This window comes from Narcine bancroftii, chromosome 8, assembly GCF_036971445.1.
Source record: "Narcine bancroftii isolate sNarBan1 chromosome 8, sNarBan1.hap1, whole genome shotgun sequence".
In the NCBI taxonomy this organism is placed as follows: Eukaryota; Metazoa; Chordata; class Chondrichthyes; order Torpediniformes; family Narcinidae; genus Narcine; species Narcine bancroftii.
In genome coordinates this window covers 33,223,193-33,295,281 of record NC_091476.1, presented here as the reverse complement: position 1 = coordinate 33,295,281, position 72,089 = coordinate 33,223,193, and the positions used below count along the sequence as shown (strand labels likewise).

Genomic DNA, 72,089 nt, shown 5'->3' with positions numbered 1-72,089 from the left:
CATTTAAGACACTGGTACACAAATTATCAGCTCATGGCATGGAAGGAGTTGTATGAGAATGGATTGAAAATATGTTACCATAGATAAAATGAAAATTGAAAGTTGTTTTTAAGAGATCTGTTCTCACTCCTCTGGAAGGCCACAGTTTGAAAATAAAATTAGCATAAAAGTAATTCGAGTTAATGGGTAAAAAATTAGCATATGAAGTTTCATCTGGTGAGATGAATCAAAAAGTAGGTTATTATCTCCATGGAAAGTAATTACAAGTGAGTGAAGTTTAGAGGGTTTGGGTGTTCTTGTCTACAAATCTCAAATGTTATCAGGCAGGAGATAGTTAGGTAGGTAAATTATATATTTGCCTCTAATACAGAGGAGGTGCAGTTCAGAAATATGCAAGTTATTTTTTTTTCCTTTTCATTATTACAGAACTTCATGATCAAATCAGAGAAGTAGAAAATATATTACTCAAGGGAATTTTATGTGTATTATTTCTATAATGTTTATATTCAATATTGATTTTGGACAAAATACGAGTTATGATTTAATTATGTAATTGTTATAAATAGGGAGTTATTTCATAGAAACTAATGATGGAGTAGATTTTGAATTGTTTTTAATAGTGAGAGACTTGAATGAAGGGATACAATTTCAAAATAAAAGGGCAAGTCAATGAAAACTAAGAATTTCTTTTCAAGAAGAGTAGTGAATTTTGAGAATTCTCTATCTGTGCCAATAATCCTTGAGATTATTAAAAAGGCTTGAAGTGAAATTTGGTAAGACTCAAGGTATATTACAGCACAGAATGGGTTGGACTCCCTGGTCGATCAGCAATGGTTATAATGAATGGCAGGAAGGCTTTGGAGATCTGAAGACCCTTGAGAGACTGTGGTTGTTGGAATCTGCAACAAACAACCTGCCAGAGAAACAGTGGGTTGAGCAGCATAAGTGGAAGAAAAATGGACAATGTTTCAAATGTGAACTCTTTAATCTAGATTCAGGCTTGAAGAGCCTGGTGCCATACGTCTGCTCAAAATGTCTTTGTTTGCATTTCTCTTTTGTATACATTGTTTTTCTTTAATACAATTTACAATTACCAATTGAAATTTTGCCTGACTCACAGGAAAAAGAATCTCAGAGTTGTATGTGATGTCATGTAAGTACATTTACAATCAATCTTAACTTTAACTTTTACTGCTTTCATAGCAATCTAATTTCCCAGTGGGATCAAAATCAAACCTTACCTGTTTGAGTGTTCCCTACCCCTAAAGCTGATAAATATCAAGTAAAAACACAAAATTCTGGAGAAGCTTAGCTGGTAAACAGCATCCATTATGATGCCTATTCACCCCATAACATGATGATGGCTCCTTTCAGTCAGTTTGTGGGGTTTCATAGGATACCTCACTCCTTTGAAAGGAACAGCATGTGCGAGAATGGATTTAGGTAAGTAGAAGGTTGCACAGGTGTAGACCAACCCTCTTGACAATTCCTCCCGGATCCAGTGGCATGGTGAGGTGCGAGGTGGCTGGGGTAAGTTCTGTTGCAGAGAGTGGCCAGGCCAAGACTCAGTACATTGGATGCCCTTTCTGTGCTTCATGGCATGTTTGTCTGCCCTTTAACAGGCCTTGTTTTTCATCCTGCAGGGTGTTTAGCCTGGCAGGGGGGCCGGTTTAATTGCCGATCACCCTTTATGGAGCAAAGATAAAAATACATAATTGACATTTCAGGCTTGAGCCCTTCATCAAGGTATGAGAAAATGCCTACCCTGATAAGTATCAAACTCTATTCCAGTTTGATGGTTTGGAATCCAAAATGTTATTCTCCAGAATTGGCCTTTTCTCACATGTTAGAAATCTGAAAAAAATTAGCATGAAGGTTTTTATCTCCAGATTGAGGAGGTGATCAAGAGGAGCTAATATTAAATAACAATCTCAGGTAAGCTATGTAACAGTTAACATAGAAACATAGAAAATAGGTGTAGGAGTAGGCCATTTGGCCCTTCAAGCCTACACCACCATTCATTTTGATCATGGCTGATCATCCACTCAGTACCCTGTTCCAGCTCTCTCTCCATACCCCCTGATTCCCCTAGTCACAAGTACTAAATCTAACTCTCTCTTAAATATATCTATGGAACCAGCCTCAATGACTTCCTGTGGCAGAGAATTCCATAAATTCACCACCCTCTGAATGAAAAAATTCTTCCTCATCTCAGTCCTAAAGGACTTCCCCTTTATCCTTAAACTGTGACCCCTGGTTCTAGACTTGCTCAACATTGGGAACAATCTTCCTGCATCTAGCCTGTCAAATCCCTTAAGAATTTTGAATGTTTCTATTAAATCTCCTCTTAATCGTTTAAACTCCAGCGAGTACAAGCCCAGTCCTTCTAGCCTTTCTTCATATGCAAGTCCCACCATCCCTGGTATCAATCTGGTCAACCTTTTCTGCACTTTCTCCATGACAATGAAGCCCATGTCCTTCCTCAGATAAGGAGACCAAAACTGAACACAATACTCCAGGTGAGGTCTCACCAAGGCCCTATACAATGCATCAATACCTCTCTGCTCCTGGACTCAAATCCTCTTGATATGAATGCCAACATACCATTCGCCTTTTTTACTGCTTGCTGCACCTGCTTGCCCACTTTTAATGACTGATGCACAGCGACACCCAGATCTCTTTGCATCTCCCCTTTTCCTAATTGGATACCATTAAGATAGCACTCAGCCCTCCCATTCTTTCCTCCAAAGTGGATAACCACACACCTATCCACATTATATTGCATCTGGCATTCATTTGCCCACTCACCCAACCTGTCCAACTCAACCTGCACACTCTTAACAGCCTCTACACAGCTTACAATCCCACCCAGCTTTGTGTCGTCTGCAAACTCGGAAATGCTGTTTTCTATGTCCTCATCTAAATCATTAATATATATCGTAAATAACTGGGGTCCCAGCACTGAGCCTTGTGATACCCCACTAGTAACTGACTGCCATTCCAAAACGTACCCGTTTATTCCTACTCTTTGCTTCCTATCTGTCAACCAATTCTCTATCCACCTCAGTACCATATCCCCTATACCATGTGCCATAAGTTTGTATAGTAATCTCCTATGTGGGACCTTATCAAAAGCCTTCTGAAAATCCAGGTAAACCACATCCACTGGTTCTCCCCTATCCACTCCACTAGTTACATCCTCAAAAAATTCAATAAGATTAATCAGACACGATTTTCCCTTCATAAAACCATGCTGGCTTCTGACCAACGAATTCACAACTTTCCAGATGTGCCGCAATCACATCTTTAATAAATGACTCGAATATTTTCCCCACTACCGATGTCAAACTAACCAGTCTATAATTCCCTGATTCTCTTTCCCTCCCTTTTTAAAAAGTGGAGTTACATTAGCCACCCTCCAGTTCTCAGGAACTACTCCAGAATCTAAAGAGTTTTGAAAAATTATCAACAATGCATCCACTATTTCATGGGCTTCATCCTTTAGCACTCTGGGATGCAGACCATCTGGCCCTGGGGACTTGTCTGCCTTTAATCCCTTCAATTTATCCAACTCAACCTCATATCTTGCACTTATTTTCCCCAGTCCTTCCATCACATTAGCCCCATGGTCCCCTATTATTTCCTGAAGATTATTCATATTTTCCCTAGTGAAGACCGAACTAAAGTAGTTATTTAATTGGTCTGCTATGTCCTTGTTCCCCATGACCAATTCACCTGTTTCTGACTGCAAGGGACCCATATTTGTCTTTACTAGTCTCTTTCTCTTTACATATCTATAAAAACTTTTGCAGTCATTTTTTATGTTCCCTGCCAACTTTCTCTTATAATCTCTTTTGCCTTTCCTGATTAATCCCTTTGTCTTCCTCTGTAGAACTTTGAATTTCTCCCAATCTTCTGGTTTTCTGTCTTTCCTGGCTAGTCTATACGCTTCCTCTTTACACTTGATACTCTCCCTGATTTCCCTTGTTATCCAAGGATGTAATACCCTCCTTGATTTATTCTTTTCCTAAACCGGGATGAACAAACGCTGTATTTCATCCTGGTGATTCTTAAATTCTTGCCATTGCCTTTCTACAGTTAATCCTTTAAGTGACATTTGCCAATCTAACTTAATCAATTTGCATCTCATACCCTCAAAGTCATCCTTCTTTAAGTTCAGAACCTGAGTTACAGAATTAATCCTGCCACTTTCCATCCTAATGTAAAATTCCACCATATTGTGGTCACTCTTGCCCAAAGGGCTTCGCACAACAAGATTGTTAACTAACCCTTCCTCCTTACTCAGAACCCAGTCTAGAATGGCCTGTTCCCTCATTGGTTCTTCAACATACTGGGTTAGAAAATTATTCTGTATATCTTCTAAGAAATCGTTATGAGTCACACCCAGGTTGTGACAGTATTTGAGATGAATGAATTATTCAGCAGAGATATGATCTTTTCAGTCTCACACAGAATATATTCAGAATTTAATAAAGATCACATTATTGCCCTTTAGCCAACAGAACATAGACTATAACTTTCAACTGTTGCCTACCCAACTGTCCAAAGGCTTATATGTTTTTTTTAGTTCAAGAAACTAAATATTTATTGAAACGGTGTTTTAGGTAATTGGCTTTGAGATCAGGCAAAAGGTATTTTGCATGATTGACATAGAAAAATCATTAATTTTTTCCTGATGAAATCAAGCAATACAAAATTATCAACATACAAGGGACAGGTAAATTGGCTGAAAATAGACTTGTTATCACATTTCAAGAACATTTTAGATATCTCACTGTTTGTAAACTACCATATAAAGTTGCATTCAATTTGCTTTGAGGATATAAGTAGAAATTGGATGCGTTTAAATGCTGTTGCTGGAGTGATTATGATTAGAGTAAATTTTAAATCAATAATTTCACTAATTGTGCATTATCACTTCTAAACACAAGAATCTGAAATAGTCAGGTGGACAGGTATTGAGACTGGACCACTATAGACTCACCATTGAGTCTAAGAGCAGAGTATGATGTTCTGAAGATAGTTTTCATGCACCAAAGTATCTGAGGTAAAAACACGATGTTGGCAAACTCAACAGGTCAAACAGTGTTATTTATACAGCAAAGATAAAAATACATAACTGACATTTCGGGCTTAAGCCCTTCATCAAGGTATGGAAAAATGTTGCTAGGCATTGTAATAAAAGATTAAGAGGGGAAGGTGTGATCGCAAAGGCAGGAGGTAATAGGTGGAGAAGAGAGGGAGGACACAGCAGCAAGCCAGGGGAGGAGCGGGGGCTAGGTGGATAGAGAGGGAAGGGGGTGGATAGCTGACAGGGAGAAGGAGAGGGAGGGTGAATGTCCTTCCTCAGATAAGGAGACCAAAACTGAACACAATACTCCAGGTGAGGTCTCACCAAGGCCCTATACAATCCATCAATACCTCTCTGCTCCTGCTCCTGGACTCGAATCCTCTTGATATGAACGCCAACATACCATTCGCCTTTTTTACTGCTTGCTGCACCTGCTTGCCCACTTTTAATGACTGATGCACAGCGACACCCAGATCTCTTTGCATCTCCCCTTTTCCTAATTGGATACCATTAAGATAGCACTCAGCCCTCCCATTCTTTCCTCCAAAGTGGATAACCACACACCTATCCAAAAGTCAATGTTAATGCCATCTGGCTGGAGAGTGTTTGAAGCAGTTTATTTGTTTATTTGAGATGAAATAAGAATTTATTCTCATGTACATAAAGCACAATGCACAAAGGCATTGAGATTATTGCATACTGCAGCCAAAGTGATACACAACAATTATAGCAATTAAAAAACCCCACAGTATGACTCGACAGAAAAAAAGAGACATAAATATGGAAGGTTAGGTAAATATTCCATGTTGCAGTGAGTAAAATTAAAAGACTTTTCCTTCAGAAAATTTACAAATCAGAATTAGAATTTATTGTCATGAACAAGTCATGAAATTTTCTGTTTTGTGGCTGCATCATAATGCAAACATTCATATTATAACATTACTATAAAAACTAAAAATAACAGTGCACGAAAAGTAAGTTAGTGTCTTTGGTTCAATGATTATTCTGGAATCTGATGGAAGTGGGGAAGAAGCTGTCCTTATGCCGCCAATTGCTTGTTTTCAGTCTCCTGTATCTTCTTCGTGATGGTAGCTAAGTAAAGAGGACTTGGCCTGGGTGGTGGGTGTCCTTGAGGATAGAGGCTACTTTTTTAAGACACCACCTCATGTAGATGTCCTAGATGGAGTGAAGTCTGGTGCCTGTGATGTCGCAGGCTGGGTTAACATCCCCTGTGGAATTTATTCTTGCTTTGGGAGTTGGCATGTCCATAACAGGCACTGATGCAACCAGCCAGAATGCTCTCCATGGTACACCTGTAGAAGTTTTTGTGATTCTTCAGTGCCATAGCGAATCTCTTTGGACACCTCACAATGTATAGCTGCTGGTGAGCCTTTGTGATTACATCCACATGGAGGCTCTAGGACAGATCCTCAGAGATGTTGACACCCAGGAATTTGATTTTCTTGACTCTCTCCACTAGTGAGCCCTTGATGAGGACTGGGTTGTATTTCCCTGACTTCCTCCTTGAGATGCGCTAAGGTATTTAAAGTATTTAGCTATTCTTTCAACACTTACACTGGGAAATATTTTAGTTGATATGAGTTACATGAAATGTGAGGTGTTACACTTTGAGAGGTCAAATTTAAAAGGGAACCAGACAATAAAAGGAAAGACCTTTAGGAGGATTGATGTACAGAAGTGTCTTTGGTGCCAGTCCATAGGTCCTTGAAAGTGACAATACATGCAGAAGGTGTTTGGCATAATTGTTTAACTTGGGTTTGGATACAGTTGAAGAATTGTGTGCAGATCTGATTGCTGCATTACTGAAAGGAAGTGAAGGTTTTAGAGAGGTTACAAAAGACATTCACCAGGATGTCGCCTGGATGAGGGAGTATTAGCTCGCAGGGGAGGTTGGAAAACATTAATTGTTTTCTTTGGACTGGAACATTGGAGACTGAAGGATGACCAAACATAAAATTATGTGAGGAAAAAAAAGGGTAGAGAGCAAATATCTTCCACCCAACCCCAGGATAGAAATGTCATGTACTAGTGGGCATAGGTTTAATGTGAGAGGGAGAAAATTTAAAGGAGATTTGTGAGGCTTTTCTTTTTGCAGAAAGTGGTGAGGACACTGCAGGGGAAGTGGAGGAAGCAGATACAATAGCAAATTTTCAGAGACACCTAGAGATGAATTGTTGGGGGTGGGGTTAGGGTTGGAGGCACAGAGTCCATATTGATGCAGATGAGATTAAACAGACATCATGGCCAGCACAGACATTGTGAGCCAAAGAGAGTTTTCCTGTGCTGCACTGTTCGATGTTTTATTTTTTGAGGAAATTTTGAATATATCCTTGAATCTTTTCCATTGAGCATCTATCAAGAGTTTGAAATAGAGTGCCTGTCTCAAACATTTGGTGTAAGATGTGAGATCAATGACCCATGCAGCCAATGGATTGTAATCAAGATCTCCAGACTGGGGATTTTGTCCTGAAAGAGGACATTGAAATGGTTGCCTTATTCTTGGAGAGAAGTTTAGTGATTTGTGCAGAGACAGAATTGTTGGTATTTATTCAGACCTTTGAGATTCCTACTCATCCAGGTTCAGAAGTACAGTAGTAAGAGGACAGGGATCACTGTTGGCCAGTAGACAATCAGATCAATGTGCCATTAGCTACAATTAGAAAAAAAAAGCATTGATTTCAAAGTTAAAGTAAAAATTTGTGATGAGACATTGAGATAAAGATCAATATAGCAGCAGTTTGTTTGAAATGTGTTAATCTGGAATGCCAATTTTCTGATGCAGCCAACGGATTGGAAAATTCATTCAATGTAAATGGATAACAATTATATTACAGCAAGTTCCCAAGCTTTGGTCCAATTTGATATAAAGGAAGAAAGCTAGTATTCTTCACCATTAACACTAACTAGACCTTAATTTATGATGAATGATTGAATAAATAAATGGCATTTTGCTGTCATGTACAGTGTACAAATGCAATAATTCCCCCTTGTTTTCTAGTTAAGTAAAACACACTATCCTCAACACAAGTAGAATTCACACTGAAGTGCCGTGAAGAAAAAAAATGTAAAGAGAAGAGAAACAAAAATGAATAATAAATAAATATTCACACTTGGCCAGTTATGAAAAATTATGTTGTGTTGGTAGTGAGATATCTCTTTGGTGGCATTGTTGTATATTTGTTCAGGTGATATGAGGAGGTACAAGAGACTGGTAGCTGTTTGGGGAAAAAAACTGTTCTTGAACTGACTTCAGGCTTGTGTACCTTCTACTTAAAAGTACCAGAGTGAGAAATCAAGGGTGAGGGGGTCTGTTAAAATTTTGTCTGCCTTCTTGAAGAAGCACCTCAACAAGGTGCTTATTTTTTTATATAAGGAATTGATCAAACTGTATTTGAATTATTGTGAGCAGTTTTGGACCTCATATCTAAAGAAGGATGTGCTGGTGTTGAAGTGGGTCCAGAAGAGGTTGGGAAATATTATCCTAGGGTTGAGAGGGTTTATGTATGAGAAGCATTTTAGAGCTCTGTCCCTGGACTCACTGCAGTTTGGAAGGTTGAAACATTGAAACTAATTGAATTTTGTTTTGAAAGGGCTGGATAGAGTAGATGTGGAGAATATGTTTCCCATCAAGAATCAAGATTTCATTATTGTAAAGTAATAGTAAAGCAAACATAATTCTGCACAAAATTGCCTTCTGCCTGCCATAAGGCAGAGTCACAATTAGTATTGATCAGCACCCTTTACAATAAGAAAGAAGTCATGGGAGACTTGAGAACCAGAGGGCACAGCTTCAAAATAAGAAGTACATCCCTGTAGAACAGAGATAAGAAGAAATTTCTTCAGTCAGAGGGTGGTGAATCAATGGAATTCATTGCCACAGACAGCTGTGGAAGCCAAGTCACTGATTACATTTAAAGTGGGGAGTGACCAGTTCTTGATCAGGTGATGGGGAGAAGGCAGGAGAATGAGGTTGAGGAGAAAATTTGAAAGGAGAGCAAACTCAATAGGCTGAATAGCCTAATTCTGCTCTTACATCTTATAATCTTGTAGATGTCTTCAAAAGGATGGGAGGTTAGTGCATGTGATGGACTTGTCTGTCCCTTTGTGCAGTCTTTTGTATACCTCAATATCATCAACAAGGAAGTCCAATGAAAAAATGGATACTATATTTGTGATCACAACTTTCATCAATTCTTGTTTGTCTTCAATAATAAGTCGTTAAATTTTCTTAGTTCCAGATTATTATGTTGTATATCATCCAGCAGGGAATCTTGAACTTCAACAGCTGTTTCCAGGTCCTTAATTTTGGAGCTGTGATTCTTGGATGAGAGTTTGTAGTTTGCCCATATTTCCAGCAACTTGAGAAAGAGAAGCTTTCTCATCTTTTAAATCTTTTTAAAACTCTTTAATATTTTTACTCAAGTCCTCTTATCCCATCACAGAAGGAAATTTTACTGAGATAGAAGCTTCTTCCTTTCAGTTTTAGAATAGCCATACTGTATAAATGTAAAACAAGTTGGGAAAGAGGAACTAAAACTAAAAGAAAACTGCAAATTAAGAAAAAAGTAGTTTAATTTAATGAAATACGGAAGTAAAAACACACAGAAATGCTGGAGGATCTCTCCCTGTTTTCACAGCGACATTAGAAGGCAAGATGTAAGGAAGGTGTATGGAACCTTGGTTTTCAAGAGATATTGAGACTATGGTTAAGAAGAAGAAGAAGAACAGGACGCACAAAATCAGTGAACCGGTGCGGACTCGAAAGACCAACATGGCCTGTTTCCGCTCCGTAAATGGTTATATGGTTCTATGGTTATATGGGAGGTGATATAGACTAGCTTGGGACAACAAACCATTGGTAGCACAGCTGTAGTTCCCACATGCTTATGGAGCTCAAACATATAGCTGAATCATTCCAACATTCAGTACAGAGCATCAAAATAATATAATATGATGGTAAATTCCTTGTTGTAGCTACTTTATAAACAATCCACGACAGTGCAAAGCATTTATCCTAAATGCATCAGGTCCTGTGTAAATATTTTGAGTAACAAAAGGAACAGTTTTGAAGCAGGTGTATCAATCCCCACTTGGTGCAGGTACAGGTCAAGACACAGAAGACATGAAGCTGTTGCATTACTAACCACAAGTGTTTATTAAATGAGGAAAGTGGCCCCATTAATATCATATGGAGGTACTGTTGACCATTTCAAGGATACACCCCTTCATTATATTTCTTAAAAATGTTCAAAAAATTGCAATTTGCTCCAAAGTCAGAACCGTGAGAACAAAAATATAATGTTACATAAGATTTAACTCTTGTTTAAGTTTCACCTTAAGTTTATACTGAAACTATAATGAATAATGCTGCCCAGGAAAAGTTTTCTTTCTTTAAGTTGTATGTCTATTCAAATAGTTCTTTTTTCTTTCTTTGGCTTGGCTTCGCGGACGAAGATTTATGGAGGGGGTAAAAAGTCCACGTCAGCTGCAGGCTCGTTTGTGGCTGACCAGTCCGATGCGGGACAGGCAGACACGATTGCAGCGGTTGCAAGGGAAAATTGGTTGGTTGGGGTTGGGTGTTGGGTTTTTCCTCCTTTGCCTTTTGTCAGTGAGGTGGGCTCTGCGGTCTTCTTCAAAGGAGGTTGCTGCCCGCCAAACTGTGAGGCGCCAAGATGCACGGTTTGAGGCGTTATCAGCCCACTGGCGGTGGTCAATGTGGCAGGCACCAAGAGATTTCTTTAGGCAGTCCTTGTACCTTTTCTTTGGTGCACCTCTGTCACGGTGGCCAGTGGAGAGCTCGCCATATAACACGATCTTGGGAAGGCGATGGTCCTCCATTCTGGAGACAAGACCCATCCAGCGCAGCTGGATCTTCAGCAGCGTGGACTCGATGCTGTCGACCTCTGCTATCTCGAGTACTTCGACGTTAGGGATGTAAGCGCTCCAATGGATGTTGAGGATGGAGCGGAGACAACGCTGGTGGAAGCGTTCTAGGAGCCGTAGGTGGTGCCGGTAGAGGACCCATGATTCGGAGCCGAACAGGAGTGTGGGTATGACAATGGCTCTGTATACGCTTATCTTTGTGAGAAACTTGTCCGTGAACTATTCTTTGCAGACGATGCCGCTTTAGTTGCCCATTCAGAGCCAGCTCTTCAGCGCTTGACGTCCTGCTTTGCGGAAACTGCCAAAATGTTTGGCCTGGAAGTCAGCCTGAAGAAAACTGAGGTCCTCCATCAGCCAGCTCCCCACCATGACTACCAGCCCCCCCACATCTCCATCGGGCACACAAAACTCAAAACGGTCAACCAGTTTACCTATCTCGGCTGCACCATTTCATTCAAATAGTTAATTATCAGTAAAATATGCTATTAAAATTTAATGTGTCCTTCTTTTATCTACCAAGATATAATCTCCAAGGAATTTCTTTCTCAACGTAACATGCATATCAGAACTTCTCAAGTATACATGGCATAACTGATATGAACCAAATTAAACTTGCAATTTTTGCAGCAAGTGTGCTGAATAATAATTTTACTTCAGAGACAAGCAGCAGAAGTCAATTCATAAAATATTCAGATAATACGGAAATCCACTCTTCTCCGAGTATGTAAAGCTTTTTCTGTGAACATTGCATCAAAAAAATCATATTAAATATGAAATAAAATATAAAAATGATCTATATATTTAATGATTATCTATATTTTCAATCTTCTTTTTAAAGTTTCATGTTTTTATTTTGTTTCTTAATATGCATGTAGAATTACCATGGATTTTAATTGAATTAGAAGTTGGACATGTTGCTGGTCAACTCGTTTACATGCACAATTGATGAAACTGCATTGCTCGGTTACTGTTTTTGGTTTCGCGATAGACTGTCATTAATAATGTATGTTGCACTCTGCTAGCTGTATTGTGCACATTGTTGGACTTGTTACTTCTCATTTATTTAATGTAGCACTGTTTCCCCCTGAACTTTGCCTTTTTCCATGACTGCAGTAAATTTACAACATTCATTCATTCTAGTATGTTGTGAATACGAATATATTATGTGTAATTGGGGAAATAATATCAATTGTTCTGCAGTTTTTTCTTCATTCGACAGTTGATTGTATTTGCTGCATATTTTTACTTTTCAGATACCTCGACAATTTATCTGAGAAGGAGAGAATATCTGAAGCCAAAGGTATTTAGGATTAAATGATTACTTTGTGTCAAATATCAGTGTCAAATGGCAAAATGGTGTTCAAGCGCACACTGTTGATGTATCCATTTCTATCTCCATGGTCTCAATGGGCTTCAAGGTGAGCATGTTATCACTAAACTAGCATCTGCAAATACAGTATATGCCAGTGCAAACTGAATTATGTTTTTGATTGTGACCCTGGTAAATATGTCAAATGCATCGTGAATGTGTGATAGAGAAACATCTGAAATAGGTGCTGGAGAAGGCAAATTGGTCCCTCCAGCTGGCTCCTATGTTGATAAAGTTTGTGGCTCCTTGCTAGGTGAAGTTTTTCTCCTGCAACCATGATGATTGGTGGTGCAGTACTACCTCTTTAATTCTTTTTCTCCTCGAGTCCCTGTCATGGCTCTAATCTCTCCAGCAGGTACAGTAGGTGTTTGTGTGTGTTTATATTATCTTTGGAGTTTAACGGAGAAAAGGAATGACAGATTTACAGATTCCAATTCAAATATATATGTGCTGATGAGAAAATATTCACCAGAAGGATTGTTAGAAGGACTGAAGGAGAGACTTTTCCACCTGGAGTATAGGCTGAGGGATGACCTCATTGACATAGGTAAAATGATGAGGGGCATAGATAAGGAGAATGGTCGCAGTCTTTTTCCCAGGGTAGGGGAGCCCAAATCAAGGTGGCATAGGTTTAAAGTGACTGGAAAATATTTAATGGGGAGCAATTTCCTTCACACAAAGAGTGTGAATGAGTTTCCAGAGTAAGTTGTAAAGCGGGACTCAATTATAATGTTTAAAAGACCTTTAGAAATATTGAGGCCAAATCAGTGTAAATCAGTCCAGTTTGGCTTTACAATCTATGGATGAATTGGGCTGAAGGGCTTGTTTTTCGCAGTGTGAATCTGTGATTCTGTTGTGAGCATTGGAACCATGTCCTCAGTACCAGGAGACACCGGAGCAGAAAAACTGCCTGGAGATGGCTGCATAATTGAATAATCATAGTACTGCATCATTCACTTTGAGAAGAGTGCAGGAAGAAATTCTGTGAATTTGAGTGTACTTGTTTAATTCTCTGTGGTAGGTTAATTAGGATCACACAGGCAGGCTCTGGCTAAAGATGTGCCTACAAGAGAGAGTATTTTCCTGTCCATTATTGTGCTTCTTTCTGTCATTGTAATGTAATTACTGCCTTTCCATGTCTGCTTCCAAGTTCAGTGCTTCTCCTAAGAGCACACAATTGCTATGCTTCCCTTATCTATTGGTTTATGCCTGTCATATCAAGAAGTAGGACCTACCACTCCAAAGCATGTTGTCAACAGTTGTGGGGGTTGGGTGGGTGGGGGAGGGGGGGTTGTGATACTTTTTCGTTGTGCTTCTCTTTGTCAAGTGCAAGATACCGTAATGTGGATGGAAAATAATAGATTGGAGGCGTATGTTTCATGTGGAGAATCCTAGAGGACTAGCAGATGGCCATAAGGATAGAAAGAAATGGAAGATTGTGTGTTAAGTTACTGGAGAGGAAAACAATTGAACATTTGTACTGCCTCCGTGGATCCCAATGAAAACTCAAGTCAGAACATATGTTACAGTAACAAATGCAATTACATATAGAACTGCTTGGAACATTTTCTGACCTGCTGAGCAAAATGCACAAATGATCAAAAAGCATCTTCAACCTCTAAGGGAACTTTATGTAGAGGCTGGGATCCCCCATCTGGAAGAGATGATAGAATGGAGAAATAAAGGCAGTAAGATGAATGCAAAGTTAAGTCCCTAGACTAACCTACCTGGTAGGCAGTTGAGTTTTTGTTTTTAGAGCTATCATTGGATATCTTTGATATATAGCAGGTTGAGGACAAATCAGAATGGGATAGAAAATTCACATGACAGGATACTGAATACACAGTTATTCTTGCAGATTGAAGGGAGGTGTTTTGCAAAGAAGTCGATCAGTCCTAATTTAGTAAAGGACCTTCAGATACAATATAGCAAATATGAAGAACCCTGAGTTATTTTCTGATTCATTGGAACGAGTATTTGGATCTCTGGATGTTGGGAAGAAATAGATAAAAATTACAGGTGGTATGGGGAAGTATTATCAGAAGTGATTAATAGAGAAGGAAGAATGGACCAAGGAGCAGATGAAAGAATATGCTATTCACTTGGCTGGGAGGAGGGGTTGTGGGTGGGAAGAAGAGGAGAAGATGTGTCTAGTGGTGGAATTTTTTTTGAAGTGGCAAATATTATGGTGGATAATTTGTTGAATGCTGGTGCCACTGGAATGAAAAGTGAAGAAATATGGAATCCCCACCTTATTCTGATTGGGGAGAGCAGAAATTTAGGAAACACAGGAGGTGTGGTTGAGATTGCTTCGAAAGTGGTGAAGGGAAAGCCATAGGTAATAAAAAGGTATTGTTTGGGTGGCTTGGTTTCCTAGAGGTTCATGCAATATGATTTGAGCACCAATGATTCGATTTCAAATCAGCCACGATCTGTAAAGAGTTTATATGTTCTCCCCATGATTTGGGTTTCCTTCGAGTGCTCCAGTTTCTCCCACATTCATGACAAGTCTTAGTGGATTATTATGTCATAGTGTTAGCTCATGGGCCATAAGGTTCTAATACTGTGGAGTATCTCAAAATTTAAATGGAAGAAAATCTTGTGCTGCTGCAGTTAGTAATCCCTTTTAAACTGCAAAGCCATCTTAGGAAGGTAGCTTGTGAGTTCACACCGAACCGAAAAATGCCTGTTCCATGAGTCAAATACGTTCCACCGCTAAGACTGCCTACTTAGGTGGATCAAAGATGGGTAAGTCTAGACCCCCAATCCACCTTGCGATTCTTTCACATAGCGCTCAAAAGGCCATAAAACCAAACTTTCAAGCTCTGTGTAAAAGGGGCAAGTGGAAGATAGATTTGGTTCATGTAATAGCTAGGAAAATAAGGATGAAACTTGGTCTGGAAAATATACTGATGTATGATGGCATGAAATAGAAACACCATTACAGAGGTTACCTTCTTTAAAGGCTACAGAATAAAATAATGATTATACTCTGACACATCTTAATCTTAAAATCCAATTTTAACTCCCAGTGAGTAATGAACTCGTGTGATTGTAAACAAATAGTCCTTCTAATTGCTGTACATGCAATGTGTTTGGCACTTGAGTGCTTTTCTTTCTTTTTCTTTGGCTTGGCTTCGCGGACGAAGATTTATGGAGGGGGTAAAAAAGTCCACGTCAGCTGCAGGCTCGTTTGTGGCTGACCAGTCCGATGCGGGACAGGCAGACACGATTGCAGCGGTTGCAAGGGAAAATTGGTTGGTTGGGGTTGGGTGTTGGGTTTTTCCTCCTTTGCCTTTTGTCAGTGAGGTGGGCTCTGCGGTCTTCTTCAAAGGAGGCTGCTGCCCGCCAAACTGTGAGGCGCCAAGATGCACGGTTTGAGGCGTTATCAGCCCACTGGCGGTGGTCAATGTGGCAGGCACCAAGAGATTTCTTTAGGCAGTCCTTGTACCTTTTCTTTGGTGCACCTCTGTCACGGTGGCCAGTGGAGAGCTCGCCATATAATACGATCTTGGCACTTGAGTGCTAATGAACCTGTAAACATTGTGTAAACAAGTGTGACAATAATGCGCACAATATTTATAGTGAGATGTTTAATTTCAAATATTGTATTTAGTTTGGGAAATTGCATAATTTAATGCCTCTACATTGGTAAATTCTTGCATATTGTGTTGAGTTCACTGTTTACTCCCATGTGTTCCCAATGATAGTACAGTATGGGAGAGAGATGGGTGCATAATGTTTCCCAATAGCTTGAAGTGAATTTGATAGAGCAATGCTAAATGATTCCAACAAAATGTTTCAGTAATCTGTAATGGATGTTCCACTATTCTGTAGAAGAATAAAATCCACATTTTCATCAAATAATGCTAATTAAGTTCTTAAATTCCTTGCCTTCACACTCAAGGCAGTTTGAGTTCCAGGATTTCCTTCACGTCATGAGTCTGGTGTGTACTCTTTTCCAATTGCAAGATGTAATATTTTCATAGATTGTTCCTTTACCCTTAATTGCTCATTTCCTTATAATAGCATTGTAACATGAAACATTTAATGCAAAGTTTCAAAATGAATAAGTCTATTCTTCTTGTGTCCTTGGATATTAGGAAACATTGGGTTTTTTTTCATCTAATATGTATCATTTTATGTTATAATTTCTCCCCAAAAATGATGATTTCTTTTCTGTCCAGTCAACCTTTGGAGAGCACTGCAGCAGCAATCAGTCAAAGGACATACAAATGGCTTCGATGGAATTTATAAAACAATCAGTGTTCTCTCAATGTCATATTGCTGTTTCATCTTTCTGAGTCATTGATGAGCCTATCGTTTACATAAGATTGTTCTACTTATCTACTTGAATTTGCATTAGGATTTTCTTTTCTCAGCGTGTGGTCTAATTAGTAATTCTATTTTAAGAGTATATTGAAACGATATTTCTTGTGACACAAGCAGAAAAAAATAGGAGCTGGATCAGGTGGTCAGGCCTCTCAACCCTGCTCTACCATTCAAAATTATTGTGATTGATCCACCTAATCCTCAATTCTTCCCCAGAGCCAAATTTCCAAAAGCCACCAATCCCCAATCCCAACAGGACAGAACAGTTAGTGGGGGGGAGGGGGGGAGGGGGTGAGGGGTGGCATGGTTGGTGTAGTGGTTAGCGCAACACCTTAAAAGCACCCATTATTCTGGACTGAAGTTCGAATCCTGTTTGTAAGGAGTTTGTACATTTTATCCACATCTGCGTGGGTTTTCCCCAGGGGCTCCAGTTTCCTCCCACAATTCATAACTTACCAGGGCCATAGGTTAATTGGGTGTAAACTTGGTAGCACAGACTTATGGGCCAAAAGGGCCTGTTACCATGCTGCATATCTAAATTCTTTTTAAATTAAAATTTAAGTTTCTTCCGTTTAATCGCTCCTTATGAGCTACCTTCCTCAACTCAGTGCAGCAGAGACTTTCAGAGACACCTCCTCAATGTAATGCTCATTTGAAATTGTGAATTTTGGAAATGATGGAGCAAAATAAAATGATTGGAATATTATTCTCCAGCAATTTAATCTATTGGAGAAAGATCCTGATGATCTCTGAAGTGATTTAGACAATATCAGATATCTCTGAACTAAAGGATATGATCAGCACCATCCATCATTATCCCTAAAAGAAATGTCCTAGTCTCTTCCAAATGATATTGAGGAACTGATAATTGGACTAAAATCCAGGACCATAATGTACTCCCTGGATTATCTTTCCATTTAATGTGTTGATTAAATAAACAGAGTGAAAAGAAAGGGAGGAGAATAAGAGATGATATATCACCACTGCCAAAGCTGAGTCTATACCAAAAGGAATAAAAGCATAATTGAAATTTCTTGCTCAATTTACATCTCTGCAAATTATTCCGAACAACCTGTTGGTATGATCATGTTATATTTCCTTGCATTTTAAAGAATAGGATCGTAAAACCTCCTACTCATCTGATTAAAGTTTCATCCTGAAAACTCTTGCTATGCTTTAAAACTTCATGGCCAAGAAATTATATAATTTATGTGTGCTGCGAGATTGAAGTTTGAAGTTCACTTGGGTGGTGGCAGAGTAGGAACATGAATGAGCTTCAAGTAAGTGAATTATGTAATTGCTTCATTTGTTTCCCACTAATGGCCTGTAAAATGGTCAGGGAGGTCTCACGGAAAGATGGTGGAATTAGATGTATGCATCCAACAGAGATGTGGCTTGTGAACTCTGGTGGCAAGAATAAAAGTAGCTTTGCAATTGTGCAGGCAGTCTGTTTGTGCTGTCGAGCAGACCCTAATGAGTGTAACAAGGGGTGTTCCAAGATCCTGATAGCTGTTGGAAAGAAATTGCTCTTGAATCTTGAGGTGCTGGTCTTCTGTATCTTCTGCCTAAATGTAGCAGTGAGAAGAGGTTGTGATCAGCATGATGGGGATCCTTTAAGATGCTGGCTGCTTTCTTGAAGCAGTTTCTCACATAGATGTCTGCAGTGGATGGGAGATCAGTGCCTGTGACTGAGTTGACTATGTTTGCTATTTTCTGGAGCCTTCTGAGTTCCTGGGTATTTGAATGCCCAAGTCAGGTAGTGATTGACCAGTCAGTGTAAATTCCACAGTATACCTGCAGAGGTTTCTCAGAGTATTTGACAACATGCCAAGTCTCCTTTGAAAGTAAAGGCAAACATCCAAAATTCATTCTTTAAATTGTATCAGATGGACAGAATTTTGGAATAAAGATGGCTTTAAGTTCCTATTGTTTAGCTGCTTTTTTTTTGTTTTACATTGTTCAGAGAAACTCTGATTATCCTTTGCTTTACAGTCTGGAAACCCCAATGGTTTGGCATTTGTCTTACCTGAATCTCTCTGAGGTTTTGATCTCATGCCCCCTTTAAACCTATCAGGGCCCATTCCAACGCTGCTATGGAAAAAGCCTTATAGTACTGTGTAACACACTGGTTCTCAAACTTTTTCTTCTTTGGCTTGGCTTCGCGGATGAAGATTTATGGAGGGGTAATGTCCACGTCAGCTGCAGGCTCGTTTGTGGTTGACAAGTCCAATGCGGGACAGGCAGACACGGTTTCAGCATTGCAAGGGAAAATTGGTTGGTTGGGGTTGGGCGTTGGGTTTTTCCTCCTTTGTCTTTTGTCAGTGAGGTTGGCTCTGCAGTCATCTTCAAAGGAGGTTGCTGCCCGCCGAACTGTGAGGCGCCAAGATGCACGGTTTGAGGCGATATCAGCCCACTGGCGGTGGTCAATGTGGCAGGCACCAAGAGATTTCTTTAGGCAGTCCTTGTACTTCTTCTTTGGTGCACCTCTGTCACGGTGGCCAGTGGAGAGCTCGCCATATAACACGATCTTGGGAAGGCGATGGTCCTCCATTCTGGAGATGTGACCTACCCAGCGCAGTTGGATCTTCAGCAGTGTGGATTCGATGCTGTCGGCCTCTGCCATCTCGAGTACTTCGATGTTTGGGATGAAGTCGTTCCAATGAATGTTGAGGATGGAGCGGAGACAACGCTGGTAGAAGTGTTCTAGGGAAACATACTGCCTTAAGTAATCCCTTACTAACTACAGGGCACCTATGGTATCCTTTGCCATAGGCGCTCTGTGGTTAATGAGATTACTTAAGATGGTATGTGAGTGGGAAAAGAAAGTTGAGAACCAGTGATGTAACATTAAAAAAAATGGAATTAGAGATGTTTTTAAATATTAATGGAAATAATATCCAATGTGCCAGAATATCTGCCAGTTTTAGATAATCAAAAACCCAAGGGTACGAGATTATTGGAGGTTTTTGTAGTTTGTTTGTAAAGCCACATGGACAATCAAATTATTAGGTACATACTTCATGCAGGATAAGAAGAATGGATAAGGAGAACGAATCTTCCCATTGTGGGAAGATAAGGTCAATTGAAATGGTTTCTGAAGAAATGGAGTTTCAGAAGGCTGTACAAATTGGGGCAGGATTTGGTGAGGGAAAGGCTTTGGGGAGGAATCCATCCAGTAATATCAGGATCAGTGGAGTGGAAAAAGGTAAGGCGTTGAAAGAGTACCCAACTAATGGTGGACCAATATTGACTGAAATTTCGATCCTAAGATTCTTGAGGGAGCTCAGGGCTGATGAAGAAATTTTCAAAGAGGGCACAAGCTCTAGGGGATTTACTTATATTAACCCAAACTTTTACCTATGATAATGTCACCAAAAGTTACAAATTATATAACTGAATGGCAAAATGGCCCCAGTGAATGATTGAATGAATGGAACATTGATTAGTGCAGCACAGGAACAGACACTTTTGTCCATGATGTCTGTACTGACTATGGTACCAAATTCAACTAATTCCATCTGCCTGTATGTCAGATATAATTCAGCAATAACCTGACCAGCCAGCTTTTATACCCACTGCCCTAAACTATGAGGCAAGCATGCTGAATGCTTTCTTTACCACCTATCTATCTGTGTTTTCATTTTCAGGAAACTATGGACTTGCATCTCAAGACCTCTATGTATTCAATGATTCAAAGCATCTTGCTATTTAGTGAATATATTCCCCTTACATTTAATCTCTCTGCAACACATTACACTTGCCTAAATTTAACTCCACATGCCATTTCTCCTTTATATATTCAACTGATCTGTCATCTCTGATGCTTTCCCATACAATCACTACACCTCAAAATTTTGTGCTTTATTAGATCATTGATGTCCTCATTAATTATATGTATCATGATACCACAGAAACCAGCACTGATCAATAATGAGCATCACTGGCCATATAAATCTAGTCAGAGAAACACCACTATCCTCTGTTAGCCATGGCCAGGCCATTTTTTGAATCCAATCTACTGAGTTTAATCATTTGAATCAGTAAACCATGAGAGATCTTGTCAAACACGCTTTATAAATCTACATCGCCCATATCCAATGCCCTACTGATATCAATCATCTGCATTACCTCCTCAAAATTTCTATTGGTTGTAGGACTTGTCCTGCCCCATAAACCATGCCGATGATCTTTAATTTCCCTTACCCACAATAGCCCTTGCTTTGAAATAAACACACAGCCAATCAGTACCTCAGTGTTTATAAACCTGGCTCTGCTTGTCCTTCCCATTAAACTTACTGGGCTTAAATTTTCCCTTCTCCTCAATGTTCCCTTCAGGGAAGATTTTTGCAGCTTGCTGCTCTGGTTTTCATCCCACTGCCAAGCTAGTTTCTACTTCTGTATATGTACAAGCATATCTCCCTGCAAGGATATTAGTGGCACTCCAGTTTAGCTCAAAAGATAGATCATTGCAACACAGTAGAGTGTAGATGCTTCGGCCCATGATGTGGTACCAACCTATGTAAACCTACTCCACAACAATACTGTTCTTCCCTACCTCATATCTCTAACCCTTTATCTTTCTTTCAAAAGGTTGTTGGAGTACAACACATTGTCAACTTTTAAGAATGCTGATAAATGTTAACGGTTTCCCCATTTGAATATTTTGATTGTCAGGAGTTGTTCATCAAACACCTCCTCTCTTGTGCAGTCCTTTGCTTTGTAGGAGACAATGTAGAAGTGGTACAGTAAAAGAAAAAAGATGGTGTTGATTAAATTGTTGGGGCTGCAATAGTTGAATCACTGGATTAAGGAAAACTTTAGCAACTGACAAGAAGAGGCAAATAACTCCCGTATGTGGATCTTAGTTTGTTCCACATGCTGAGTGATCCTCAGGCAGTATTCCATCTGACATCACCTTATTTTCTGATTTTTAAGGGGCCAAGTTTTTACTGTTTATCTACCCACTATGATTTATCTACTCATAAAAAACAACATGGTAATCCAGTTGGTGCACATTTGTCTCATGTTTGAGCAAAAAAAATTAGAGATCACAGAAATACTGTGCCGACTGAAATGTAGAACCAGCCAACAAGCAAAATATTGCAGGGTTCTTATTGTGATTATGTATGGATTGTAAGTCCTTTACAATAAAAGATGGAATAATAATAAAACAGTGGAATAATAATGCTCTTAGAAAGGTCATACAAATGTGTCAAAAGTTGTAGATTGACCTCACTAAATGGAAATTAAGTATTTTTTCCCATTTAAATTAGTTCTGCTTTTGCAACATAAAATGTTTTGCATATAATTGATGCAATTTTGAGTGAGCTGGCCATCCTTTCAAACAATAATGGTCTAACTGTTTTAAGATTCAGCTAGCAACATGATTTGAAATGATCAGAATATGTAATTCTGAAAATGCCTGTTGCTTGGTGCAAGGTTCTGAAGTCTTTCTAAGCATCATCAGTGCTGCAAAATAATTGGAATATCCAGCTGAAAATGTCACTTTTTGTGTGCAGAATTATATAATGATGTTCAACACAATAGGGTTTATCAGGAAATGAATAGAACCCATTGAGGAGGCATGAAGTAATCTGTGTTCAGAGCCAGACAATGCAGGTGAAGTCGGAAATGTATAAACTTCTAATTGCATTCACAAAGGAGAAAGATGTTAGAGTTGGAAATTTTAGGGAGAACCATGATAAAAGTTTAGAATAAGTTACTTGTAAAAGTGGGATATTAAATAAGTGCAGGAAAGTTAATGGAAGCTTTTCTTTGGGACAGGATTCATTTTGACATGAGACAATTCAGATTAATTCATTAAGCCATTTAGATTCCCTCTATTAGAGATATTTCATTTGTTCCATATAATTATGCCTTTTCTCCAAATGACTTAATGGTATTTATTAATAATACTTATTTGTATCACTCATCTTGGAAACAAATAAAATGGTAGATGCTGGAATCTGAACCAAAACAAAAGTGCTGGAAGTAATTAGCCAGTCAAGCAACTTCTGTGGGAAGAGAAACCAGAACTGAGAAAAAGAACTGAGCAAGTTAGTCACATCATAGAGACACCGAAAGAGAGCAATGTGGAGAAGAGAGTGCGTCTCTGCAATAGGGTGAAATGGTGGACAGCCCTTGAAAGGACAATTGAACTTCATTGACTTTGGCATGTGTTGCTATTGCTGTGATGTCTAACCTGGTGGGACAAGCTGATCAGGCCAGAATATGAAAAAAGAAAGGAAGAGGGAGGGCATATATGAATGGCCATTCCTAATGCAAACTGAAAGATAGAGCAAGTTATTTGAATATGAAAAATTCAATGTTGAGCCCGAGGAATCTTGCCTTCATTAGACAGGGCATAGAATGTAAGGGAGAGAACTCATTCAATAACATCATGAAGCATGGATGGGAGCTTTTAATTTTGAGGAAAGAATGGATGCACAGGGAATGGAGAGAGAGAGGATGAGGGGAAATATGTTTGAGACAGGATAAACAGAAAGAAGCTTCAAATTAAAATCAGGAGTAAGAAAATGGGAAGATTTGTTATATCCAGAGAGGGCTGGAATCTGGGTCACGCATCTGAGGGGTTACTGAAGCCAGAGTCTTTTACAACATTTAAAAAGTATCTAGAAAAGTATTTCACTTGATAAGACATGGATCAAGTGCTTGTATATGGGACTAGAAATGATAGTCCTTTATTGCTGGAATGCAGATGGTGTGCCAAAGGATTATTTATCTGTGTGGTATAATTCCATGTAGAGTCCTTTGTTTTGTTCTCTGCACTTTTCTTGGAGCTGTCTGAGGGCAAAGACCATGTCAGTGGTTCCTCTGTTTGCGCGAAAGCCGCACTGTGATTCTGGGAGAATATTCTCAGCGACACAAAGCCTTCGACACCGTGAGCAGGAAAGGGCTTTGGCAAATACTAGAGCGCATCGGATGTCCCCCAAAGTTCCTCAACATGATTATCCAACTGCACGAAAACCAACAAGGTCGGGTCAGATACAGCAATGAGCTCTCTGAACCCTTCTCCATTAACAATGGCGTGAAGCAAGGCTGTGTTCTCGCACCAACCCTCTTTTCAATCTTCTTCAGCATGATGCTGAACCAAGCCATGAAAGACCCCAACAATGAAGACGCTGTTTACATCCGGTACCGCACGGATGGCAGTCTCTTCAATCTGAGGCGCCTGCAAGCTCACACCAAGACACAAGAGAAACTTGTCCGTGAACTACTCTTTGCAGATGATGCCGCTTTAGTTGCCCATTCAGAGCCAGCTCTTCAGCGCTTGACGTCCTGCTTTGCGGAAACTGCCAAAATGTTTGGCCTGGAAGTCAGCCTGAAGAAAACTGAGGTCCTCCATCAGCCAGCTCCCCACCATGACTACCAGCCCCCCCACATCTCCATCGGGCACACAAAACTCAAAACGGTCAACCAGTTTACCTATCTCGGCTGCACCATTTCATCAGATGCAAGGATCGACAATGAGATAGACAACAGACTCGCCAAGGCAAATAGCGCCTTTGGAAGACTACACAAAAGAGTCTGGAAAAACAACCAACTGAAAAACCTCACAAAGATAAGCGTATACAGAGCCGTTGTCATACCCACACTCCTGTTCGGCTCCGAATCATGGGTCCTCTACCGGCACCACCTACGGCTCCTAGAACGCTTCCACCAGCGTTGTCTCCGCTCCATCCTCAACATCCATTGGAGCGCTCACACCCCTAACGGCGAGGTACTCGAGATGGCAGAGGTCGACAGCATCGAGTCCACGCTGCTGAAGATCCAGCTGCGCTGGATGGGTCACGTCTCCAGAATGGAGGACCATCGCCTTCCCAAGATCGTATTATATGGCGAGCTCTCCACTGGCCACCGTGACAGAGGTGCACCAAAGAAAAGGTACAAGGACTGCCTAAAGAAATCTCTTGGTGCCTGCCACATTGACCACCGCCAGTGGGCTGATAACGCCTCAAACCGTGCATCTTGGCGCCTCACAGTTTGGCGGGCAGCAGCCTCCTTTGAAGAAGACCGCAGAGCCCACCTCACTGACAAAAGGCAAAGGAGGAAAAACCCAACACCCAACCCCAACCAACCAATTTTCCCTTGCAACCGCTGCAATCGTGTCTGCCTGTCCCGCATCGGACTGGTCAGCCACAAACGAGCCTGCAGCTGACGTGGACTTTTTACCCCCTCCATAAATCTTCGTCCACGAAGCCAAGCCAAAGAAAGATAATTCCATGACTCTGTGACAGTCATGTCAAATACAGTTTGAAAAGTGTTTGCACCACAAATCTGGTTCATTCAAATGGAACAACATTCCAAATCTCATAAGGAAACTGAGTACAAGTTAACATACATAAAGGATGCGTTAGATGAAGCATCATGCATGAAAATACTTAATTATTCAAAGATCTGAAGTTTTGTTTAAACTGTGATACCCTTTAAGCATGTTGAAATGCAAGTGGACAAAACAAATAATTACAACTTAGATCTGTTGAATCAGCTTCTTGCTTTCGGAGGCACAAATATTCAAATAAGATACAGTAGTTCAAAATCTTTCACCATACTAAAGGGATCTGTGTAAAACATAAAGGCAATGTGGCTTAATTGTCTGAGGCTCTTAGTTCATATTGTGGCGCTGACATTTATTTTTTTCTCCACTCCTGCTGATGGGTTGGATGCTAATTTGTGACCAAGTGATAAAGAAAATGTAATCGTTTTCCATTAAGATTTGGTTTGAGTACAAAATCTCTTGGAATGCTTTGGAATAAATGAACAAAGTAAATTATATAGCAATCAGTCCCCTTTGCATCATAACCAATGTTCAAAAGATACCTGGACAGGAATTAATTAGAAGAATATGGAGCAAGTGCAGGCAATTGGGATCAGCTCAGAAAGACAGATTAGACATCATGGACAGGTTGGCCTGATAGACCTGTTCAATGTTGCATGACTCTAAAAGAGGGCCATAGATAAGGAATCTCCAGAAGGTGGGAGATCCATCAATGTTCTCATTGCTATATCTATGAATCAGAGAAAAATCAAGATGAGGGGTGATGGTGCTAAACCTGGCATTTATTGTCCTATTATTAGAGTGAATGTTATAATCCAAATTAAATCACAAAATTCCATAGATACTGTGGATGAAGTAAAAACACAAAATGCTGGAGAAGCTCAGCGGGTCAAACAGCGTCCTTCATGGAGCAAAAGTAAAGAACCAACATTTCACTCCAAAGTTCAAGGTTTTATCGGTTTTTACTTTTTTTTCAAATAATCCATCTTTGCTATGCCTTTTCTCTTGTAAACCCAAATAGCTCAACAGTTATTTGGAGAAAAATCAGTGGCCAAATGTGTTTTTTTTTAAATCCTGAGGGTGGGAAAAGTAAGATTTTGAAACAATATTAAAATTGGCAAGCATCTGGTTAAGTATAAATAGAACCTGGCTAAATGATCTCTACTCCAAAGGGATTGTACCTTTGTTGATGATCTAGAAACAGGAAATATCACTGACATTCATGGTTAATCATGGCTCCCAGATGCCCAGTTAAAGCTGAAAAAATGCAATTTGTAATGTCTTTATGGAGACATAAAGATGGAGCATTTATATCCAAAGAGGTGAGGTTTATTTGCAAAGTCACAGACAAAGTATTTTCAAGTTGAGCATCTGAGTTCTTGGTGTAGATTTAATGTCTGTACCAATGTCATTTGATTGCAAAGCCAGCTGAGGACATGACCTTTTTGAGATGACGATCACTATAAATAATACATGAGAATAAAATAAAATAAAGTAAGAGCCATGCAGTTCTGCTGAAAGATTGACTACATTGCTTGCCTTTAATTTTTGAAGCAGACGTGACAAACAAACAATTTTGGAATTTTCTTGATCTTCAACAGGTTTTGGTGTTGAAGATAATTTAAATGACTTATTTGTAGATTTGAACTCTTCGTCAGAGACACTTGGTTTTACATTTCATGTCATGAAGTCTGCAGTCTGTACTAGATCGAATTCAGACAAACCTTCATGACTGGATAACTGACTGTTCAGGCAGTCCAGTTCCAGCAGTAATCATTTGATCTATTTGGGGGGTAAGCCCACAGTTCATTGAAAGTGACAACATAAGTAGAAAGGATGCCAAAAAAAGATATATGGCGTTTTTGCCTTCATTAATCAGAGTGATTTCAGATTTATTGTCAGAGTACTTAGATGACATCACATACCACCCTGAGGTTCTTTTCTTCCTGTGGGCAATACAGAATTAGCACTTAAGGGTCGGGAAATTTAAAACTGTACACAATGTACACTGATAAGCAAATAAAGAAATACAAACAAACTTTGCAATATAGAGAGGAAAACAAAGCAAATAAAGTGCATAAATAAGTCCTTAAACGAGTCCCTAATTTAGTTTAGGGTTGGTGCCAGAACACAGCCTTGCTTCACGCCATTGTTAATGGAGAAGGGTTCAGAGAGCTCATTGCTGTATCTGACCCGACCTTGTTGGTTTTCGTGCAGTTGGATAATCATGTTGAGGAACTTTGGGGGACATCCGATGCGCTCTAGTATTTGCCAAAGCCCTTTCCTGCTCACGGTGTCGAAGGCTTTGGTGAGGTCAACAAAGGTGATGTAGAGTCCTTTGTTTTGTTCTCTGCATTTTTCTTGGAGCTGTCTGAGGGCAAAGACCATGTCAGTAGTTCCTCTGTTTGCGCGAAAGCCGCACTGTGATTCTGGGAGAATATTCTCGGCGACACTAGGTATTATTCTATTTAGTAGAATCCTAGCGAAGATTTTGCCTGCAATGGAGAGCAACGTGATTCCCCTGTAGTTTGAGCAGTCTGATTTCTCGCCTTTGTTTTTGTACAGGGTGATGATGGTGGCATCACGAAGATCCTGAGGCAGTTTACCTTGGTCCCAACAAAAAAATCTTACTTTTCCCACCCTCAGGATTTAAAAAAAAACACATTTGGCCACTGATTTTTCTCCAAATAACTGTTGAGCTATTTGGGTTTACAAGAGAAAAGGCATAGCAAAGATGGATTATTTGAAAAAAAAGTAAAAACCGATAAAACCTTGAACCCTTCTCCATTAACAATGGCGTGAAGCAAGGCTGTGTTCTGGCACCAACCCTCTTTTCAATCTTCTTCAGCATGATGCTGAACCAAGCCATGAAAGACCCCAACAATGAAGACGCTGTTTACATCCGGTACCGCACGGATGGCAGTCTCTTCAATCTGAGGCGCCTGCAAGCTCACACCAAGACACAAGAGAAACGTGTGCGTGAACTACTCTTTGCAGACGATGCCGCTTTAGTTGCCCATTCAGAGCCAGCTCTTCAGCGCTTGACGTCCTGCTTTGCGGAAACTGCCAAAATGTTTGGCCTGGAAGTCAGCCTGAAGAAAACTGAGGTCCTCCATCAGCCAGCTCCCCACCATGATTACCAGACCCCCCACATCTCCATCGGGCACACAAAACTCAAAACGGTCAACCAGTTTACCTATCTCGTCTGCACCATTTCATCAGATGCAAGGATCGACAATGAGATAGACAACAGACTCGCCAAGGCAAATAGCGCCTTTGGAAGACTACACAAAAGAGTCTGGAAAAACAACCAACTGAAAAACCTCACAAAGATAAGCGTATACAGAGCCGTTGTCATACCCACACTCCTGTTCGGCTCCGAATCATGGGTCCTCTACCGGCACCACCTACGGCTCCTAGAACGCTTCCACCAGCGTTGTCTCCGCTCCATCCTCAACATCCATTGGAGCGCTTACATCCCTAACGTCGAAGTACTCGAGATGGCAGAGGTCGACAGCATCGAGTCCACGCTGCTGAAGATCCAGCTGCGCTGGATGGGTCACGTCTCCAGAATGGAGGACCATCGCCTTCCCAAGATCGTGTTATATGGCGAGCTCTCCACTGGCCACCGTGACAGAGGTGCACCAAAGAAAAGGTACAAGGACTGCCTAAAGAAATCTCTTGGTGCCTGCCACATTGACCACCGCCAGTGGGCTGATATCGCCTCAAACCGTGCATCTTGGCGCCTCACAGTTTGGCGGGCAGCAACCTCCTTTGAAGAAGACCGCAGAGCCTACCTCACTGACAAAAGGCAAAGGAGGAAAAACCCAACACCCAACCCCAACCCACCAATTTTCCCCTGCAACCGCTGCAATCGTGTCTGCCTGTCCCGCATCGGACTTGTCAGCCACAAACGAGCCTGCAGCTGACGTGGACTTTTTACCCCCTCCATAAATCTTCGTCCGCGAAGCCAAGCCAAAGAATTTAGTTTACTGTTGAGGATTCTAATGGTGGAGGGGTAATGACTGTTCCTGGACATGGTGGAGTGAGTTTTGTGTCCTCTATACCTTTTCTTAATGGCAGCAGCAAGAACAGACCATGTGCTGGATGGTATGGGTCTTTGATGACTGCTGCTGCTCTCCAAAGGCAGTGTTCCCTGTAGATGTGCTCAATGGTAGGGAAGGTTTTGATATTCTGGGTTGTTTCCATTACCTTTTGCAGGGTTTTCTTCTCAGGGGTATTAGTGTCCCTATAACAGACTATGGTGCAGCTGGTCAGCACACTTTCCATCATACATCTGTCGAAATTTGCCAAAGTTTCTGATTTGCCAAGGTCTCCTCAACACACCTGTGAGTAGAGGAGCTGATACACTTTTTTCACAAAGCCATTAGTATGCTGGGTCTGGACAAGAACTTAAATTTGCTCACCCTCTCCACTTCTGATACCCCAATGATCACTGAATTGTATACCTCTGGTTTTCGCTTCCTGAAGGCAACTATCAGCTCCTTGGTTTTGGTGACATTGAGTGCGAGGCCATGTTGATGCACCATTCAGTTAAGTGAATCTCACTCCTAGATCAGGGGAGCAAGATTCAGGAAGTCACATTGCATTTATATATATATCCTTGGTTAGGCTGCACTTGGAGTTCTGTATATATTTCTTCACAGAAAGGATGTGTAGCTTTGGAAAGGATGCAGAAAAGATTCACCAGGCTGCCGCCTGGATGGGAAGGTATAACTGACAAAGAAAGATTGGATTAACTTAAGTTATTTTCTCAGGAATTTTCAGAGACTGAGAGGAGACGTGATAAAAATTTACAAAATGATGGGAGGAATAACTTTCCTTTCAGAACTTTAAGAAATTTTTCCTGTGGTAAAAATGTCAAAAACTTAAGAGCATAAATACTGAGAGATGTAAGTACTGCAAGTACTCATCATTGAATCAATGTTATTGTCCAATCAGTACTGAAAATCAAGGATTATGATCTGAATATGTCTTCAGTAGGAAATTTCACTAAGAAATTTGCTCTCATGGGCTACTTCTAAATCTCATCAATGATTTTAGAAACAATTTTAGGAAAGTCAGTGAACTCATTTAATGTGTCGATCTGTTTTCGCTCCCAGCATTGGATTTCTTTTGTAACAGAGGAAGAACATCCACAATTATGTACTGTATAGAACTTGTGTCCTCAGTTATGTGTGTGTCCCCACCATGAATTATTGCCTGTCTTTGCATCCTTGACGCAGTCATCGTCGGTATTGATACGTTGGGACCAAATACTGTGTGTGATCTGTGATTAGGGTAACCAATTTGCCTCATAAAATTTGATGGAATTTCTTGATTCCAAACACTATTTTAACTCCTTGCTTTCTCAATTTGTATGTGATTGCACACCCTTTGTGATTAAGATCATGAGACAGGGAGCTGAGTCTGGCCATTCGGCCCATCGATTGAATGGTAAGAGACCATGATTGCAATTATTCCATAACAATTTGATCATGATTAATAATGATAGTGGGTTTATTATCACAGACATGGTGCATGCATCAACATTCTTTTTTACTGCATTTGAACAGGTCATTTGTTAAAAAAAACGACTGCAAATGTGTAATTATAAGACAATAAATACAAAAAAATGATAATATTCATAATTTTCCTGATGCAAAAAAAACTTTGAAATTGTGCATCCTTTTATGGTGTCTCAGCCAATCACAGTCATCCTACATTACCATCTGTACATCTGTACATATACACATTGGTGATAGAATCTGTACTATCACATTCACCCCTTCTTTGAGAACCGACCCCAGGGTGAATGGAGGTTAGGGGCTGTACCGGTCAGGGGGTCTGACCATTCGGCATGACCGTCATGGCGCCGGGATTGGGGTCGCCAGAGTCGTGTCGCCGGCAGGCCTGTATGGTGTGGCCACTGCTTTGCTCAATTTCCCAATGCCGTTGTCGACAGTCTGGCCTGAGCTGGTGAGGTGTTGCTGGTCCATCTGTTCAAGCACATGACCTGGGGGAGAAGGAATAGGGGGAGGTTGGGTTAAAGGCACTGCTGCATCTGATCCAGCTTGGGCTAGGACCCTTACCGAGACTGTATCCTCCCGTCCATCTGGGTACTCAACGTAGGCATAATGCGGGTTCACATGGAGCAGAGTCACTCGGTCAACCAAGGGGTCATTCTTAGAGTACCGGACGTGGCGTCGTAAAAGGACTGGACTGGGAACTGTGAGCCATGCCGGTATGGTCGTACTCGACTCAGATTTCCTTGGGAAAGAGAACATCCTTTCACGAAGGGTGGCATTGGTTGCGGTGCATAGGAGGGAGCGGATGGAGTGTAGGGCACTAGTGAGCACATCCTGCCAGCAAGAGGTGGGGAGACCTTTGGATCGGAGGGCAAGCGTAACCGCTTTCCAGAAGGTGGCATTCTCTCTTTCGACTTGCCCATCACCCCATGGGTTATTGCTGGTGGTCCTGCTTGAAGCAATACCACGCTCCAGAAGGTACTGACGCAGCTCCGCGCTCATAAACGAGGACCCTCTGTCACTGTGGATGTAACTGGGATACCCAAAGATGGCAAAGATGCTGTGCATCTATGACTGAGGAGGCAGTCATGCCCGAGCAGGGCACAGCGAACAGGAAGCGGGAGTACTCGTTGATGGCCGTTATGATGTAGGTGTTATGGTTGGTCGACGGTAGGGGACCCTTGAAGTCTACGCTGAGATGCTCAAAGGGGCGGGTGGCTTTGATGGTGTGGGTGTTCTCCGGACGGAAGAAGTGGGGCTTGCACTCAGTGCACACTGGGCAGGCCCAGGTCATGGAGTGAATCTCCTCAACTGTGTCAGGCAGGTTGCGAGATTTGACAAAGTACGCGAACCTAGTGACCCCAGGATGACAGAGCTCCTTGTGGAGTTTCTGTAGCCTGTCCAGTTGCATGTTGGCACAAGTCCCCCTGGAGAGCACATCTGGCAGGTCATTGAGTTTACCTGGCCGATACAGTATGTCATAATTAAAGGTGGAGAGCTCGATTCTCCACCTGGTGATTTTGTCATACTTGATCTTACCTCGCTGGGAATTGCTAAACATGAAGGAGACCGCGCATTGGTCGGTGAGCAGTGTAAAGCACCTGCCAGTGAGGTAGTGTCTCCAATGACGTACTGCCTCGACTATGGCCTGGGCCTCCTTCTCGACAGAGGAGTGTCGGCTGTCAGGACCCTGGAGGGTTCTGGAGAAGAAGGCTACCAGCCGACCGGCCTGGTTCAAAGTGGCAACCAGTGCAAAGTCAAACGTATCGCTTTCGACTTGGAACGGAATGGACATGTCGATGGCGTGCAGCATTGCAGCAGTAATGTCCGATTTGATGTGGTCGAAGGCCGCTTTGGCTTTGGTTGACAGGGGGAAGGAGGTAGTCTTGATGAGTGGCCATGCCTTGTCGTCAAAGTGTGGAACTCATTGGGCATAGTAAGAGAAAAAACCCAGGCTGCGTTTGAGTGCCTTCGCATGCAGTCAGGGTCCGGCATGACCACCCCGTTCTCCACCACACAGCCCAGAATTGCGAGCCGAGTGGTCCAGAAGACAAGTGCAGTCTGAAAAAATTTCTCAAGGTTGGCATCATGATCCTCCGTGAAATGGCCGGAGATGGTGACATTGTCCAGATACGGGAAAATAGCAGTCAGCCCGTTCTGGTCCACCATCTGGTCCATTTCCTGCTGGAAGACCGCAACACCATTTGTGACCCCTGAGGAATTGATACAGCTGCCTATTCGCCTCGAAGGCCGTGAAAGGTCAGTCTTCTCGGCAGATCGGGAGCTGATGATAGGCCGAACATAAGTCAATGGTGGAAAATACACAGTATTGGGTGATCTGATTCACCACATTCATGATCCGTGGAAGGAGGTACACATCCAGAAGTGTGAAGCGGTTGATTGTCTGGCTGTAGTCAACCACCATCCGCGGTTCCTCCCCGTTTGTAACAACTACTACCTGGGCCCTCCATGGACTCAAGCTAGGTTCGATAATGCCCTCATCCAGCAGTCTGCGCACCTCATTTGTGATAAATTTCCTGTGTTCAGAACTATATTGCCGGCTTTTGGCGGCCACAGGCTTCCAGCCAGGGGTGAGATTTGCAAAAAGTGCTGGCAGAGCAACTGGGAGGGTAGAGAGACTACAGGTGAGGCCCCAGGGCGTGGGGGCGGGTGGCTCGGGCTGCTGCTGGCAGGAGGTTCCCGGGGTGGAGTGGTTACAGACAGAGAGTGGAGCGTGAGGCCCCCCAAAGTGCAGGGAAATGGTTTGAAATTGGCACTGAAAATCCAGTCCCAGCAGAGCAGGGGCGCACAACTGGGGAAGAACTAATAGTTTGAAGTCTGTGAACATGATGCCCTGGACTTTCAGGGTCGCCACGCAGCACCCCTTTACCCCAGTAGAATGTGATCTGCTCGCCAATGAAATTCTCTGTGTAATGGGGAGAATAGCTAGTCTGCAATGGTGGGCCAGGTCTGGGCGGATAAAACTCTCAGTTGACCCAGAGTCAAATAAGCAAGTGGTATAGTGACTATGCACTTTAATCAGTTCCATTGCTTTTGTGAGAGGCTGGGGGAAGTCCTGGTCAGGGGTTATTGATGCAGAGACTTGTAATGTAGACAGTGGAGACCTACTTGATGACGTCACGCAACGTGTGTGTGATGACGTCACGCAAACAGTGGGGCCTGGAAAAACAGTGTCGGGAGATGGTGTTGCTGCCTGAAGCCAAAGATAAGAGTTGGGGGTCACTGCTTGTCGTCGGTGGTGGGGTGGTCAGCGGTGCCGGGTCCCCGGATGGCAGTGTCAGCAGGTACCGGGTTGGCAGTGTCGGCATGTCCCCGGTCGGCAGCGGCGGCAGGTCCCTTGTCGGCAGTGGTGGCGGGTCCCTGGTTGACAGCAGCGGGTCTCTGGTTGGCAGCGATGGGTCCCTGGTCGACGGCGGTGGTGGGTCCCTGGTCAGTGGCGGCTGCTGGCATTGAGATCAGGGCTGGGGCCTGGTTGGACGTTAGGGTGAATGTCATTGCGGCGAGGGTGGGTTGTACCTTGCGCGCTCGGTGTCTGCCCCGTGACATCAGGCACTGCCGCGCGGTGGAGGCCTCGCTCTCATTGGAAGAGAGCTCTGAGGAAGAAGTGTTTGAAATGGAGAGTGGCGAATGGGCTTCACACGAGGCACTGTATTTGAGAGTGGCCAGTTTGGAACGACAGACTGCAGCAAAGTGGCTGTTTTTAAGGCACTTCTGGCACTTGGCTTTTCTCTCCAGACACTGGGACCTGCTGTGCTTGCTCCTCCTGCAGAAATAACACTTTGGGGTTGCATCGGGCAGCGTAGCGGCAGTAGTAGGGTAGAGGGAGGGCATCCTACTCACATCAGAGTGTGTGGTCCAGCCCCGAGAGTACATGTCCATACTTAAGACCGCAGCCTCCATCGTCTCTGCGATCCGGATCACGTCCTCTAGATTTTCTCCCCCGTGCTCTAGCAGGCGCTGCCTCACCTCATTCGATCGAACCCTGGCCACCTAGGCATCCCGAATGAGATCATCTGTGGACTCTGAAGCAGTTCTCTCTGTGCAGGCACAGTCCCTGCCCATTGCCCTTAGTGCCTGAATATAAGCTTTACAGGACTCACTGGGCTGTTGCCTCCTTGTAGCAAGTTTGTACCGAGCACAGACCCTGTTCACTGGTCGCTCGTAGAGCCCTTTCAGCAACTTCATGGCTGCAGCGTAAGTGGTTGCATCCTGGACACTCTGGTAGACTCTCAGGGACACCATAGTCATCAATATTAGTAGTCGATGGCTGTCCTCTAACACGGCAGGATCAGAGAATGTTTAAGAATGTTTCGAACCACCTCACCCAGTGCTTAAAGTCATTCGAGGCTGTAGCTGACTGTGTGTCAATGTCGAGGCGTTCTAGCCATAGCAAACGCTCCATCCCTTCAAAATTTATTTTTAGTTAATAAAATTGTAATGCACGTCGAAAGAACTAAAAACTTGTTGATCCAAACCAAGGCTTTTATTAACTAAAAGACTGGAGCATATCACAAGTAGGTCGACCAGTCCAGAATGACCTGGTCTGGCTAGGAGCAATCCTTTAAGACCTGCCAGTTGGTGTGGCTACGCTCTCAGCCAATCACAGTCATCCTACACTACCATCTGTACATATGTACATGTACACATTGGTGATAGAATCTGTACTATCACACATCATATACATGATACATTCATCAACATTCTTTTTTACTGCATCTGAACAGGTCAGTTGTAAAAAAAAAACGACTGAAAATATGTAATTATAAGACAATAAATACAAAAAATGGATAATATTCACAATTTTCCTGATGCAAAAAAAACTGAAATTGTGCATACTTTTATGGTGTTGGAGCAGTCCATGATTAATGTGTCATGGGGAGGTTCATGAATTTGATAGCTGTAGAAAAGAAACTGTTCTTGGCATCAGAGATGCTTCTATACTTCCTGTCCAAAGGTAGCAGTGACTAGAGTGATTTTGACTGCCTTAAGAAGGCAGTGACTCACATGGATGTATTCAATGGATGAGAAGTCAGAGTCTATGATCGACTTGGCTATGTTTTCTACCTTCTGGAACCTTCTACGTTCCAGGACATTTGTGTTCCTAAGCCAGAATATGATATAACTAGCACTTTCCACAGTGCACCTGTAAAAGTTTGATAGATTGCTTGAAAACATGGTAAATCTCCTCTGACTCCTGAGAAAGTCAAGTCATACCTTCTTTATGGTCACCTCGATGACCTGGCTCTTGATGACATCTTCTGAAATATGGACAATTTAAACCTATGCACAGTATCATAATTGGAAAAAGAGAATTCACACAAATCCTTTCTTGTATTCATCATATATTGTTTGTGATCCATTTCCATTTCTCTTTGCTTATTTAAAATCTAATACAACAGTGCATCCACAAATGTAATACTGCTCCATCAGTGAAAATGATCTCAGCTCTTCAACATTTTTAAACGGGCAATTTGGTGATTGCTTCCACTCTTAGTTCACTATATGTAGCCTGTAGAAGCAACCTTCATACTTCACTTCTCCTTGGATTTCAGATTGTTTTCATGTTCTGTTTTGAACACTGAAGTGCAATGGAAAGGTGTACAAACTGAATTCTACTCAATACCATGGGATTCCTGCCCTGAGAGTTGATTTAAATTCTCAAGTTCAAGGAGAAGATCTGCTGGGAGCAGGTGAAAAAGTGTTGTCTCATTTCAGTGCCATAATTTTGACAAGATGAACTCATTTTGATGTAAACTAGCAAGGTGCATGTAAGAAGTTGTTAGACCAAAACATTTATTAAGTGAAATTGCACAACAGTTTTGGAAATATTGTAACTAAATTACACGGAAAAACAAATAATATTCGGAGAATGGACACTCAAACATATCGATTAACTAATCATGAGAGTCGAACGTGACTAATCCTAAATTTTACGTGACTAATTCTTACTGATGTTATTACATTTTAGCAACGTAGCTAAAAAGGTCAGCTCAAGGAATACTTGCATCGATTAGCATAATTGGTTTTGGACCTTAAAGAATTATAAGATGTTCTGAGATAAGCAATTCCACAGATCATTGAGAAATTGCTTTGAAGAAAAGGTGAAACTTTATAATGCCCTGTGGCCTGAAAGAAACCTTGCTTCTATTCTGAAAAGATAATGATTATATTATCAATTATAATATATACTCTTGATATGCATCAAAATTCTTTCTTGCTGCTGACAAACAATTACTTTGTAAATGAAACAACTACTTTAAATTGAATTATAGAGAGATAATAACACTTCCAAGTTACCATAGTGCAAGAAAAAAAAAGTGATGTTCGAAAAGAACAGACGGGTTCATTTGTGGTGTCAGTAGTTGATGATTAGAGTAGAAAAGAGTGGTTCAAGAGCTCAATAGTCATTGGAAATAAATTGTTCTTGAACCTAGAGGTAGTGATCTTCAGATTTCTTTACCTTCTTCCTGAGGGTATCAGCGAGAAGAAGTAGTGACCAAGGTGATTGGGGTTCTATATGATATTAGCTGCCTGGATGTATGAAGTTATAAGGTCAAGGTAGAAAGATAAAAATGACCGACTTACTTTAAGAGAGTTTAACAAAGTTCAAATTTCCTTTTATTGACATGTAATAATATATTAAATTGTAATATTCATGATATAGATTTTGGAAGTATTGGGGGAAAACAAAGCATAAATATTTTCACCTGTAGCTGTAAAGATTGCAGAGAATGTAGCCTAAAACTCTCTATGCATCTATTTACAACTGGGTGACCACTTGACATATCATAACCTACAATATTACATGTGAAGGTCTGCCATCTGGAATATGGCTTTTTACTTTTTGTTTAACTTGCATTAACATGATGGGTGAATAAATTCCTTCTGCACTTGAAATTACTGTGAGCACATAGCATCAAAGAAATAGATGTGTGCTGTAAATAATGATTTATTAGACAAAAGCCCTTCCTTCTTCAGAGATAGTGGTATGGCTCTACCTAACTTTAGATTCGACGATTGGATAGTGAAGATACAAATCTTACATATTGGTCCTTCTTTCATAATCACTCTGATCGCCCATTAGGGGTATCAATGGAGCTGAATTCCCCCCTAAACTTTTCTAATTTAGCACTTCACTTCCTTGCTCTACTAAGTTAATAGATAATCCAATTGTTAAATATTCTATGAGAATTTGGGCACAATTTAGAAAACATTTTGCATTTCATAATTTTTCTTTCTCAAGTATTATTGTATCCGATCATTTTTTTCAGCCTTCTTTACATGATGCTATTTTTCAGAGATGGTATAGAGAAGGTATTCGAAGCTTTTAAGGGTTTGTTCATTGGTGGATATTTTGCATCATTTAAACATCTTTATGCTAAATTTAACGCCTAAATCTCAATTCTTTAGATATTTGCAAGTCTGGAATTTTCTTGAATCACAAGTTTCTAATTTCCCAAGAAACTCTGAATCAAATTTTGTAGATGAGTGTTTTAGCTCACTGACACCAATATAGGGTTATTGGCTAGCCAGTAGACCTCTGTAAAGATTTTAACACTGTGGTATTATTGTGTCTGCATTACTGTATGCACTGACAATGGGACACCCTTTTTTCTTCGTTCTTTCTCTGTTTAATAGGTCTTATATTGAGGGGAAGGGATGTAGGGAGGAGTTCTCTTGATGTTTTGTATTTGGTATGATTGTTGATTTGTTGATTATTAAATATATTTAAAATTATAAATAAAATATTCCAAAAAAAAATCTGGACCAGGAACAGAAATTGACAGCACCTTTTCAGCCCCAAAAGATCTTCACTCATCTCTTCAGATGTTAATGAGGCAGGGTAAGGCTTGATGGCCAATCCACCTATGGTAAGTAAGATGATAACTTGAATTTTGTAATGAGATTGTCTGTTTTCATTTTAACCAATGTTCCTGATTTTTCTATGCCTCCGAAAATCTGACAGCTGAAAGAGAATGAAAAATTGATGAAATGAATAGAGACATACATCGGGCTGCTGCTGCTCGGAGGGCAACAGAGTCGGTGTTTCCCAAGGCGACCGTTCGAGGAGGGGCGAGGAAAGACTGCTAGAGTAGTAAGTAAATTGCCTGAGGGCCAATAAAATAAAAGGAGTGAAAGGTGAGGGAGCGGCCAGCGAGGAGTAGCTCAGTGAGTGAATGGGGCAATGAAGGAGTGGAGACTTGAGACTTGAGACATTGGCTCAAGACTTGGGCGCAGAGAGGCTGAGGCACAGGTAAAGGGGTGAGTCTTTTTTTTTCTTTTTTCATTTAGTTCAATTGTAGGTGGTCATTTTAGACATGGCAGGTGAGCTCAATCTAGTGCCATGCTCCTCTTGTGTCATGTGGGAACTCAGGGTGACTGACAGTGTCCCTGGGAACTACATGTGCAGGAAGTGTGTTCAGCTGCAGCTCCTGATTGATCGCATGACGGCACTGGAGCTGCTCATGGACTCGCTCTGGAGCATCTGGGGTGCTGAGGATTTGGTGGATAACACCTTTAGTGAGTTGGTCACACCACAGCTTCATAGAGTTGAGAGAGATAGGGACTGGGTGACCAAGGGTAAGAGTAAGAACAGGAAGGTAGTGCAGGAGTCTCCTGTGGTCATCTCCCTGAAAAACAGATATTCCACTTTGGATGTTGTTGGGGGAGATGGCCCAACAGAAGAAGGCAGTAGTAGCCAGGGTCAGGGCAATGTGAGTGGCTCTGCCGTGCAAGAGGGCTGGAAAAAGAGTGGTAGGTCAATAGTCATAGAGGATTCAATTGTAAGGGGAATAGACAGGAGCTTCTGTGGCCGTAAACGGGACTCATGGTTGGTGTGTTGCCTCCCGGGTGCAAGGGTCAGGGATATCACGGAGCGGCTGCAGGGCATTCTGGATGGGGAGGGTGAACAGCCAACTGTTGTGGTCCATTTTGGTACCAACAACAAAGGAAAAAAGTGGGATTAGGTCCTACAAGCAGAATTTATGGAGTTTGGAAGGAAGTTAAGGAGTAGGACCTCTAGGGTAATAATCTCTGGATTATTGCCAGTGCCACGAGCTAGTCAGAGTAGGAATTGCAGGATAGATAGAATGAATATGTGGCTTGAACAGTGGTGTAGGTGGGAAGGGTTCAGATTCTTGGGGCATTGGAATAAGTTCTGGGGCAGATGGGATCAGTTCAAACAGGATGGTCTCCATCTGGGCAGGACCGAGATCAATGCCCTCGGAAGTGTGTTTGGAGGTATTGTTGGGCAAGGTTTAAACTAATGTGGCAGGGGGATAGGATCAGGAGTAGAGAGACAGAGGGGTTTAGCATGAGGGAAGAAGTCAGAGATAGGAGGAGGAAAAGCAAAAGAGGCAGACAGGTAACTGGGCAAAAATGTAAAAGGGCCGCTTTACAGCATAATGGTGATAGGGTTAAGGCTCTGGTAAAAACAAGCTTGAAGGCCTTGTGTCTTAATGCAAGGAGTATTCGTAATAAAGTGGATGATTTGAATGTGCAGATAGCTGTAAATGACTATGATATAGTTGGGATCACAGAGACATGGCTTTAAGAGGACCAAAGCTGGGAGCTTAACATTCATGGATTTTCAATATTCAGGAGGGACAGACAGAAAGGAAAAGGAGGTGGGGTAGCATTGTTGGTTAGAGAGGAGTTAAAAGCAATAGAAAGGAGGGATGTTAGGTTGAATGATGTGGAATCAATGTGGGTAGAGCTGCAAAATGCAAGGGGGCAGAAGACGTTAGTGGGAGTTGTATATAGACCATCTAACAGTAGTAGAGTGGTTGGGGATGGCATTATACAGGAAATTGGAAATGCGTGCAACAAAGGCAAGGCAGTTATAATGGGTGACTTTAATCTCCATATAGACTGGATGAATCAAATTGGTAAGGGTATTGAAGAGGACGATTTCTTAGAAGGTATACGGGATAATTTTCTAACCCAGTATGTTGAAGAACCAACAAGGGAACAGGCCATCCTAGACTGGGTTCTGAGTAATGAGGAAGGGTTAGTTAACTATCTTGTTGTGCGAAGCCCTTTGGGCAAGAGTGACCACAATATGGTGCAATTTTATATTAGGATGGAAAGTGACAGGGTTAATTCTGTAACTCAGGTTCTGAACTTAAAGAAGGGTGACTTTGAGGGTATGAGACACGAATTGATTAAGTTAGATTGGCAAATGTTACTTAAAGGATTAACTGTAGAAAGGCAATGGCAAGCATTTAAGAATCACCAGGATGAAATACAGCATTTGTTCATCCCAGTTTGGAAAAATAATAACTCAAGGAGGGTAGTACATCCTTGGATAACAAGGGAAATCAGGGAGAGTATCAAGTGTAAAGAGGAAGCATATAGACTTGCCAGGAAAGATAGAAAACCAGAGGATTAGGAGAAATTCAGAGTTCTACAGAGGAAGACAAAGGGATTAATCAGGAAAGGCAAAAGAGATTATGAGAGAAAGTTGGCAGGGAACATAAAAAATGACTGCAAAAGTTTTTATAGATATGTAAAGAGAAAGAGACTAGTAAAGACAAATGTGGGTCCCTTGCAGTCAGACACAGGTGAATGGTCATGGGGTACAAGGACATGGCAGACCAATTAAATAACTACTTTAGTTCGGTCTTCTCTAGGGAAAATATGAATAATCTTCAGGAAATAATAGGGGACCATGGGGCTAATGTGATGGAAGGACTGCGGAAAATAAGTGCAAGTTATGAGGTTGAGTTGGATAAATTGAAGGGATTAAAGGCAGACAAGTCCCCAGGGCCAGATGGTCTGCATCCCAGAGTGCTAAAGGAGGAAGCCCATGAAATAGTGGATGCATTGTTGATAATTTTTCAAAACTCTTTAGATTTTGGAGTATTTCCTGAGGACTGGAGGGTGGCTAATGTAACTCCACTTTTTAAATAGGGAGGGAAAGAGAAATCAGGGTATTATAGACTGGTTAGCTTGACATTGGTAGTGAGGAAATTGTCAGAGTCAGTTATTAAAGATGTGATTGCAGCACATCTGGAAAGTGGTGAATTAATTAGTCAGAAGCCAGCATGGTTTTATGAAGGGAAAATCGTGTCTGACTAATCTTATTGAATTTTTTGAGGATGTAACTAGTGGAGTGGATAGGGGAGAACCAGTAGATGTGGTTTACCTGGATTTTCAGAAGGCCTTTGATAAGGTCCCACACAGGATATTACTATACAAACTTAAGGCACACGGTATAGGGGATATGGTATTGAGGTGGATAGAGAATTGGTTGACAGATAGGAAGCAAAGAGTAGGAATAAATAGGTACTTTTTGGAATGGCAGTCAGTTACTAGTGGGGTACCACGAGGCTCAGTGCTGGGACCCCAGTTATTTACGATATATATTAATGATTTAGATGAGGAAATAGAAAGCAGCATTTCCAAGTTTGCAGACGACACGAAACTGGGTGGGATTGTAAGATGTGTAGAGGCTGTTAAGAGTGTGCAGGGTGACTTGGGCAGGTTGGGTGAGTGGGTAAATGCATGGCAGATGCAATATAATGTGGATAAGTGTGTGCTTATCCACTTTGGAGGAAAGAATGGGAGGGCTGAGTACTATCTTAATGGTATCCAATTAGGAAAAGGGGAGATGCAAAGAGACCTGGGTGTCGCTGTGCATCAGTCATTAAAAGTGGGCAGGCAGGTGCAGCAAACAGTAAAAAAGGTGAATGGTATGTTGGCATTCATATCAAGAGGATTTGAGTCCAGGAGCAGAGAGGTATTGATGCATTGTATAGGGCCTTGGTGAGACCTCACCTGGAGTATTGTGTTCAGTTTTGGTCTCCTTATCTGAGGAAGGACATCATTGCCATGGAGAAAGTGCAGAAAAGGTTGACCAGATTGATACCAGGGATGGTGGGACTTGCATATGAAGAAAGGCTAGAAGGACTGGGCTTGTACTCGCTGGAGTTTAAACGATTAAGAGGAGATTTAATAGAAACATTCAAAATTCTTAAGGGATTTGACAGGCTAGATGCAAGAAGATTGTTCCCAATGTTGAGCAAGTCTAGAACCAGGGGTCACAGTTTAAGGATAAAGGGGAAGTCCTTTAGGACTGAGATGAGGAAGAATTTTTTCATTCAGAGGGTGGTGAATTTATGGAATTCTCTGCCACAGGAAGTCATTGAGGCTGGTTCCATAGATATATTTAAGAGAGAGTTAGATTTAGTACTTGTGACTAGGGGAATCAGGGATTATTGAGAGAGAGAGCTGGAACAGGGTACTGAGTGGATGATCAGCCATGATCAAAATGAATGGCTGTGTAGGCTTGAAGGGCCAAATGGCCTACTCCTACACCTATTTTCTATGTTGCTATGTTTCGATGACATCAGGAAGGAGCAACAAACCAAGGACAAATTATAAGCTTTCAATGAAAAAAAAAACATGTTTTAGTGATACTGAGAGTTCATGCAGGAACATTTAATTCATTTGCAGAACATTCCTTGCATGTAGTTTGAACAGGGTTTTAATAGCATTTTTAAAAGTAATGCAAATATGAATTGCACTTATGATATTTTATATCCAGAAATGAAACAAGAAATGAAAATCAAGGATAACAAAAACTTTTGCAATCTAACTTGGCAATATTATTGAAACAAAATGAACCTCAGAAAAATTTACTGAAATAATTCTAGATTTTGTGTTCATGAAGTTAATTTATTTTGTAACAAATTCAAACTATATTTGCACTTTGAATTGAATTCAAGGATTCAAAGCACTTGGTTAACTTTAAAAAAAAATATGAACTCAATGCTTAGAGTCCTTGGATTTAATTCAAGGATGCAAATATAGTCTGATCATGTTATAAAATATAAAGGCCTCTTTTGCAAAAAAAATGTCAATATATGTGAGAGAAGATTTTAGTTTGTGTCCTTCCTCTGTTCTTGACTATATTCCACTTGGTTGTTTCATTGAAGATTATCAGCTCTGTAAAGTGAGCAGTAAAGATTATCTGTAAAACATCAACCTGGTAGACAAGAACTAATATGGTACATTGAATGGATCTTTCTGTACCAACCTCTCTGATTTATTATGACATTTGTCCTTGCTTCTGGATCATTAAACTTTTATTGAATTGTGTTCTATCCTTCATTCTCATTCTTTGTAACTCTTTTAATACTTGAAGTCACTTTACTCCAGAAGCTAAGTTGATCATGACTTTGATCTGACACTTTCTGTAAGGACCTATTCCATTTTCCAAGTTTCCCCATCAATGGTTCATTGGTTTGATCACTTTGTTTGTATCACTAATGCTTCCAAGTTATTTATTTTCCTTTCATTCAGCCAGGGATTTGTTCCATTGTGGATTATTGCAAATTTTCCCTCTTCTCCGTTACTGATTCTAAATAGGTCTCCCTTCATAACTTGCCATGTTGCCAGCTTCCTCAATCAACAATTTATTTACAGGTCCTTCCCGACTTATGACCTACTCGACTTACGTCCATCCACACATACGACCAATTTAAAAAAAAATGTATATATCCACATGTGCGCATGCACAATATAGTGCAATATAGTGACCAGCATGCAGTCACCATTCTGCAGGTACGCTAGAAAGATGGCAAGCAAGAGGAAAAACCTATACCTTACCAATAGATTGCCTCATTCCCCATTTCATGAATTTTAAAGGTCCTGTGCGCATACACGAGTCTTCGGTTGGCACATGCACTGTGGGTTCGTGTACTGGAGTTTGCTTAGTGCATGTGCGACAGTTAAGGGTGCAAATTCAATATTGTCAGGGTGCTTTTGCCAACTGAAATCCAATATGGAAACCTAACATGCCTGCACCAACTGGAGGCTCGTGCATGAACAAAGGAATTAAGATGGTCGCGCTGATCTTATGGACCCAGCAACACCGACTAACAAAGTAAGTATGCACTTTTTGGCTCTTTCTGTCTCCCTCTTATAGTTTTAAAGTACAATATTTGATTAAAATCTTTGCTTTAAGACTTCAGTACTCAATGATGAGGAGAAAATTCGGATTTAAGTCAGCGACTGCTTGTACTGTTCTTTTGGGTCCTCCTTTACAATGCTGCCAGCAATCACACCTTCCCTTTGGTACATTTTTAGCCTACGGTGTTCTAAAGGGGATCATGACACTCAAAACTACCCCTAAAGCTAATGCCATTTTGAGCCAATGCTCACACGAAAGGAAATGTGAATATCAAATACTGCCAATTAGAGTCTGCACTCAAATATGGGTTCAAATTTAGCCTCCTTTGGTTAAATGAAACAACATGCTGCTTTTTTTTAGGAAGTTGATATAAAATGGAAATTTCTTGAATTACTTTGCAAATACATCAAAATCAGTTATTGAAAAGAGGATGTTTCCCCTTGTCAAAGAGTCTAGAAACAGGGGTTACTCTCTCAGAATAATGGCAAGCAATGAATGACTAATATGAGGAGTAATTTCCTCACTCAGAAAAATAGCAAGTCTTTTGAATTCTCAAATATAGATGGCCATGAAGGTTCAGTCAAAACAGGAATCTATTGATTTTGGATGTTAGGGGAACCATGGAATATTGATAATTTGGCATTAACAGAGAAGAATGGAGGACAGAGATTTCATTTAAATGGTATTGCAAAAACAACAAATGCACACGCACGCGACACAGACACAGACACACGCACGCACGCACGCACGCACGCGCGCGCGCACTAGCCTTTGACCATTTCCTTCTTTGGAATGATCACCCAAAATTTGACAGATTAGGTTCAAAGTGACTCATTTTAATATTCTTATGCTTGCAACCTAACATTTGGTTCTATTGGATCAAACAGATCATCCAGTGTGAAACAGTAAACCTTGCTATATTATCCTTGACAAATTTTAATCTATTTAATTCTGATTCACAATCAAAAATGTTGCCTGAATGTTTCCAGCATTTTGTGATTTATTTCATTGTTGATTCCAACACAACTTAATCATCAATTAAAGTCCTCTTTAAAATATTAATTTTGCCCAAACAAGCCCATATGATCAAACCAGCATTATGATTAAATGTTAATATATTTTTTAACATCTAAAGACATCTGATGAGAACCTTTATGGGTCTTCTCATTCACGCACAGGCTTGTTGACTTTAAAACAATGATTAAATTAAGACAAGAGTCTCAAAAAGATGGAATATGTGTCAGGCAGCAGACAGGACTCTATTAATGTCTGACATTTGCAATGATGTAACCTCACCTACTTAGAGCTGTGTGTAGAAATGATATCACGCAAACCACTTGCCAAAATTGATTAGGTGATAAATTGAGATTGATTACCTTGTGCACAATTATTTAGTGTTTGGAACCGAGTGACCTGTTGACATTGTTTATTTTATAACATGACTATTGTATAGTGAAGCACAAAACTGCAACAAACAGGCCCAGGCACAGCTATAATAAAGCTCAAGCTGTTTTATAAGGCAGATAGAATAATCTGAATATGTTTTATTCAAAACACTTCCAGTTTTAATTTATATTTTCTGCTTTGTTATTCTTCAATCTCTATTCACAGTCTTTGTAGCCACTCAGAAAGCATGGGGGATATGGAGAAATATAGGAGTTTTCAGTTTCCTCGGTATTCAAACTACCAAAGATTAGGATGAACACTGAGAAAGGTTATCTGGCTGATCAAACTCATGGCCCACTCGTAACAGCTCCAGGATGTGATTGATTTCTCTTCTATTAATTTTGCTACACAGAAAGTTGCCTGAAAAGTTGCTACTTGGTATTAATTTGCAAGCATATAGTTAAGATCTAACAAAATCCCTGAAATGTGACCTCGTAGTTTCATTCTAGCTTCTGCATCTTGAAAGAACCCTGATTCATTTGTCTTACTGTGCAATTAAATATCTTGGTCTCAAACAGTAACCATACCATGTCCTATGGTCCCCCCATAGATCTCCAATGTGGCTAACTGGAACTGCCCACTCATTATAACCTGGAAAGGTGCTGGCTTCAAAATTGTCAAGCACAAGAGTTAGCAGAGATGCTCAAGACTGATGTATCTACAAGGCATGTGGCATATGCAAATGAAAGTCTAAAATCTGCCAAAAGATCTCATGTAATTTTGATTTGCATGGTCCCTGCATTAACAAATACGAGCTTCTAATCAATAATAAAAGATCTGGAAAACTTATTTAACACATTGAACTCTGGCCATTTTTAACCTTTCATAATATATACTCTGTACTGGATCCATGGGTAAACTACAGTACCAACTCCTGTACAAACCAGCTGGTAGTTGGGTTTAAATCCAGTCTTGGGAAATGGGGGACAGAGTGTATCTGCGCTTGTTGTAGTCCCTGAAAACAGGGACATGGATTATATGTGCTTGTTGATAGTCCCTGAAAACCGGGAAACAGAGGCCAAGGGTTAAATAAGGGTTGATTTCTCCATCTTAATGAGTGTGTCAGAATGTTCCTGTGGAGTGGGAAAGTGGCTAGAATCTCCACTGAAAAGTTGACATGGATTACAACTTGTTGGAGGAGTTCAAAGCCCAGGTGAGGTTTATCGCTTCACTTTTTGAGGGAGGGCACCACAAATTGGATTACACTTGGTAGCAAAAAGTGAGCTGAAGAATTCATATATAATTAGGATCCCAAATTACTCTCTAAGAAAATGGATAGCTCCATGCTAAAGCATATACTCCAGACTTGGAAAAGAGTAAAACAATGTATTGGATGAAAGGTGGGGATATTCTCCAATACACACTTGACCCAGAATAATTTAACTCTGGGTAATAAAATCCTGGACACCTGGTGCCAGAAAGGGATCAGGTGTATCAAGGATTGTTACAAAAGAAGGCAGTTTGAGAAACAAATACAATTTTTCCAACAGAACTTTCTTCTTCTATCTGCAAATAAGATCTTTCTTAAGAGAAAAAATGGGACCATTTATGACCCTACCTAGATGTAGTAACATAGAGATTCTAATTCAATAGGGGATTGTGTGTAAATGTATTTTTCTAAGATGTGTTACATATTCCAAAGTGAGGGTCTGAAGATCAAGGGAGAGATAGGAGTTGGACTTGGCACAATAATCAGTGAAGAATAGTGGCAAGGACTGTGTCTGGATAATGTGACAGGGGTCATCAAGGCCAGATACAGGTTGGTGCAGTACAATTTCTTACATGAGTTGTTCCTCACACCACAAAAAATACAAAAACAAAAGCCTGAAACTTCAGAAATGTGCTTTAGGTGTGGTGTGGAGGTTGGAAGTTTGGTCCACTTCACCTGGCTGTGTACAAAGGTGAAACCCATCTGGGAGACATTCTGAAAAAAAAATTACAAAAATGTATTTTCCACAGGATCCAGCATTGTATCTTTTGGGAGATATTGGGGACATGAGTTTCAGATTTGCCAAAGATCAAATTCTGTTCATGAGGATCACCTTGGCAGTAGCCAGGAAGTGTATAGTGGTTACGTGGAAATCCGACGCCCAACTAAATACTACACATTGGAATATGGAAATGCAGAGTTGCATTCCCCTTGGCAAAATCACATATATTCTAAGGAAGAAACTCAACACATTTGTTAGAGGGTGGCAACCTTACTTGAAATATATTAGCATACAATTTGATTAGCCCCCCCCCCCACTTCGAAATAGGGGTATGATAGTAATCCATCCCAGCAGGGAAACAAAAATGATGAAGGAAGTGGGACTTGCTGCAGGCAACATGCTTCTGTTTTAGTTTCAATTATTTTTTTTTCCTTTAGCCTTTGTTATTTAGCCATCCTGGTTGTTTTATTTCCCCTAGGTTGTAGGGGTCTATAACCCCAATGGAATTTGTAGTTGTATAATTTAATTAACTTTTTTTTAGTCGGGTAAAGGAGGAACGGGTAATGGGCAGGTTGGGGCATGGGGGGGGGGTAAACACAGACTTTGTATATTGTATGAATGTTTGAAGATTATTCTGTTTGAATTTTGCAAGTTTATGAAAATCAAAATGAAATATTAAAAAAAAAACATTATTTAAGAGGATGTAGATGTCTTTGGAAATGTCAGCATTTATTATTTACTGTCATCTCTCTGAGCTGAAGATATGAAAAGTCAAACAAAATTTTAAGGACCAGACCTGGAAAGTGGTGGCGATTCCTTTGCCGAAGGACAAAGGTGAAACAATCAGATTTTAGATGAAAAGCTGGTGCTTCCATGATTATTTTTACTGAGAATGGCATTTGCTTTTTGATTCAAGAATTATTCACTTCCTTGAATTTGACTTACTCAGATCCCATGATGGGATTAAAACTCATGACTCTGGATCATTCCCAGATGTGAGTTGCAAGTTGTGTAATACAACTAAATAACTGTTGATCACTTCAAGGAAGCTGTGTTCTCATTGAGCAGGACTGGAGTAAGATTTACCATTCCAATCAGAATATTTATGTTGATTCTAGAAAGGCAAATAAAAAGATGGAGTTACTGAACAATTATCCTTTATTGAAGGCAGCCAAAATTCAACTGATATCAGTGGTGAATACAACAGAGTATCAAATGGCATGGTTGGTGTGGCAATTAGAGCAATGCCTTTACAGATCCAGCAATTGGGACTGTGGTTTCAATCCCATGCTGACTGTAAGAAGTTTGTATGTTCCACCTGTGTCTGCATGGGTTTTCCCCGGGCGCCCTGGTTTCCTCCCACGGACTCGTGCCACCCAAATGGCCTGTTGCCATGCTGTATGTCTAAATTTTAAATGGTGTGTGAGCATGCAACTTCACTTCTTACATGCAGTTACAATGAATTCAAATTTATTAGCTTTGAACAATTATGGTACTAATTTTCAATTGAAATTCATTTCAATTTTCAAATCCACAATAAACAACACTGCAAACTCCACAGAAACAATTTTCAAAGTTCAAAGACATCATAAAATGCTCTTGGATAATTAGAACTTTACATTAAAATCAGAAGTAAATTGATCTGGAACTTGGTCTGCCGCAGAGGCTGTGGGAGCACTGGAGGCAAATCCACGGATATTCAGTGACTCGGTTGGGGGAGGGGGAGATGACTCTCGTTTGTTTCTCTTTCTCTGACTGTAAGAGGCGCTTCAGTCAGTTTCTGACAATGGTGAATCTGTCTGCCTGAAGCAAGTTCTGTGTAATATTGCATTGTTTTTATTACAAGATAATAAAGAAACCATGAAGTAATCTAGAATCTTTAGAAGTTTTGCTACAAATTATTTTTCTAAATATGAACAATATAAATTTCTATTCAATTATTTAAAAAGTCATAATGCCATCCAAATACCAGATTGATCATTTCTCTATTTTGAAGTATGAGTTTATTTCTCTCCATTAACACCATTACAGCATTAAAAGTGAGATAACATTCCCCTGACCCAGTATAAAAACTGCCTAAAAATGCAACATACAATCAATTTTAAGAAACCAGGCAATTGTACAAGAAAACAGATTACATCTAGAAGTTATAAAAAAAAACAATTACGGGTGAAGAAGAATGTTCCCTGAACCTGGAAGGTTGCTGTGGCCTCAACATGTTGGGTTTCCAACCCCTTCACAGATGTTAAGTTCACCAGCGGCCAGGAAACCAAATTCCATTCAGTCATAAGTTTCCACGTCTCAAGCCCTCCGGTGCCATCCTTCCCGTGAGACCCAGACAGCACAGCCTCAACTCCTCCATATTGTCTTTGGGGCCTAAGCACGTCTCTCACAGCCTCCGAGCCTGGTGCACCTCCGCAACCCTCGCTCGCACCGGTCGTCATCTCCGACTCCGCCGCCTGCCTTTCCACTCAGACTGACAATCGGAATTTCCAACAATGCTTTCAGAGAGCCAAAGAACCACTGCATTCATCATCACAGCAGCTCAGCTTCCTCCACTCAGCCAAGTCTGAAGCTCCATACCTCTGTCAGGTGAGTTCCACAGCTCTTGCAACAGCCACTCGGATCCACTCCCATTCGGCATATTTCACAGGCAAAACAAGACTCACTGCAGTCCAATGCACCCTTTCCTCCGATTAGAAGTGTTATCTGATTGCAAATATCTAATTTCTTGCAGCAAGCATGTTCAGCAGTAGCCGCTGCAGACAGGTCGATGACTCCAATTTCAAGTCTGAGTCTATCACTGCCATCTTATATCTCAGAAAGGTCCAGGTAGGTGCAGAAGATCCCTACACATTACTTCAGCAATAATTTTTCATCCTGCTATTTGAATGGTTTTCCATATGCCTCAAGTATTCCTTTGTCCTGCACCTCACTATTACTCTTACCTTATCTTACTTTTTAACTACAAATAACTCCTAATAGTGTTAAAATGTAAGTCTGTTTTCTGTTGATTAATTCTGCTGGAGATGAATCTGGACATGCCAGTCTCATTTCACTTATACAGCTGTGCACTTTAAACTCTTCCTCCAAAATTTTTCGACCAGTTTTGTTCCGATTTTGTAACATGCTCCTCAGTCCCCTGGAGGGTGCAATTCATTATCATTAAAAATTAATCTCTGCACAATATTCCCAACAACATTGCCCAATTTGTACAAAGATTTATGATGATATTTTGCTAATAATGTTTTAATTAGTGCTGGCACAGATTCATGTTTACACTCCAGGGGTTTCACAGGCTGCTTTATCTTCAAAGCATAATTACTCATGGAATATTCTGTTTGCTTGAAGTTGATCTGGTTGACGTTGTTTGGATCTGAGATGTAAAACCCTTGTCCTATTGACTTTATATTTATTGAAGATAGGAGTTTGACATTTTCTTTGAAGTATTGTAAGCTTGATTGCCTGCAGAATGAATTGAGTTGTTGCAGGAATAATTGCTGTTCCAGTTAAACAATGTCTTGAACATAATTTTAAACTTGGAAAATTTCTCTGAGTTGATAAATGAAACTTAATACTATATATAAAAAAAAGGGTTTCACTGAAATATCTTTCTATGCCTCTGTGTTATTTTGCATTTGGGAACACAAGGGTAATGCAGTGATTGAGAGTTGGTGATCCTCCTCACCACTAGAGGGAGTCAGAGATTAATGTTCCACCTCGGGTTAGATACAAAATGAGGTTGGAAGTTGTTAATAAAATATAATTAATACAAAATAACCTGTTTCTTTATCTCACAGGTAAAACTGATGTGCACTGCTGTTCATGAGATTCATGCAAATACATGGCTGTTGATGGACATTATAAATGGGGGGAAATCAACATGACTTACATAATATCTTTAAATAAATAAGCATGTTATGTAATTTGAAAAAAAACATATGGATTAGTCAATGTGATACAAATGCCCAAAGATTTGATTATACTTCTTTGAAATATATGTTTAGAACCAGATTGATACACAGTCTTTTTGCATCAGTTGGGGGATGAAAATCAATATGCACAGTACATCTGATATTTCTCTGTAAAGAGTAAAATTACCGAATCAGCACATTTCAGAATTGTGTCAATCTGATGGGATTATATTTGCCAAATTTATCAGATAGAGTGAAGACAAAGAAAAACATGGAATCCTGTCCTAATGATGATAAAAATCTGGATCAGTCATCCACTATCAATAGTCTGTCAGATTTTGAACAGGAAAAAAGATCCATGTTTTCCTACCATTTTTTTCTTCGACAATGTTAAGAAGATGTGATGGCTTGAAAATAATAATGTCAAATCAGACATTGTAAACTCTTTGTAAGCATTCGGTTTGTTTAGATTCTATGATTTGACACTACATTAAATGTTCCCAACTCAGATGAAAACTGGTCCTTAAAGCACTTTCTTTGCAGCTGCAAACATCAAATTTCATGGCTTCTTCATTCTTCAATAAGTTCTGATTTGATTCTGATTCTGATGGTCAACTAAATGCCATGGGCACCTCCAAAAGCAATGGATGTTTTACTTTCTAAACTAGAGGAGAAGGGTGTTGAAACATTGCATACTTATTAATGAGAGATTACAGTTAAGCTTCCAGAAACCAAGGTTCAATGATTCTGTGCAGATTACAGTGTTGGCATTCAGGTATTTTCTCAAAGGGCAGTGAATCTCTGGAATGCTTTGCTCCTGATGATGGTTGAAGACAGATTATTAGGCATTATTGGGTATATTAATGATAGGTAGTGATACATGGTCACACAAAAGGACTTGACACCAGCATCAATCCGGTGTGATTGTATTGAATGTGGGGACAGGCATGAGAGAGAAGTTATCTGTACCTACTTCTATTTCATCGTATTCTTGTATTAAGGATTTTATCTCCTTTGATAAGCTGTTGAAGAATTTATGAAACCATCTTTGGAAGAAGATTTCACCTCCTGCTGAACCTTGTCAAGGGTCACAACCAAGGATGTCCAAACACCCAATCCCACTTCTGTGAAAAGCTTCATTGAACAAGAACTCTCCTTTTAGGCCTAAGATTCATTTTTAGAAAAAAAATAGACAAACATCATGGTAACAGGCCCTTCCATCCCATGATATTGTGTCCCCCAATTAACCTACAACTCCAAACGATTTTGAAGGGTGGGAGGAAACCAGAGCACCTGGAGAAAACCCACACAGACAAGGGGAGGTTGTAAGAATTCCTACAGACAGCACGCGATATGAAGCTGGGTTGCTGTCGTCGTAATAGTGTTGAGCTAACTGCTACACTAACTGTGCCAACCCAACTTGTTTATTTCCCACAAGAGCAAAACCATGTTGATTTTCAATATTGACACAGCTGAACCTGATACACAAACTAGAATACACGATCAAAATCCTTTGCCGTGTTAGCACCAATCACCAAACATTTATTGACTGACATGAGATAAATGACAAATTAATGAATTGTTGATTTTGTTTCATAATTGATGGTTTTAATAAAATTTTAAAAGTTAAGGAGAGACTAAGAATATACATAAATGATTGATAAAATTTATCCTTGGAAGCAAAGCCTTTGGTCTTCTGATTCCTTGCAAGCAACCAACCACCCTTTTTTTTTAAACCCTTTATCTCTGGCCATTTGACCTGATAGAGGCAGGTTCAATTATGTTTAAAAGTCATTTCAATAGATACATATGGATAGAAAATGTTCAGAAGTATACAGACCAAATACAACTGAATGAGACTTGACTGAGAGATTATATAATTTATGGCTATCATTTGCAAGTTCAACAATATTCTATCATTTTATAGTTGATGCCAACTTAAGACATAAGATAAAGTCAAAAAACCACAAAAGCAGGAAATCCTAAATATAGTAGAATCCCCATTATATGGAATTCAATCAACTGAAAACTCAACCAACTGCAAAAAAAAATTGAGGGAATAAATAAATAAATACATTAAATGAATAAGGCTGGATGGTTGGACCCTGTTGAGACTTTATTGAACAAGCTAAGGTTTGTCCTGTTAAACTAGCAATGCCCCTCAATGCGCGCACATTATTTTTGCAGTTGCCACTTGCATGAAGTTGAGTTGCATTGCCAGCAAGAGGAAGGTGGAAAAGTTTCAAAAAAGTTGCGATGGAATTATACGGTGGCACCCAGGATGAAAAACCAGCTTATGCCGCTGGTCACTGGGGCGAGTCTTCCAAAGGGCCTCCCTATCCCTGCCTATTAAGTGTTAGTATTAGGTATATTAGTAAAGCTTTATCTATGAACTTATGGGGAGGTGTGTTAAACATGACGGCAACACAGTTAGTGTAGTGGCTAGCGCAATGCTGTTAGAGTGTCAGCATTTGATGTTTGTATTTAAATGTTGTAAGTTATGAGAATTACCTGGTTAAAGTGAACTTTACATAACTAAAGATGACAAAACAGATTTTTTTTTCCAAATTATTTACATCTTGCACTGTCTTTTGTCTTTTAAACAATGTATTCTTAATGCAGGTGTATTAGTTATGCATGGGAAGACTGGGCCTGAGTCAACCATAAAATGTACATATCTGACATCCACAATCCCCATAGGTGCCGGATAATGGGATTCTACTGTACATGAAATGCTGAAAAGTCTTAACAAGTCTGTCTGACAATGGGTCTGAGACCTGAAACATTCATGCTAATTCTTTTTCCATAGATACCGCCTGACTTGTTGTGTGCTTCCAGCATTTTCTGTTATCATTAAAAATATAATTATGTTTCCTGCTCTCTACATTATATTTTGTACCTTTTGGATCTGTCTAAAGGATCAACCAGAATGAAAATATGCCGTGCTCAGAAATTGACTTAAAATGAAAATATGGTTGCATCAATTACGAATGTATTCTAATCAAAAAAAAAGGACATATTTTGAGCTTTGCGGAGTCAAGCAATTATTTTAACTGAAGTAATTCTTACATTAAAAATTTATACAAATTGTGTTTCTGTTCAGAATGATGGAATATTAAAACTAGAGAGCAGTGAATCAAGGAAGTCTTTATATAGTATGTTTATGATTTCTGAAAATTAACCAACCTCTGCAGAACTAAATATTTTTTTTAAATCAATCACATACTTTAGATTTGACATTGATAAATATTAGTGGGGCAAAAAAACTCCCTGGCACCAAGATCAACTTGCATTTGTTTTGTATCTTTAATAAAATACCCAAAAGCCTTTCACTGGGTTCTGAAATATAATTTGCAGCAAGACACACAAGAGGGGGGCGTGGCAAGATGGTGTAGAAGAAAGACATGTATTCCACCTTTCCCCAGCTGGATTATGAAATACCTGGTTTTAAAAAGCATAAAAGTGGTTAAAAACAATATTTACAGTTGCTTAAATAACAGTGATTTATTATGGCAACTAAGGTGAAAAAATCTAAACCTCAACTTCAGAAAAAAAATTACCATACAAACGTGTGGAAGAACTGAGGCCTACCTGCATAGCTGAATCCACAGAATTGTCATTGGGAGCCTCCAAGCCTCAGAGGACTCCAGCCCATTCGAGTTTTACCTTGGCGCTGATCCTGCCTCCGCAAGATGGTGCCGACACTTTGGTGAGTTCGGCCGTTGCCAACCTCCATCCACGTGAAGCTGTGCATGCGGGCGGCACGGCCAATGAAGCGACCCGCAAACCCACAACCTTGCTGGGCAGCCCGGGGACGTGCAGTGTAGCTTTGGAGGATGCTCCTGTGCATCCAGGAACTTTGCCTGGCTTGTGTGGGGCATCCCGGATCAAAGAATGGCTGGACAAAGTATGGGCTGTGGGGGTGCCTGGTGTCCTGAAGAGGTCGGGGTGCCAGTGTCGGGTTTCCAGACCCTCAGCCGTTCAGCTAAAGGATTTACAATGACTGAGGAAGAAGAGGAACTTACGTTATTGGAATTTGCCCAGGAGGAGGAGCCTGTAGTTAAAGAAGGTAGACCTCAAAATGTGGTGGTGGAATCTGGAATGGGTTTCGTGTTCACTGTTTTGGAAGGGATTGCTTGTCAAATGGACAATATGTCAAAACAAATATAAATTCACATGAACCAAGGATTTATGGAGATAAAAATAAAAATGAATACCTTGTGTGATGAAATGTCAACTATGAAACAGGAAATGACTGTAGTTAAGAGTGATATTAATAGATGTATAAAATCAGTTGATACTGTGCAAGATAATTTTAAGAAAATTGAAACAGCCTTTTCTGAGTTTCAAAATCAGGTGGAATGTAATAGAGAAAAAATGGAAGGTTCTTTTGTAGATTGGGGATTCAAAGAAGAGAGTTATTGAAGAAGATTGATTCATTGGAAAATCAAAGCCAATGGAATAATATGAAAATAGTTGGTCTTCCAGAAGACATTGAAGGTTCCGATCCTATAAAATTTTAATGGATTGGATCCCAGAGGTGCTGGGTAAAGAGGTTTTTCCTGAAGGCTTGGAATTGGATTGGGCTCATAGAGCTCTGAGGAGAAAACCATTTCCAGGACAAACACTGAGGGCAGTCTTGGTTTGTTGTTTAAAATACCAAGACAAAGAAATTATTTGACGTATGGCAGTACAGAAACCACGGTAGAATCAGTCTCCATTAATGGTTCAAAATAACATAGTGTTTTTTTATGCTGACTTGAGTTAAGAGGTCATTAGAAGATGACAAGAATTTAATACAGCTAAAGATATTTTGTGGTGAAAGGGCTACAAGTTTGCTTTTCATTATCCTGCAATTTTGAAGGTTTTTTATGGAAACTTTCAATCTCAATTCTTTAAGAATGATCATGATGCTTTGGTTTTTGCTAATTCTTTGCTGGAACTGTGAAGAAATCGGCATTCTCCTCCGTTGTCTAAGAGGGGAGAGTAAATGGAAATGTAAATGGGTATGGAAAGTATGGAAAGAATGGAAAGAAAGCAGAGTTGACACAAAGTCTTCTTGATATTGAAGACCCGGAGCAGTCATTGGGTTTGGAACCATTGGGTTGAATATATATGGACTATATATGATTGTGTTTAATTAAATAATAAGTATGTATATGGCTGGGGGTGGGGTGGATGACACTGAAAACTTTGATAGTCATCTGCCACTAGTGGGTTCACCACACCCAGATTTTTAGGGTATTACTACCTTTGCGTGTTTTTTTTTTTGTTTTTGTGTTTTTTTTTATTGTTTCTTTTTTGAGGGGGGAATATTTTTTTCTTATTTTTCTTTTTTTTTGGAATAATTATAAAGGGGAGCATTATTTTATAGTGTGTAAATATATTAGTAGTTAAAAGATGTCTAAATTTAATTTTGCAACTTTTAATGTTCAGGGATTAAATAATCCAGTTAAGAGAAAAACAATATTGGCTGATATTAAAAAATGAAAATTGACTTTGCTTTTTTACAAGGAACACATCTGACTGAAAAAAAAACATTTGAAATTGAAAAGAGATTGGGTTGGTCATGTTTTTTTCTTCTTCTTTTAATTTTAAGTCAAGAGAAGTAGCGATTTTGATTCATAAAAACTTACCATTGGAATTGGAATCTTCAGAGGGGTATGCTGGCAGAGTATTAAGAGTGAACTGTAAATTTTTTGCTGAATCTTGGACTTTGCTGAATCTTTATGCCCCCAATATAGATGATGAGCAGTTTATTTCAGAAGCTTTTTTTACTGTTAACTCAAGCTGATGAGTTGGTGGTGACTTTAATTGTGTCTGGACCCTTTATTGGACAGAAATCCAAAAAGTATTTGGAAATCAAAGATGGCAACACAAATTAATGTGTTAATGAAAGTTTTAAATTTGGTGGATATTTGGAGAAAAGTTAATCCGACAGAAAAAGAATGTTCTTTTTTACTCTTCATGTCATGATTCGTTTTCCAGAATTGATTTATTCTTGGTATCAGCACATTTACAAGGTAGAGAATTATGAACTGAATATAAAAGTAGTAGAGTTATATCAGATCATTCATTATTACATTTTTCTTGTGAAAGTTTGGAGGTAGTACATCCATCGTTTAGATGGAGGTTTAACACAATGTTATTGAAAAAAACAGAGTTTGTTACTTTTGTTAAAGAGCATATCTCTTTATTTTTGATCAAGAATGTTAATTCTGTGGATAGTCATTTTGTAATATGGGACACTTTAAAAGCTTATTTCAGGGGGAAGATTATTAGTTATTCTACGAAAGTTAAGAAACAATATATGGCAGAATGTTTAGAGTTATAAAATCAGATTGCTGAGTTAGAGAAAAATTTTCAGAAAGATGTAACAGAAGATAAAAAAGCCGCATTAGCAAAATTGAAATTATGTTATAATTCTTTACAAACTTATCAGTTTGAGCGCTTAATTAATCGATCTAAACAACATTATTTTGAGTTGGGGAAAGAGCTGATAAGGTACTTGCTTGGCAATTGAAAGCTGAACAGGTATCTCGGACTATTAATGCTGTTAAGAAGAATTCAAAAGTTACTTATAAACCTCAGGAAATTAACCATCAGTTTTATTCATTTTATCTAAAATTATATACTTCTGAGGGTAAACAGGATAATGGTTCCATTGACTCTTACTTATCTAAACTAAGGTTATCGGTATTAGATGGGAATGATGTTCAGGAATTGGAATCTCCATTTATGGATTTTGAAATTAAGGAAGCTATTCAGGAAATGCCTAATGGAAGGTCCCCTGTGGAATTTTATAAACATTTTATGATGATTTCTCTAATGTATTTGGAGAAGTGTTGAATCAAGTTACTGAAGATCAGAAGTTACCAGAATCATGTACAAGTGTTTTAATAACTGTTATTCCAAAAAAAGATACAGATCCATTAAAAATGTCTTCATACAGACCTATTTCTTTATTAAATGTAGATTATAAAATTATAGCAAAAGTATTTGCTAAATACTTACAAAATTGGAACATATTGATCAAACAGGTTTTATTAAGAATAGAAATGCTTCAGACAATATATTTCGATGAATTACCTTGGTCAATGCATACTGAAAGATGCAGAAAAAGCCTTTGATAGGTTTGAGTGGGAATTTTTTATTTAAAGTGTTAGAGAAATTTAAATTTGGCCCTTTTTTATTGGTTGGGTTAAGGCTTTATATACGAACCTGATTGCTAGGGTGGTGACAAATGGACAGATTACTTTACCATTTAAATTGACTCATTCAACTCGGCTGGGCTGCCCATTGTCACCAGACTTATTTGCATTGGCTATTGAACTGTTAGCTCAGGCTATTAGGCAAAATGAAGAAATTAGAGCGATGAGGGTTAAGAACAAAGAATATAAAATTAATTTATTTGCGGACGATGTGTTGATATATTTGTCAAAACCGCAACGATCGTTGAAACAATTGCAACAGTCTTTGTCGACATTTGGAGAATTATCGGGATATAATTGGAATAAAAGTGAAATTTTACCAGTTGGAGTAGGAGATTATTCTGAATTTAAACCTATTTCAAAATTAAGGTGGACAAGTAAAATTAAATATTTAGGTGTGTTTATGGATACTAATTATCATCATTATATCAATTAAATTATGTGCCTATATTAAGACTGGTTAAAGCATATTTGATTAAGTGAAAAGATCTTCCATTAACTTTGATTGGTTGCATTAATTGTATTAAAATGAATATTTTTCCTCGAATTCAATATTTATTTCAGTCAATACCTTGTTTACTTCCAAAGGGTTTCTTTCAAGATTTGAATAAAGCAGAATGAGAGTTTTTATGGAAAGGTAAATTAGCTTGAGTGGCGTTGCATAGATTTACATGGAAGTATGCATTGGGCGGACTACAGTTACCACATTTTCAAAATTATTATGAAGCAGACCAGTTGTTAGTAATTGCTAGTAATTGTTAGTAATTGTTAGTAAATTGATGGATTTAGATCAGCCTCCCAGCTGGGCTAAAGTGGAGATGGCATGTATTCCTAGGGTTGGGATACATGAATTTATATTTCATTGGAATTTGATTTTATTACATGAATATGATATGCCGATATTGAAACATGTGTTAAAGATTTGGATTAAAGAAAATAGGGCATTAGGATCAAAAGATAAACTATCAATTCTAACTCCATTGTATAATAATCAGTTTATCCCTTTTTCAATGTTTAATAATCATTTAAAGATTTGGGACTCTAAAGGTATAAGGACAATACAGGATTGTTTTGAAGAAGGGAAATTTATTTCTTTTAATCAATTATACCTGTAAATTCTTTGTTTGTGTATTATCAACTTAGAGCTTTGATAAAAGATAATTATGGTAGAGAGATGATTTTACCTACTTTGTTGAGATTTGAATCTTTGATTTTCTCTATATAGAAAAAGGGTTATATTTCAGTTATGTATAATTTGTTACAAGATAGTATGAATAAGCCGGATTGGGAGAAATCTAAACTTAAATGGGAGAGTGATTTAGTATTTACTTTTCCTGAAGATGATTTGGTGACTATGTGTCAGGATAATGTAATTAAATTGACTAATGTAAGATATGGAATGGTTAATTATAATTTTTTACATCAATTATATTTGACCCCAGAAAAGCTAAAATATATATGGGTTTAGAAATTTGGATTCTTGTTTTAGATGTGGCTCATGTATTGGAACATTTTAACATGCCGTTTGGACGTGTGTTAAAGTTCAATCATTTTGGCAAGGAATCAAAGTAGTTTTGGAAAAATTATATAATTTTATATTATTACTATTAGATCCAATGATTTTTTTTTGTTGGGTAATTTGTATTCATTAAGGGGAATGGGAATGGATAAAATTCAAATTGCTTTTGTACTTTTGGTGTTATCAGTAGCGCATAAATGTGTTGCTAGTACTTGGAAAGATGATACTGAGATTAATATATTACACTGGCACAATGAATTGAAAGTATGTATTGTTATGGAAAAAAATTAGCTATAATTTACATGATAATTATTCTTCTTTTGTTAGTAAGTGGTCTCTGTATTTGAAATATATTCATTTAGATATACTTAGAACTGTTATTAACATTTATAATATTTTCTTTTTATATATAGTCTATATTTTTTTGTTCCCCTTAAGGGAGTTGGCTGAAGGGGTGGGAGGGTGGGGTGGTTTATTTTTGGATTTTTAATTTTTTTAATTTGATTTTTTAATATATATATATCTTTTTAAAATCATTTTATTATTATTACACTGTATGTTATGTTTTTTTTCTATCTTTTAAGTAAAGTTTGAAAAAAAATGACACACAAGAAGATATTCAGAGAGAAATACTCAAAGTCATGAGGAAATAAATGGTTTTATATGCAAGAGGTTTTGGTTATAGTCACAGAGTTACACAGCACCCTCATCATCTCTTTGGTCCAACTCATCTATGACAATCAAAATGCCTGATTGAATTTGTCTTATTTGCCTGCATTTTTCCCATGCCCCTCTAAACCTTTCCTATCTGTGTTCCTGTCTAAGTGTTTTTTTAAATATTGTAGTTCTTCTTCATCTGTCAATTCCTCTGGTAGATTCTTTCATATACCCACCACCTTCTATGTGGGAAAAAGTCCTCTCAGTCTTTGTTAAATCTTTATCCCTCTCACTGTAAACATATGACTTCTTGTTTTAGATTCTCCTACACTGGAAAAGCAAGACTGGAACCAGCTACCGCATCTATGTCCTTCATGATGATATAAACCTCCGTAAGGTCAGATTCCAGCCTCTTTCACTTGATGGAAAACAGTTCCAGCCAGTTCAATCTCTCCTGATGAGTGATGCCATCCAGTCCTGGCTACATACTCCTGAATCTGCCAACCAACATCCCTCTTATCTTGGAAAACATGCATTTTGCCTCCTTCACCTCCTTGTCTCAACAATACATTCAGGGAACAATATATTTGCACTCAGAGGTCTCTGTTCTACAATGTTTTCTGGCATTCTGCCATTCACTATGTATTTCTGCCTGATTGAACTCCAAAATGCATCGCTTCATGTTTGTCTGAGGTAAAATACATGCTCCAATCCTTTGCCTCTTTCCAATTTTGTCTAGATCTTGTTATTGAGGTTATTTGAACATTCAGTATGCCACACCAATTTTGCAAACTGATGAATCTTGCTATCTACATTCTCAGCTGTATCATTAATAAATATTGCACTCAACAGGGGACACTGCTTCAATCTCTTCAGTACACTGGTCACGGGACTTCAGTCTAAACAACAACTTTCCACTACTACCTTCTTACTCTTTTTGCCAAGAAAATTGGCTAGCTCACCCTGTATTCATGTGGTCTAAACTGACCAAGTGACACTTTGTCAAAAGGCTTGTTAAATTCTATGTGATCAATGTCTACTGCCTTGCCCTTGTTAATCCTCTTGGTCACTTCAAAGAAACTCAATTAAATTTGTGAAGCATGATTTCCCATGCACAAAACCATACTAAATCCTCTAAATTTGTGTAATATGTTGGCACAGATGGCTGTGGAGGCCAAGTCATTAAAGCAGTGGTTGATAGGTTCTTGATTAGTAAGGGCGTCAAAGGTAATTGGGAGAAGGCATGTAAATGGTTGAAAGGAGAATGCTTATGCCATGATCAAATAGAAGAGCAGAATTGATGACCCAATGGCCTCATTCTGCTCCTATCTCTTATAATCAATAAAGACACATTTTTATATCATCAATTATAGAAACTCACTCTTCTATTTTCCTCATGTTAAGACTGTGGCAGAAACTCCTGCTTTTTTTGAAAGATTTTATTTCCCCCAATGTGGGCATCACAAGCAAGGCCAATATTTATTTCTGGTTCATATGTGTCCTTGTGAGGGCATAGTGAAACAAGCAAAATCTTTAGAAAAAAATAGATAATTGAGTTGAAGCTTCATCCCAAGAGATTTTTTCCTCATTATTTACTTCTGTAATTATTAAGACATTAAGATGCAGTCAGATGTATTTCTGGCTGAAGTGTCATCTTTGTTGACACCACAACTGACATTCAAAACTCAAGAGCTACACTTTCTGATTTGCATCACTCCAATCTTTAATTTACTACTACTGTTGTGAGTTTGGTCCTTCTGCAACAGAAACCGCAATGGAAAAGAACTTCTTTCGACTCTTCCTGATTAATTGATTAAGAAGACTTGAAGAAGATGTTCCTCCACTGAATCTGTGAAGCTGTGCAGAAAGGTACATGAGTTGATTTGTACTGTATTTGCTGCTCTCTTTCAGAGGGTTTTAATGCATCATTGGAATGTGTTTGTGCTTGGGATCTAAAATCTGACCTGAATTTACATTTGATATTGCCGTAATCCCTTTTTGTTCATTAAATTGATATTTAGTGTGAGAAAATCATTCTGTGTGGCAAAGGTGGTCACCATTTACTGCTTAATGGGGAGAAATTATTGGTGTTATAATGTGCAATGAAATGTAGAGAAATGGTTAAGACGAACATTTCTAAAGAATATCAGCAAATTCTTGTGTTCTGCATCAATTGTCACGAAAGCTTCATAAATTCAAGAGGTTAAAAAAAGTCACAAGGGAGCTGTTAGTCACTTGGATCACAATTTATGTGAAAAAAATAATTCTTATTGTCAAGACCGAAGATGCTGTGGCACTGAAGGATGAGAGATTGAAAAAACATTCACCAAGTTGATACTTGCTTTGAAAATCTTCTCATACAATCCCACACTCAAAATCTATTCAAGTTGTTTGCACTCTTAAGAGCAAAAAGTAAATTGATACATTTTTAGACAGATGGTTCTAAGATTTCAACATATTCAAAACAAATGTCTGAGAAGCCACTTAATAGAATCCAATTAATAGAGCCCACTGTCTTTCAACTGGTCATACAGACAAAATGTCTCCAACTCATGCTCGATGAACAGTATGGTTGGTTTCAAATGAAAATGGGTTCTTCTTTGAGAGAGTGAACTTATTAATGAACTCTTAATTCATGAAATGTCCCTCCACTGGTGCTCCTGCATATAATGTCAGAGATTGAGTTCAGATTCAATCAATAAAATAATTTTAGAATGATTGGATGTTCTAGTTGATTATGACAATTCATCCAATTTCACTTACATATGTTCTTGATAATTCATTTGAATTACAAAAAAAATATTAACATCAAAACATTTGACTTTTAAAGTGAGTCTGAGGCTTCAATTTGCCTTTGCGGAATCCTTTACATTCTACAGTGTTTCAAAGTACTAAAATTCTGCCCTTTGACAAAAAAAGCTGTAGAAGCAACACTGTGTTGGTGTTAGTTGGTGAAAATAATTTCTTCCAGTGGTAATTGAATATTTTGTCCTGTCTGTGCAATATCAGGGACTGAGCTTATTGCCATGGATATTGACAGAGCATAAAACCTGCGAGTGTCTGTGATAGTACAGATCTATCACCAATGTACATAGTGTATATAGTTACTGTATCTAGACTGTGCTTACAGCGATTGGCTGAGAGCTAAGCCACACCTATTGTCTGGGCCTTAAAGGGTTGCGTCCCTAGCCAGGTCGGATCATTCCGGACTGGTCAGCCACCTGTGAAGAGCTCCTGTCTTTTGCTAATAAAAGCCTTGGTTTGGATTCTTTCAACGAACTCTACAGGGATATCTGTACAAACATGTATATTTTGAGTGGAAATTTTCATTTTGCTTCTTGTTTGGCATGGTCTGTCAAGCACAGGTCATCCACCTCAAGTGGGTGTCAAAACCATGCGAGGTGATCTAATTTTAGGAAGGAAGCTTTGGAAAGCACATCTCATATTTTTCCATCACCCCTTCTCAACCTAACACGCAATTCATCTTAGATAAATGAAGGCCAAATTTGACACATTAGCATCAGTGGTGAGCTGCTTATTACAGTCACAGGGTCTTGCAAGAAGAGACGCGACTCTTGACTCTGAGCTTTTCTCTCTCCCAATTGTAAAAGAAAAACAAACTGCATAAACTATGGCAAGTGATCAAATTAGATCAAATTCAACAAGAATTCCTTTGAAGTAAATATTATTATTAGAGGTTTAGGTACACCCCTGGACGTCTGTGTTACACTCGTTGGGGTATAATCTAACAAAGACATCATTGTGCTTGAATACCAGTTCTTGCAAAAGTATCACATCTTATTAATGCAGCAGGCCTGGGATTTGTGATCTTGATCCATCCTTGTCTGCTCGTATTCAGATGTTTTCCAAGATGAAATGGAATTTCTACCTCTTGCCTATCAATGGAGGAGATACTTCAGAAAGAAGAAAATATCAATTCATCATTTGTGCCTTCAGGGCTCTATTGAGTGACTAGATCATTGTGTTCATATCCAAAAAAAACAAGTACAACTGTATTTATGATTCTGAAAATGCAAAATTAAATTGCATGTCACCTAGGCAACATACAACATACAAACACAGCAGCTTCTTCTGCTGAGAGTCAGACAATATTTCATTCCTCAACATGGTTATCCAACTGCACAAAAACCAACAAGGTCGGGTAAGATACAGCAATGAGCTCTCCGAACCCTTCTCCATTGACAACGGCGTGAAGCAAGGCTGTGTCCTTGCACCAACCCTCTTTACTATCTTCTTCAGCATGATGTTGAAACAAGCCATGAAAGACCTCAACAATGAAGACGCTGTTTACATCCGGTACCGCACGGATGGCAGTCTCTTCAATGTGAGGCGCCTGCAAGCACACACCAAGACACAAGAGCAACTTGTCCGTGAACTACTCTTTGCAGATGATGCCGCTTTAGTTGCCCATTCAGAGCCAGCTCTCCAGCGCATGACGTCCTGTTTTGCGGAATCTGCCAAAATGTTTGGCCTGGAAGTCAGCCTGAAGAAAACTGAGGTCCTCCATCAGACAGCTCCCCACCATGACCACCAGCCCCCCCACATCTCCATCAGGCACACTGAACTCAAAACGGTCAACCAGTTTACCTACTTCGGCTGCACTATTTCATCTAATGCAAGGATCAACAAAGAGATAGACAACAGACTTGCCAAGGCAAATAGCTCCTTTGGAAGACTACACAAAAGAGTCTGGAAAAACAACCACCTGAAGAAACACACAAAGATCAGCGTGTACAGAGCCATTGTCATACCCACGCTCCTGTTCGGCTCTGAATCATGGGTCCTCTACCGGCATCACCTACGGCTCCTAGAGCGCTTCCATCAGCGCTGTCTCCGCTCCATCCTCAACATTCATTGGAATGACTTCATCACCAACATCGAAGTACTCGAGCTGGAAGAGTCTGCAAGAATCGAATCCATGCTGCTGAAGACCCAACTGCACTGGGTGGGTCACATCTCCAGAATGGAGGACCATCACCTTCCCAAGATCGTGTTCTTTGGTGAGCTCTCCACTGGCCACCGAGACAGATGTGCACCAAAGAAGAGGTACAAGGACTGCTTAAAGAAATCTCTTGGTGCCTGCCACATTGACCACCGCCAGTGGGCTGATATCACCTCCAACCATGCATCTTGGCACCTCACAGTTCGGCGGGCAGCAACCTCCTTTGAAGAAGACTGCAGAGCCCACCTCATTGACAAAAGAGAAAGGATGAAAAACCCAACACCCAACCCCAACCAACCAATTTTCCCTTGCAACCGCTGCAACCGTGCCTGCCTGTCCCGCATCGGACTTGTCAGTCACCAACGAGCCTGCAGCAGACGTGGACAAACCCTTCCATAAATCTTCGTCCGCGAAGCCAAGCCAAAGAAAGAAAATGTCTGAGGAAATTAGAATCTCTGAATGAAAACCCTAAATTTAATAAAAATAAAAATTAATTAATTAGAACTGTATATTTGAAAATAAAAATGCACAACATCAAGTGAATCTCCTTTGTTTAGTTTGCTTGTGGTTTCCTCAAAAATTACAGCAGGTTCCTCAGACAAGATTATCCATTTAGGCAACCATGCTGACTTTGGCCTATCTGATCATGCACCTCCAGTTACCCCATAACTTCATCCTTAAAAATTGACTCCAAACAAATTCCCAACCATTGACGTTGGGCTAGCAGATCTATAATTTCCTTTCTGCTGCTTCCTTTCATTTTTAAATAGCAGTGACTGTAAGGGATAAAATGACTTAAAATGACTTGAACACATATTTTCAAGAAATCCAGCAGCTAGAATATTATTTACAAATTCTTTGAGTGTCTCTATAGTAACACCCTTTAGCAAAGGTTTTTTTTTCTGTTTAATTTAAACAAGGTTAATTTTGAATTTGCTTTTGTGCTGTGTACACCCAGCGCAATGTAGACTGTCCAGATATTTTTTTGGACTGAGTACTTTTGAAAGTATAAATAGTTCATTGTCTGTTTATTAACAGTTTTATGTATAGTTTAATTGTTTAATAGTTCAAATAAACAGTGAAAAACTCAATGCTACTTTAGAACAAACTTTTCATTAACGAGTCAAAACAATGATGCCTGCGTGCTGCTAATCACCATTCAAAATTATACTTTTTAGTATACATAATCACTTTTCTAATTTTTTGATGAACTTATCAACAATGATTTTGGAAAAAGAAACCTGAGGTATATGCATTGCATAATTTTCTCCAGCAATATTTTCTGAGAATGAAAGGACATTCAATATTGAAGTGAATTAAAAATCAAGATAAATTATAGAAAAATTCAATTGGATTTGTATCAAGTAGGGAAACAGATTAATTTACATCACCCTAAGTATAAACTGCCTTGGGATTGTCTTTAGTTTTGCTGCCAAGAATATGATATTCCCTTTGGGCCTTCCTAATATCCTCCTTCAGCTCTTACTTGTAATATTTACAGGTAAAACCTATGGAAAGGCATCTCAGCAACAATTCCGAGGGAAATTAGAGGGGGTGCAATACATTCACATCAATCAATTCACTGAAAAGAAATTCACTGACAGAAAATACACTAATGAAAAATTCCCCCATGAAAGAAGATGAAAAAAAAATCAACGACCATTGAATTCACCGACAGAAAATTCACCGACGGAAAATTCACCAACAAACTTTTTAATTTTTAATTAGCAATGAACACCTAATTAAAAGCTTTATTAAAGGACACTTCAAAATTCATTAAAGTTAAAATAATATATCATGAGCTATGCCTCTTAAAAAAATGTTATGTCACTCTGGTCAGGTTCATATTTCAGATCAATTCTTCTTTCTTTTTGCAGAGTCCCCATATTTTCACCTTTCGGTAGCTCTTAACCTGCAAAATATTGTTCAATTTTAGCTTTGCTTAAAGTTTATTTTTATGCACTCAATGAATTTCCAAATATTGGAATGACAGGCTGCTCTTCGAACCTTATGATTTTCATATTTTCACCATTCGGCATGTTTGTGTAGTTTTGAGGAAAAACGAAGATTGGCGTGACCAGTCCTGAATGCTTCTTGCTTCGTATGTTTCTCTTTGCTGCTTCACTACATGTAGCAAAGGCAACAGACAACATTGAATGCAGAGAATTACTTGTATCTGCAGCCTTCTTGTGAATCATTTCACAAACGTTTGCTGTTTCGATGTTTGCTGTATCTGCCTGTTGATTATGCTCATTTGAATGCTTAATTATATTGTCACCAACTGTAGATACTCGAGCCTGACTTTTACTTTACTGATATTAGTCATCATGGCTATCCCTCAAGGTCACGGATGATGGCTTTCATTTATTTATTGGTTCTCAGGTGGCTTATGAGCTAACCATGGCTTTGAAAGTCATTCTGCATTCAGGACAGGTAGTTCCAGATGGCAGATTGGGCTTTGGTTGCGGTTGCCACACTTTCCATTTTCTTCTCTTAATTCTGCACATCTGTTGGGTTCGAAAGTTGCTGTTCCTTCTTGGATGATGGTTTCCCAGAGTTTTCTCCCTTTGGCATTGGTTTCCCATTTGATGACGTTGATGTTATATTTATTCATGTTGGCTTTTAAAATCATTTATAACCATAACCGTAGAATATTACAGCACAGAATACTCTTGAAATCTTTTCTGTTGTTTGATTCTTTTACATTTGTCTTCTTTAAGGTGGGAGTACAGGATTTGTTTCAGCAGACATTCATCTTTCATCTGAACCACATGACCGCTCCAGCTTAGCTGATTCTTGATGATGTAGGCTTGTTGTTTTTGCCTCATTTAGCTCACTGACATTAGTTCTTCCATCTTCCCAGCTGATATTTACAATATTAAGAATACTGAATCCTGAGAATCAGTTGTATCTGTAGCCTACTTGCAAATCATTTCACAAACACTCGCTGTTTCGATGCTTGATGCATCTGCATATTGACTGTGCTCATTTGAATGCTTCATTATATTGCCACCAACTATAGATTCTCGAGCTCCATATTTAATTTTCTAATATTGGTTACACTTCCAATGAATTGCATCATGATTTTGTTTTTCTTTGTAGTACAAATGACCTTTAACACCAAGTATTTTTTTCCCTTTCTTGGACTCGGTAAAATGAAGCGCCATTTCTTTAATGTTGTTGACGGAAGACTGAGTCAAAAGGAGTAACCTATCAAGCTCAACTACTTATAATGAATGTTTAGTTTGGATGGTTGATTATTTGGTTGGTTAATAAATAAATTCATTATTTATTTCATTTATTTGATTGTCAGTGAATTTTCTTGGGGTGAATATGATGGTTGGTGATTTTTCCTTTGGTGAATTTGATACTCGGTGAAATTTCATCAGTGAATTTTCTGGCAGTAAATTGATTTTGGTGAATTTATCTGCAACCAACTAGACACAGATTCAGATACTTGCCAGCTATGTCAGGGCTTGAAGGCCATTACATCCTACAAGGCAAAGCTGAACATCATAAATTGCTATAATGCTTCACTACCTGATGAACTGAACACCTTTTATATTTGCTTTGAAAATGAGAATTCAATGATAATGATGAGAATCCCTGCAGAAGACGGCAACATCTGTCTCTGAGGCCAATATCAGAACATCTTTCAAGAGGGTGAGCCCTCACAAGATGTCCGGCCCTGATTGCATACCTGGCAGGGTTCTTAAAATTTGTGTCCTGCCATGTATGAAAATCAACTCTCTGGAGTGTTCACAACATTTTCAATCTGTCATTGCTGCAGTCGTAGGTTCCCACCTGATACAAATGTCTATTGATCATACCAGTGCCAAAGAAGAGCAAAGTGAGCTGCCTCAAGGACTATTTATTGCCCAGTAGGACTCAAATCTAATGTGATGAAATGCATTGAGAAGTTGGCCATGATTGCATTGAATATTGGTGCAGGATTGATGGGCTGACTGCCCTTCTCCATTTTTTTTGTGTCTTTGTTTCTGAATCTGAAAAAAAAATCTGAGATAATGAATGTTATCTCTGTCCCACCGTGCCTCTGCTCATTTTGTTCTGATTTTGATCCCTCAATCAACTGAAGGCTCTGGCAATCACTCTGAACTTTATTCTTTGGAGCGTAGAAGGTTGAGAGGGGATTTGATAGAAGTATTTAAGATTATGAAAGGGATAGACAGAATGGATGTGGATAGACTATTTCCGTTAAGAGGAGGAAAGTTTAAAACAAGAGGACATGAGTTAAGAATTAAGGGGCAGAGGTTTAGAGGTAACATGAGAGGGAACTTCTTTACTCAGAGAGTGGTAGCTGTGTGGAATGATCTTCCGGGAGAAATAGTGGCGGCGGAGTCAATTGTATTATTTAAGAAAAGGTTGGACAGGTATATGGATGAGAAGAAGATGGAGGGTTATGGGCATTGTGCAGGGAGGTGGGACTAGAAAGGGGTGTTTGGTTCGGTGCGGACTAGAAGGGCCTAATGGCCTGTTTCTGTGCTGTAATTGTTATATGTTATATGTTAACTGCAGTTCCTGCATCTTGTGCCTGGGTTGGTGCCATGTCCTTTCTCCAAAGTGAGAATGTGTCAGATTAACTGATGCAATGCTGTATCCTAATGAGATTTGTTCCATGAGCAAAAAGCCCAGAGCAGGTAGTGCCTTCTAAATGATCACCCGTGTGAGTGTAAAGTTCTGACTGCTTCACATTGAGTAGGCAAGGTCATCAGGCATCTCAGTCCCATTCCCAGAAAAATCCACCTCGCTGACCTCCATTTTTTTTCTTATTTCTAGCCTTTTGCAACCATAAAAACATTGTCTCGCCATTGGTATTGATCTGAGTAAAAAGAATTCCTCCATCAACACTTTCTGCCCGATATTTCTCTACCTTACACCTCAAAAGCTGAATGATTCCGTTTCCTCATTCTGTTTTGTCCTCTTTTCCGTTGCTATCAATTTCTATCTGATTATGCTCCAGTTATATTTGGAACATTTAATACAAGAAATCTGATGTGTAGATAAAAGATTTTGTTGCTGAACAAGCTTGTAATAATTATGCAGTGTAAATTACATTGTACATGCCTTTAGTGTGGCCTCATTTTCCAGCCAAGAATATGTGCATCAGCATTTCCAAAGTGTCGTAAATTTAGCACAAAATCTTGTGCGTAGATTTCGATGCACCACCTGTCATTAGTAAATCTCCGTCCAACTTTCAGCAAGCTCTCCTTGATACATCCTAAAATTTGAAGGATTGGAGGTGCTTTATTATAGAGATGATAAGGGAATGTATACAACATATGAAGCCATTGTTTATTGATGCCAGTTGGGAAGAGCAACTTCAAACCTTGAGAGCAAGCAGAACTGAAAATGTTACAAATTATTCCAGTTATATTCAAGATTGAAGCACTGAGATTTATTTCTCAGGTTCTGCTGTGAATTCCACTAAATCTGAGTGGTCTGTGCTAGTTTTTGAGAAGAAATCATCAGGGAAAATATTTTTTAAAAAAACTTCAATTCATTTAAACTATTCTCCTTTTGTTCATATTACTGCAACTTGACACAAATTTGTAATTCTATTGAAAGTTTGATTTAATTGGAAGTCTATCAAATTCTATTGAGGTCGCTGTGTATTGGTTGCTTGAAGTCTGCATTGCACAAATCATGATTACTCAAAACCATAAAATCACAGATGTGTTGAAATAATTTGCACAGATTTTATTTCAATGTTACCCTTGGATTTCATTGTGAACAATGGCAATAAATTTTGACTGGTTGTATCATCTGGTTCAATATCAGTAATCTAAATCTTATTTGTGGCACAAATTAAAACTAAAGGGAACATTTTCTCCAGCTTTGTGATTGGGAATGATTTTGCTTGAATAGATTTGGGATTCTACCACAATTGGTTCTTTGCTGTTGATGGTCAGAAAAATAAGATGTTCTTTGACCTGAAGCTTAATCCTGAATCATTGGTAATGAGGTGTA

The 72,089-nt window shown here is 39.5% G+C and overlaps 1 long non-coding RNA gene across 1 annotated transcript; it reads left to right on the top strand.

The window, feature by feature from the left end:
- Positions 1 to 14,940: 14,940 nt before the first annotated feature.
- LOC138741706 (uncharacterized) lies at positions 14,941 to 46,695 on the top strand. Its single transcript, XR_011343686.1, has 3 exons — positions 14,941 to 15,113; positions 38,512 to 38,640; positions 46,457 to 46,695. It is a non-coding gene; the product is annotated as an uncharacterized lncRNA (long non-coding RNA).
- The last annotated feature ends 25,394 nt before the right edge of the window (positions 46,696 to 72,089 follow it).